The sequence below is a fragment of the Triticum urartu genome, chromosome 5, assembly GCF_003073215.2.
Source record: "Triticum urartu cultivar G1812 chromosome 5, Tu2.1, whole genome shotgun sequence".
Lineage (NCBI taxonomy): Eukaryota > Viridiplantae > Streptophyta > Magnoliopsida > Poales > Poaceae > Triticum > Triticum urartu.
In genome coordinates, this window is record NC_053026.1 from 299,476,718 (window position 1) to 299,548,806 (window position 72,089).

Genomic DNA, 72,089 nt, shown 5'->3' on the forward strand with positions numbered 1-72,089 from the left:
TTCTTGAGGGTGCTCGTTTGATAGAGACCCAGTGCTCAAAAAATATTATGTTTGAGTGATATGTAATCTCATTGTAAGAGAAATGCTTTTATAAATTTTTATAAGGCTATTTTTATACTTTTGCCTGAAAGTAATATGATGCCTCCTGGGCGGCCGTTTATGTATACATGTGTATAACCTGAAAGATTGCAGCCGTCGGCTTCAACCCTCACGCATATAATGCGGAGGTGCTTGCAAAAACACGTGTTCACACTTAACCCAACATCTTGGTCCTATTAAGGAGGTGATAGCGGAGCGAGCGAGGCAACCGGACTATAATGCTTTAGCACTTTCACTTAGCCATAGGAGTTTGACAGTGGGGCTACTAGATAGCCCCTGGTGGCTCCGCACTCTCCCGATCTTGGGGTGCGTACATGCCTGGCCGGGAAACGGCCCTTCGTTAAGGCGGAGGAATTCTAACATTCCCACAGGTCATCGAGTGGTTGACCAGTCTCACGTTATATCATGACAGTCAGTTTTCGGCTTTTTCTACTGAGGTGCTCGTCCGGATGAACCAGGGCACAATCGCAGTAGTTCTCCTGGTGCTACCTTAGCCGGCAAGGCGGAACGTAAGGCACCAAAACACAGGAGCTGGGCAAACCCAACATTTGACCAAAGACAATGATTCGGAGCTGATGCATATAGGGCCAAACTCGCGACGCCGAATACTCCCTAAGGTATTCGATCTTTGTGGTATAAACCGGGCCTAAATAGTGGCCTTTGTAAGAAGCCCTGTGTGTCCAGGTACATGCATTGTTCTGGCATGGCCACATGCCAAGACGTCAGCATCCTTCTCAACGGTGGATATGTATCAACAAGAGACAGTAAAAAAGGTTTACGCATGGTCTTAATCTAAAAAGAATCATTGGAGCGGGTCCCTGCTGCACGTCTGCGCCCGTGTCTCCGTTGTGCCGTATCCTGGACGGGTGTAGCACGATGATCGTCACTTGTCTGCGTGTGTTGAGCCCCTTGTATTGACAAATAGGGGTGTGACCACTTATTTCCGTATAAATAGAGGCGCCGGACTTGATTAGTTGTATCTGAGGTCTTGACGACCTATTGGATGCTTTCGTTTGTCCGGGCGTCTTTAGTGTGCGGCGGCCAAGGCAGCCTCACTCTCTTCGACACGCAGAGATCACTTGATATTTCCATGCACTGTAATGATGCCACGTGGACCGGGCATCTTGAGTGTGAGGGAGGCGTAGTGTGGTATTGCATTAAAGCGAGCGAAAGCTTCGCGTCCAAGTAGTACTTGATAGCCACTTTGAAACGGAGCAATGCGGAAAGTTAAATGCTCGCGACGGAAGTTATCGGGGGAGCCGAATGTAACTTGTAGTAGGAGGGAGCCCGTACAACGAGCCCCTGGGCATGGCGTTACTCCTTTAAAGGTAGTATTGCTATGGCTAATTTGTGTGGGGTCTAACCCCATCCCGCGGATTGTATCCTGATATATTAGGTTTAGGCTATTGCCGCCGTCCATCAAGACCTTTGCGAAGTGATATCTGCCGATTACTGGGTTTAATACCAGGGCAGCCCATCCTGCGTGTCGGATACTTGCTGAGTAATCGCGATGGTCGAAAGTGATCGGCTGAGATGACCAGTGGCGGGACTTCGTGGTGATAGGCACTTGGGTATACTTTCCTGGGAGTGCCGCATTGTTTTTTCCCTTGATTACGTGTAACACGTTTACTGTTTTGACTTATGGTGGAAATTGCTTTTGTTCCCCCGTGTCTTGCTTGGGGGGCTCGTCCTCGTCTTCACTTGGTGTATCCTCCCCCTTGTGTACGGCGTTGAGCTTGCCGAAATGCTTGAAAACCCAACATTCTCTGTGGGTATGATTAGCAGGTTTACTAGGGGTACTATGAATCTGACATACTTGGTCCAGAATTTTATTGAGGCTGGACAGTTCGTCCCTGGTGCCTTTAGGGGGCGGCTTTTGGCCTGGCCGAGAGCTTCTGAATCCGGCATTTACTGTCGTGCCCTTCGTGCTGTCTTCTTTATTCCGGCGTTTGTTATTGCTATTGCACCATGATTTCCCGTTTCCATCTCTAACTTCAGATGTACTGGGGTCGCTGGTGCTGCATCTGGCTAGCCAGCTGTCCTCCCCTGCGCAAAAGCGGGTCATGAGGTTTGTTAATGCGGCCATCGTTCTCGGCTTATTTTGGCCGAGGTGTCTGGCGAGCCATTCGTCATGGACGCTATGTTTGAAAGCTGCTAAGGCTTCGGCGTCCGGACAGTCGACAATCTGGTCCTTTTTAGTAAGAAACCTGTTCCAAAGCTTTCGGGCTGACTCTCCGGGGTTGTTGAGTTATATGAGTCAAATCGTCTGCATCTGGAGGTCGGACATACGTCCCTTGAAAATTTGCCCGAAAGGCGTCTTCGAGCTCTTCCCAGCTTCCAATGGAGCTTTCGGGGAGGCCTTTGAGCCAGTGACAAGCTGGACCTTTGAGCTTGAGGGGTAGGTACTTGATGGCGTGGAGATCATCTCCTCGAGCCATATGGATATGAAGGATGTAGTCCTCAATCCAGACCCCAGGGTCTGTTGTTCCGTTGTATGCCTCTATGTTTACGGGCTTGAATCCCTCTGGAAATTCGTGGTCCAGCACCTCATCGGTGAAACATAGGGGGTGTGCAGCACCCCTGTAGCTGGGTGTACCGCGTTGTTCGGATGTTTGTTGTGTTGCATTGTATGCTGGGGCGCGCTTGCGTGGTCCATAGATGGATCTTGTTGCACCGTCCTTTGGGTGCGAGCCCTCGCATTGGTTGCGTGTTGTATGGTGAGCGGCGTTGTATGCCGCTCTGTGTTGGTAGAGGGGTCGTCTATCCGACCAGCTGGCTGCTTTGATATTTGGTTGTGGGGGGTCTGAGGCCTCCTCATGAATTCGGGTAGCAGCTTCCGCTTTGGGTATCTCTTGTAGGGGCGATTGTCTCCGTACCTTGCTGCAGTGTTGAGTATTTTACTCCATCTGATTTGGAGTGTGTCTTGCGCGGCCTTGAGCCTTTGCTTCTGCTTTTTCAGACTCCTCGCGGTGGCGACAAGCCTTTTACGGGCAGTCTGCTGCTCCGGGTGTCTGTCCGGCGTTATGTCGTCTGAACCATTATCCTTGATAGGATTTGTTTGTTCGGTTTGATTATCCGGATTGCCATTGTCCGGCAGCGGTTCGCCCTGCTCCAGCGCTGGGTCTGTGTGATCGCTATTTCTGTCGAGGCAGGATTTGGGGCGGCGCTTGCGTCGCCGCTTTGACTACTTTTCGAGGGAACAAGCCTTCGGTGCGTCCTTCCGCTCCTCGTCGTCGTCTTTTGGTGCGTCCACCATGTATACGTCATATGACGAGGTGGCGTTCCAGGGCCCAATAGGCGTTGGTTCTTCATCGTCTCCTTCATCAGCGTCCGTACCGTCGATGTCTTTGGAGTCGAAGTCGAGCATGTCGGTTAAATCGTCGACAGTGGCTACAAAGTGGGTGGTGGGTGGGCTTTGAATTTCTTCATCGTCCGCATCCCAATCTTGCTGACCGTAGTCCGGCCAGGGCTCTCCTGATAAATAGAGAGACTTTAGTGATTTTATAATATCACCAAAGGGAGAGTGCTGAAAGATGTCCGCGGTAGTAAACTCCATGATCGGTGCCCAATCGGATTCGATCGGCAGAGGCGCGAATGGTTCGGAGTCCGGAGAGGAGTCTGGCTCCTTGGAATCATGAGTCTCGCGGAGTGCGGGGCTGGTGTTCGGCTCGATCGCCGTTAGGATCGCAGCCCCCGAGGCGGCGTCCAACCACCCATCCTCGATCGGCGCGGTTGGCTCTGAATTAAGGGTCGAAGCCGATGCGGGTGCGGCCTTCAGGGCACTGTTAGGCGGCAGAGCTAGACCATGCTCGTCGTGGCAGTGCGGCACGCTCGGCAGTTGTCGTGGTTCTAACTCTGGCAGTGATGTAGGGGGGTATGTATGGAGAGGCTAGATCTTAGCTATGGAGGAGTTGTAAGCACACGAGGATTACGAGTTCAGGCCCTTCTCGGAGGAAGTAACAGCCCTACGTCTCGGTGCCCGGAGGCGGTCGACTGAATTATGTGTGTATGAATAACAGGGGTGCCAACCCTTGATACTGAGGAGGGGGGTGGCTTATATAGAGTTCGCCAGGCCCCTCCAGCCCTCAGTAATGCAAGGTTTAAAGTACATTAAGACTGGGGGTTACTGGTAACGCCCCTAATAAAGTGCTATGATGACCATAAAAGCTACTTAATGACCGACCGTTTGCGTGCAGGGTGACTTTAGATCTCCTGGCAGTCGAGTGGTTGGAATTTGGTCGAGTGATTGCTTCGTGGTCGAGTGTCTTGAATCTGTCGAGTGGGATACCTCCAAGTCGATTGAAAGGTGACTTCTTCTAGGGATGTCCTTGGGTAGGGTACTTAGGACAGGTCCATGCCCCTATCCTAGGTACATAGCTTCATCATTAGCCCCCGAATGGATCGAGGTTCGAGTGGGGAAGGAGTTGGGGATCTTTCCGACTGGTTCATCATGTTATATGAATGTCTTGTTTTGGATCAATTGTCACGGATGATGTCGTCAACTTCTTTCAGTCACCTTGATCCATTCCTGGCCTCTTGTCGAGTGAATTTCTTTACTTGTGAAGTTCTGAGTGACAGTGTGAAAGGGATCTTCTGTTTGACGAGTTGTTCTGAGGCCCGCAGATTTTGCGGGATTTGAATTTCGGGAAGCACGCGGGACGGGGGCGGCCGCAGTAATCGGATGGGATAGGACGGAAGCTCCTCGATCCCCGCGCCACCTTTTTCGCCACGTACCGCGTGCGCGCCCGTTGCGGGATTTCACGGGATTGCCTGGGCCTACCAGTCAGCCACTCGGAAGCGACCTCTTATAAGCTGCCGGCTCGGGACCCCGAACAGTGCGTCTTCACTTTTCCCCCTTCCTTCACAAGATCCTCCGCCACCTCCGCTCCCACCTTGGTGTTGTAGGTATGTTTGAGCTTCGCCGGCGACGATGGTGAAGGAGAAGACGTCGGCTCTGGAGCGCGCGAAGAAGGCGGCGGTGCAGGGGAAGGGGAAGAAGTCCGCTCGGGGCGGATCTTCCTCGTGGACTGCTCTGCCCAAGGATTGGATCCAGGGCGACTGGATGCCGTCGGTGATTCGACAGGATGATCTCGATGATCTGGTCGAGGGGGGATTCATTCCCCACGAATCTGCGCGCCTCCCGGGGAAAGAAGTCAAACCCTAGCCTCTTGATGGTGAGTGCGTCCTCCTCGCCACCCATATCGATCGTGGATTCTCTCTGCCTCCTCATCCTTTTTTCCGGAGCTTCTTGAACTTCTTCGGAGCGCAGCTCCATCACTTTACTCCCAATTCTATTGTGTATCTTGCTGCTTTCGTTTCCTTGTGTGAAAACTTCTTGGGTTGCCGCCCCCATTGGGGACTCTTCAAGCACATCTTCACTTGCCGCTCTCAGTCGGTCAAGAAGGCCAAGTTGAGTGACGAAGGGACGCAGGTGATCCAGCTGTGCGAGGGTCTGGTGATCCAGATGAGGGGAAAAAGTTCCTTTCCGTCTATCACTTTTCCCGAGTCAGTCCATGGGTGGCAGTCGACTTGGTTTTACTGTAAAGACCAGGTGACCCCAGGACAGTCGACTGGGCTTCCCCCTTTTTCTCTAAATCGAGCACAAAAACCTGCCTCTCTGAAAGTGACGCCGGAGGAAAAGGCGCAAGTCAAGGTGCTGGTCGGTCGAGTGGTTCAGCTTGTCCGCGAGGGTGTGACTGGCATGGATTTGTTGGAAGTCTTCCTTCAGAGGCGCATCCAACCGCTTCAGGCTCGTGACCACCCGATGTGGCTGTACTCGGGTCTCGAAGACACCACTCGGATTCACCCAGAGGAGGTCACTGACAAGATGTTGGAAGGGTGGCTGTCGAGTATCACAGGAAACAAGGACAACCCCCGAGGAGCCAGGAGGATTCCTCCACTCGACCAAACATGCGAAGTGGACAAGGTCTGACCTTGCGTTTCCGACTGTGATCTTGCTTTCTTTATTTGTTCATTTTGGATCAGTCGATTGACTTTTGTCTCGTTTGTTGTCCTCTAGGCCACTACTGAGATGTACTCGACACCCAATGGAGCACAGGAGCAGGCGGAGGAAGGAGAGGCGAGTGGAGGCGAAAGTGGAGACGAGGGAGAAGAGTGGGAATCTGACGGCGAAGGAGAGGGGGATGACGACGACGACTCCAGTGAAGAGGAGGAGGAAGAAGGCGAACCTCCCCGCTCGGAACGGCGATCCAAGCTTACACACGACCCTGCGCGGGAACGTGGTAAGGCGACTGTCCCTGTTGGGCAGTCGTCGAAGCGCCCTCGGACCTCATCTCCAGCGCCGACAGAAAAAACTCCCAAGCACCCACACGCGACGCCGTCCAAGCCGCCCAAGGCTCTGCCCAAGATGAAGATGACTGTCCCCACCATTTCTGGGTAATAGTAGAATTTGTTTTCCTTTGTCGAATGTGACGGACTCTTGGTCGACTCATTGAATAAGCTGACTGACTTTCGAAATTTGCAATGCTGCCACCTCGGAGATCTCCGCCAAGGACGATGATCAAGAGATGGAAGACGCTGTTACCTCCAACCCCGGTACGATTACTGATGCTCTACTTTTAGTCAACTGACAATTTCTTATAATTCCGGTCGATTGGATTTTTCTTGTAGCTCCTCCTCATGTCATTGACCTCCCTGATGATGACGATGAAGTGCCGCTAAGGGCGTGAAGGAACAGGAGGGCGTCGGCTGGCAATACCCCACAAACTACTCTGGCGCCTGAGGCCGCAGTCCGGGAGGGTGGTGATACCACTCGGGTTTCTGTGACCTTCACTGAACCTCTGACGAGTGTCCGGCCTTCGACGTCGGCTGCAAATCCGCCTTCGCTTTTTGCCACACACCACGTCCCTGAGGACCAAGTGGGTGCCGCTAAAGAGGCTATACGCCAGGCGGGGATCATGATGGAGCAAGTGAAGGTGGTTCGGGAAGCTAGCCAAGCAGCTTATGACGCGAGCTCAGCTCTTCAGAGCAACGTCCAGGTCAGTCGATTCACCGCTTGTTCTGTTAGGATATGCTATCTGAAGAATCTCTTTTCCGAAGATCTTTATATCTGTATGCCCAGTGGGTGTGTCTATTAATCTTTTTGACGAGTGGGGGCACGCTAAGTGCACCCACTGGGTGTAGTCCCCGAGACTACGGTGGACTGCTGGCAGTCGACTGTAGTCTTTATATTGTGTTGCTTTAGCTAAACTTCTTCACTTGGTCTGGTCAGACCATGTCGAATGGAAACGGTCGGCTGCGGGCAGTCGATTTTTTTTGGTCGAACCAGTGGGGGCATGCTGAGTGCACCCACTGGGTGTAGTCCCCGAGACTACTGTCGAATGTTTTTGATTCGGCTATAGTCTTAGAAACGCCATCATTGTCTCTTGGTTACTCGAAAGCAACTTATCTTGGATGTCTGTCGACTGATTTTTTGCAGAAATCATGCGAACTTGTGGCTTGCTACACTGAGTTGGAGAACAAACAGATCCAGCTGAACCTTGCCTTGAAGCTTGCTCAAGAGAACTTGCAGAAGGCGAGGGACGAAGCAAAAGGTATGGCTGGTGAGCTTTTGTCGACTGTCCTTTCTTTCTGGCCGTCCTCGATGTTGATCTCACTTGCTGTTTCGCAGACAAAATGGAGGAGGCTCTGAAGAAGAAGGATCAAGACCTTGCCGAAGCGCAGAAGGAGGCCCTGAACAAAACGAAGCTTGCTGAAGAAAAACTGGCTTCAGTCGGTAGTCTTGAAAAGGAAAACTCCAGGCTGAAAACTGCTCTCAACGCGTCTAATCGAGAGGCCAGCTGTCTGAAAAATGGCAATATAGCTCTGAATGACAAGGCAAGTGAACTAGCGGGGAAGAGGAACGATCTGGAGGCTTATCTCGGTGGACTCGCCAAGAAGCTGTTCGTCATGCTCGAGGGTAATTACTCCCGCCCGACTGACTTGCATTTACCAAATCTGCATAGAGCCACTGACTTATCCTTGAATTGTGTTTACAGAATTCTGCCAGAACTTCGAAGAGGAGACCAGTCGAGTGGAGACAGACTTGGACCCCATCAATTCTCCAGTGAAGGACGAGGCTGCTATGAACGTGCTCCGGCTGGAATCTTGTGTTGCCGGCGTTGTTGACTATCTTGCTCAGTTGAAGGTTGCGACGTCACGGATCGACACGTCGCTCTGGCCTAGGACGACGCTTCAGAATGACCTCGAGTCCCTGATGACTCGACTGAATGATGTCCCAGGTCGAGTGGCAGAATGGAAGAAATCTTCTGCTAGATGTGGCGCTGATGTCGCTTTGTCTCTGGTCCGCGTCCACTGCAAGGAGGCACGAGAAGAAAAGTTGGCCGCCATCCAAGTTGCCAATACCAGGAAGCACAACTTTCAAGACTTCATGGAGACTTTCATTGTTGTTGCCACTCGTATTGCAGACGGGGTCGACTTGGACGAGTTCGTCGCCCCTTCCAGTCCTCCGCATGAGGAATAAAAACTTTTATGCTTCACTTTAAATTTGCCTCGGAATGCCGAGTGGATTTTGTAACCGTTAAACTCTATTGAGCTGGAGGCTCGAGTACTTTGATCTGCAGTCTAGAACCTTTGGATCTTATCTGAACTTGATTTATTGTTGAATATCTTCATGAATTATCTGTCGATTGGAACTTGTTCTTCACTCGAAATAACTTTGTATTTGTGGTGCAACTCCGAAGGAGAAGGTAGCAGTCGATTTGCACCTCGTCGTCCTTGCGGATTGGGATGTGTTCCGTACTTAGGCGAGCACTGGGCTGCAGCTAAGCCTCCGAGTGGAAGGTCTGCTCTCCACTCCGTAGGATTTTAAAAACTTAGGCGAGTACTAGACTGCAGCTAAGCCCCCGAGTGGGAGGTCTGATCTTCACTCGGTAGGATTTTTTCAAACTTAGGCGAGTACTGGACTACAGCTAAGCCCCCGAGTGGGAGGTCTGCTATCCACTCGGTAGGATTTTTTCAAACTTAGGCGAGTACTGGACTGCAGCTAAGCCCCCGAGTGGGAGGTCTGCTCTCCACTCGGTAGGTTTTTTTCAAACTTAGGCGAGTACTGGACTGCAGCTAAGCCCCCCGAGTGGGAGGTCTGCTCACCACTCGGTAGGATTTTTAAAAACTTAGGCGAGCACTGGGCTGCAGCTAAGCCTCCGAGTGGGAGGTTTGCTCACCACTCGGTAGGATTTTTAAACACTTAGGCGAGCACCGGGCTGCAGCTAAGCCTCCAAGTGGGAGTCTGGCTCACCACTCGGTAGGATTTTTAAACACTTAGGCGAGCACTAGGCTGCAGCTAAGCCTCCGAGTGGGAGGTTTGCTCTCCACTCGGTAGGATTTTTAAACACTTAGGCGAGCGCTGGGCTGCAGCTAAGCCTCCGAGTGGGAGTCTGGCTCACCACTCAGTAGGATTTTTAAACACTTAGGCGAGCACTAGGCTGCAGCTAAGCCTCCGAGTGGGAGTCTGGCTCACCACTCGGTAGGATTTTTAACCACTTAGGCGAGCACTGAGCTGCAGCTAAGCCTCCGAGTGGGAGTCTGGCTCGCCACTCGGTAGGATTTTTACAAACTTAGGCGAAATAGATTCGCAGCTAAGCCACCCACTGGGGGATTTCACACGCAAACAAAAGCAACAACAATTATAGGAAAATTTTTAACACTCTTGTCTTTGATAAATAGACTACAGAAGTTTTTCTTATTACATCTCATCCGAGTGAGAATTCAAGTGTGAAAGGGGCGGAGCAGTTCTGCATTCCAAGCTCGTGGCTCATCGATCTGGCGATCGACATTGTAAAGGTGATACGCTCCATTGTGGAGGACTTTGGTGATGATGAAGGGACCTTCCCAAGTAGGAGAGAGCTTGTGTGGTTTCTGTTGATCCACTCGGAGGACCAAATCTCCTTCTTGGAAGGCTCGACTCTTCACATTTCTGGCATGGAATCGACGCAAGTCTTGCTCATAAATGGTCGATCGGCTCATAGCCATTTCTCTTTCTTCTTCCAGGAGGTCGACTGCGTCTTGCCGGGCTTGTTCTGCTTCATCTTCGGTATAAAGCTCGACTTGGGGTGCATTGTGAAGTAGATCACTCGGTAGGACTGCTTCCGCTGCGTAAACCAGAAAGAACGGAGTTCTTCCAGTCGACCGATTCGGGGTAGTCCTCAATCCCCATAGAACCGACGGAAGCTCGTCGACCCAAGCGCCTGCTGCGTGCTTGAGATCACGCATCAGCCGAGGCTTTAGTCCTTTGAGAATCAGACCATTTGCCCTTTCTGCTTGTCCATTCGACTGGGGGTCGGCGACCGATGCGTAGTCGACTCATGTGCCTTGAGAGGCGCAAAAAGCTCTGAACTTGTCTGAATCAAAGTTTGACCCATTGTCGGTGATGATGCTATGCAGGACTCCATATCTAAATGTTAACTCTCTGATGAAACTGATAGCAGTGCAAGCATCAAGATTCTTGATAGGCTTAGCTTCAATCCATTTGGTAAACTTGTCGACTGCCACAAGCACATGTGTGAAACCGCTCCTGCATGTTCTCAATGGGCCAACCATGTCCAGTCCCCAAACAGCGAAGGGCCAGACGAGTGGAATGGTCTTCAGGGCTGATGCAGGCTTGTGCGACATGTTGGAGTAGAACTGGCACCCTTCACACTTGTCGACTATCTCTTTTGCCATTTCATTCGCTCTTGGCCAGTAAAATCCCGCTTGGTATGCTTTAGCCACAATGGTCCGAGAGGACGCATGATGACCACAGGTCCCCGAGTGGATATCATCAAGGATTATCTGACCTTCTTCTGGTGTTATACACTTCCGACCGACTCCAGTCGCGCTTTCTCTATACAACTGTCCCTTTATGACTGTAAAGGCCTTGGATCGACGGACGATCTGTCGAGCCTCTTCTTCGTCCTCCGGGAGTTCCTTTCTCAGGATATACGCAATGTACGATATCGTCCAGTCAGGGGTGATTCCCAAAACATCCATGATTAGGTCGACCACTGCCGGAATTTCAACTTCAGTCGGATCTGTGGCACTCTTTGGCTGCGGGGCTTCATCTGTAAAAGGATCTTCTTGGACTGATGGCGAGTGGATGTGTTCCAAAAACACATTGCTGGGGATGGCTTCTCTCTTGGAGCCTATCTTTGCCAAATCATCAGCCGCTTAATTTTTTAGTCAGGGGATGTGATGAAGCTCTAACCCCTCGAATTTCTTCTCTAACTTTTTCACTTCATTGCAATAACCAGTCATAGCTGGACTTCTGACGTCCCATTCTTTCATCACCTGATTAACCACCAAATCTGAGTCGCCATAAACCGTGAGGCGACAGACACCGAGTGAAATGGCCATGCGCATCCCATTCAAAAGTGCTTCATATTCTGCTTCGTTATTGGAGGAATCAAAGTGAATCTGCAGAACATATCTGAGCTTATCTCCTCGGGGGGAAACCAATACTACCGCACCGGAACCATTCAGCATCTTAGATCCATCGAAGAACATGGTCCAGTGCTCCGATTGAACTTGAGTCGGAAGTTGCTGTTCGATCCACTCGGCGACGAAATCTGCAATTGCTTGGCACTTGATAGCTTTCTTTGCCTCAAACATGATATCTAGGGGAAGAAGTTCAATCGCCCATTTGGCCACTCGACCAGTTGCATCTCTGTTGTGCAAAATCTCTGATAGTGGAGCGTCGCTGACGACTGTAATGGAATGATCAGAGAAGTAATGTGCAACCTTCTTCGTGGTCATATCAATCCCATATACAAGCTTCTGGTAATGAGGATATCTTTGCTTTGAAGGAGTCAAAACTTCAGAAACATAATATACTGGGCGCTGAACTTTGAAGGCCTTTCCTTCTTCTTCTCGCTCGACCATAAGTACTGTACTGACAACTTGTCCTGTGGCTGCAATGTAAATCAGCAAAGGCTCCTTGCCGATTGGGGCAACAAGCACCGGCTGGGTGGAGAGCAGAGCTTTGAGCTCTGTAAACGCTGCATCAGCTTCTGGAGTCCACTCGAACTTGTCGGACTTCTTCATCAGTCGGTAAAGAGGCAATGCCTTTTCACCGAGGCGAGAGATGAATCGACTTAAAGCGGCCAAGCATCCTGTAAGCTTCTGGACGTCATGCACACGCACAGGACGTTTCATCCGGAGTATAGTACCAATTTTTTCAGGATTGGCGTCGATTCCCCGTTCGGAAATGAGAAAACCGAGTAACTTCCCACCTGGAACTCCGAACGTGCACTTTGACGGATTGAGCTTGATATCATACCTCCTGAGGTTGGCAAAGGTTTCAGCAAGGTCAGTCAGCAGGTCGGAACCCTTCCGTGACTTGACCACAATATCATCCATGTATGCCTCCACATTCCGACTGATTTGAGTGAGCAAACACTTCTGAATCATCCTCATGAATGTGGCTCCGGCATTCTTGAGGCCGAACGGCATGGTGACATAACAGAAGCACCCGAATGGAGTGATGAAAGCTGTTTTGATCTTGTCGGGCCCATACAGACGGATCTGATGGTACCCGGAATAGGCGTCTAGGAAAGACAAACGCTCACATCCCGCAGTCGAGTCGACTATCTGGTCGATGCGGGGGAGAGGAAAATGATCTTTCGGGCAGGCCCGATTGATATGCTTGAAATCAATGCACATGCGAAGTGACTTGTCCTTCTTGGGGACCATGACAACATTGGCGAGCCACTCAGAGTGGTAAATTTCTCGGATGAACTCCGCTGCTAAGAGCCGAGCCACCTCCTCGCCAATGGCCTTCCTCTTTTGGACGGCGGACCGTCGAAGATGTTCTTTCACAGGTTTAAATTTTGGGTCGACTCGTAGACGGTGCTCAGCCAGCCCCCTGGGAACTCCAGGCATGTCAGCAGGCTTCCATGCGAAGATGTCTCAGTTCTCACGGAGGAACTGGATGAGCGCTTCTTCCTATTTGGAGTCGAGCGTCGTTGAGATGTGAGTCGGGGCAGCGTTTGGATCGATCGGGTGAATGTGAACTGCCTCCGTTTCACCGGACGACTGAAAAGCTGATTCTGAAGCAGGCTTCTTAGCTCATAGCAACTCACTCGGATCTGCAGTCTTCTGATACTCTTGCAGCTCGACCACCGCCATATGAGTGTCAGCAATCTTTGAGCCTTTCTGAAAACACTCTTCTGCTTTCTTCCGATTGCCTGTAACAGTGATATCACCTTTGGGACCAGGCATCTTCAATTTGAGATACACATAACATGGTCGAGCCATGAAGCGTGCATAAGCTGGCCTGCCCAAAATATCATGATAATCACTTTGGAAATCCACAACTTCGAATGTCAACTTTTCCTTGCGGTAATTCTTGGAATCACCGAAAACCACATCAAGAGCAATTTGGCCGAGTGACTCGGCTTTCTTCCCAGGAATGACTCCATGGAAATTCATGTTACTGGTGCTGAGCCTGGACATCGGAATGCCCATCCCTTTCAATGTTTCTGCATACAGTATGTTCAAACCGCTGCCTCCATCCATCAGGACTTTGGTTAGTCGAGTGCCTTCGACAACTGGGTCGACCACCAGAGCTTGACTCCCAGGGGTGGCAATGTGCGTAGGGTGATCAGACTGGTCAAATGTGATGGCAGTCTGGGACCACTTCAGATAATTGGGTGTTGCCGGAGCAACCATATTTACCTCACGGTTAATAACCTTCAGTCGACTTTTGCTCTCAACATCAGCAAAAATCATCAGGGTGGAATTGACCTGAGGGTACCCATTGTCACTATCTTCCTTGTCCTCAACTTTGTCCGACTCCTTTTCCTTATCTTTGGACTGCTTGCCCTGAAACTGCTGGATCAGAAGCCGACACTGTCGAGTGGTATGCTTTGGGTAAATGAGTTTACCCTCTTCATCTTTCTTGGTGTGGATGTGACACGGTAGATCCAAAACGTCATTTCCATCTTGGTCTTTAACTTTCTTGGGGTTCCAAGGTCCTTTGGGTTTTCCCTTAAATTTTCCCTGGGTTACGGCCAGGGCCTCCCCAGGAGCGGCTGGCTCGGCTTTCCGTTTCTGTTTCCGACTGGAATTTCCTCCGGTTTCCTGGGCGACTGCTTTATGCTTGCCACTCCGGAGTCGATCCTCATCTTCACCATTAGCGTATTTGGTGGCAATCTCCATCATCCGATTCAGAGACATCTCTCCGGTTCGACCGAACTTCAGGTTCAATTCTCTGTACTTAACGCCTTCTTTAAAGGCACAAACTGCTTGATGATCTGGTACATTTTCAACTGTGTGATGCAATGTGATCCACCTGTGGATGTAATCCCTCAGAGTTTCATTCAGTTTATGCACGCAAGACCGCAATTCCGTAAGGCCTACAGGTCGCTTGCATGTTCCTTCAAATGTGGTGACAAACACTCGGGAGAGATCCTCCCAAGTGTAAATGCTGCTGGGTGCTAACTGATTCAGCCACGCTCTGGCCGAGCCTTCTAACATGAGAGGCAGGTGCTTCATGGCTACCTCATCGTTCCCACCGCCAATCTGGACAGCCACTCGGTAATCTTCGAGCCAAGTATCGGGCTTGGACTCACCGGTGAACTTACTAACTCCAGTCGCCAACCTGAAGTTGGGAGGAATTACAGCGGCTCTGATGGCTCGACTGAAACACTCCGGCCCTGAAACATGTACTCTGCTACTGGTAGGCGCATCTCTGTCGTGGCCTTCTCGGTGAGCTCTATTCCTGTCGACCAAACCTTGAACGAGAATGGATCTCGCATCAAAGCCTGGTTCCCTGGGGTCGACTGGAATTCTCCGCCCAACACTATGAGGGCGTGTGTCCACTTGCTGTCGAGGCACATATGATCCACTCCTCGGGGGAGGGGTTGGCACTCGACGTCGATCATCACGATCGAATCGGTGATCATGCTGCTCATTCCTTCTATACTGATCACGCCGGTCTCCACGCCCCTCACGCCTCGGAGGCGATCTTGGGCTGTGAGCCGACTGGACTGTATCCGCTGCAACAGATCGACTGTGGATCCTGTTCCGCGACGGAGAAATAGCGGAATTCTGGTCTCCCGCTGCCCGGAGCAACGCTCTGATTTGCAACAAGCCTCTGCCAGCCTCTGACTGGGAGGGCTGAATCGACTCTGCTATACGGGCCGCAGCCGCCAAATTTTGAATCAGAGTATGATATACCTGCGGGGGCGGAAAGAGTTGACGTCGACTGGATTCTGGAGCCCGTTGACGCGCTCGCCCGTCGAGTATTCGTTGGAGATTCTCCAGTCGAGTGCGCTCGGCCAAGTTAGCCAAGCGCGCGTCCTCCAAGGCTCGGGCCTCGGGGGTTTCTCCAACGATAGGAGTGTGGAGTGCATCCATGTTTCGGCGGCGAAGTTCCTCCCGCTGCAATGATGTGAGAGGCTCGGGGAGATACTCCTCGTGAGGACGCGACGGGTCGCCTCCATCCGCGCATCCGTCAGCGCGGGGGAAACCGGGAGGACTATGTGGCCCATCGATCACCAGAACCTCTGCAGCTGGGTCACTGCTGTCGCATTCGGATGCGGTCTCTGCGGAGCCAGTCGAACAGGCCGTAGAGGGATTCGTCGGGCTCGATTGCCGCAACTTGTGGGGTGGCTGACTGGCAGGCCACCGCATGCCTCACCCACCTCTGAAGCCTCGACCGACCGGAGCGCTTGCGCCGGCGAGAAACAGGGCGGGGAGATGCCACGGGAGCCGACCGATACTGGGTCGACGGCTGCCGCAGGAGGACACCACGGACGCATGCGCGAAAGTGCATCGCCCCGCAGACGGGGAGCGCATCGACGTCGAGTGGAGCCTCCTGAAGCCAAGCGGAGTCGTCGGCGATGAACGCGAGCGCGCCGAGATGGATCTCGCGGCCCTCCACCAAAGCTCCGCCCGAAACCATGATCAAGGAGATCGGAAAAAATCGCAACTTCTCAAACTAGGCGCTAAGACTCCTAGCCCCAAGGTGGGCGCCAACTGTCGTGGTTCTAACTCTGACAGTGATGTAGGGGGGTATGTATGGAGAGGCTAGATCTTAGCTATGGAGGAGTTGTAAGCACACGAGGATTACGAGTTCAGGCCCTTCTCGGAGGAAGTAACAGCCCTACGTCTTGGTGCCCGGAGGCGATCGACTGAATTATGTGTGTATGAATAACAGGGGTGCCAACCCTTGATACTGAGGAGGGGGGTGGCTTATATAGAGTTCGCTAGGCCCCTCCAGCCCTCAGTAATGCAAGGTTTAAAGTACATTAAGACTGGGGGTTACTGGTAACGCCCCTAATAAAGTGTTATGATGACCATAAAAGCTACTTAATGACCGACCGTTTGCGTGCAGGGTGACTTTAGATCTCCTGGCAGTCGAGTGGTTGGAATTTGGTCGAGTGATTGCTTCGTGGTCGAGTGTCTTGAATCTGTCGAGTGGGATACCTCCAAGTCGATTGAAAGGTGACTTCTTCTAGGGATGTCCTTGGGTAGGGTACTTAGGACAGGTCCATGCCCCTATCCTAGGTCATAGCTTCATCAGCAGTGGCTCGAATCCATCGAAGATCAAGTCCCCGCGGATGTCAGCCGTGTAGTTTAAACTTCCAAATCTGACCTGACGGCCAGGGGCATAGCTTTCGATCTTCTCCAGATGGCCAAGTGAATTGGCCCGCGGTGCGAAGCCGCCGAAGTCGAAGATCTGTCCGGGGAGGAAGGTCTCACCCAGGACTGCATCGTTATTGGTGATCGTAGGAGCCATCGAGCCTGACGGCGACGACACAGAGGAACTCTCAATGAAAGCACCAATGTTGGTGTCAAAACCGGCGGATCTCGGGTAGGGGGTCCCGAACTGTGCGTCTAGGCCAGATGGTAACAGGAAGCAAGGGACACGAAGTTTTACCCAGGTTCGGGCCCTCTCGATGGAGGTAAAACCCTTCGTCCTGCTTGATTAATATTGATGATATGGGTAGTACAAGAGTAGATCTACCATGAGATCGAAGAGGCTAAACCCTAGAAGCTAGCCTATGGTATGATTGTTGATGTGTATGTTGTCCTACGGACTAAAACCCTCCGGTTTATATAGACACCGGATAGGGTTAGGGTTACATAGAGTCGGTTACAATGGTAGGAGATCTGGATATCTGTATCGCCAAGCTTGCCTTCCACGCCAAGGAAAGTCCCTTCCGGACACGGGACGGAGTCTTCAATCTTGTATCTTCATAGTCCAGGAGTCCGAGTGAAGGTATAGTCCGGCCATCCGGACACCCCCTAATCCAGGACTCCCTCACCCTCCATAAGCTTCGGAGTGACATTTCCGTAGGATTTGTCCCTGTTCATGCTCAGGTACACAACGTCTAATAGTACCACCTACTCCTTCTCTATAAAGATGTGGGTCATCCCAAAGTAATATCTTAAATCATAGAAGAATCTTTTTCTTTTGTTGATATGTAAAGCTAGGTGGTAAATATTTAGCAACAATGTAATTAGCATAGTCAGCATACCAAGGAGTCCTTGATGTCTACTACACAACCTTCTTCTTGTAGACGTTGTTGGGCCTCCAAGTACAGAGGTTTGTAGGACAGTAGCAAATTTCCCTCAAGTGGATGACCTAAGGTTTATCAATCTGTGGGAGGTGTAGGATGAAGATGGTCTCTCTCAAACAACCCTGCAACCAAATAGCAAAGAGTCTCTTGTGTCCCCAACACACCCAATACAATGGTAAATTGTATAGGTGCACTAGTTCGGCGAAGAGATGGTGATACAAGTGCAATATGGATGGTAGATAAAGGTTTTTGTAATCTGAAAATATAAAAACAGCAAGGTAACTGATGATAAAAGTGAGCACAAACGGTATTGCAATGCTAGGAAACAAGGCCTAGGGTTCATACTTTCACTAGTGCAAGTTCTCTCGACAATAATAACATAACTGGATCATATAACTATCCCTCAACATGAAACAAACAGTCACTCCAAAGTTAGTAATAGCGGAGAACAAACGAAGAGATTATTGTAGGGTACGAAACCACCTCAAAGTTATCCTTTCCGATCGATCTATTCAAGAGTCTGTAGTAAAATAACATGAAGCTATTGTTTCTGTTCAATCTATCATAGAGTTCGTACTAGAATAACACCTTAAGACACAAATGAACCAAAACCCTCATGTCACCTAGATACTCCAATGTCACCTCAAGTATCCGTGGTTATGATTATACGATATGCATCACACAATATCAGGTTCATCTATTCAACCAACACAAAGAACTTCAAAGAGTGCCCCAAAGTTTCTACTGGAGAGTCAAGACGAAAACGTGTGCCAACCCCTATGCATATGTTCACGAGGTCTCGGAACTTGCAAGTTGATCACCAAAACATACATCAAGTGGATCACGTGATATCCCATTGTCACCACAGATAAGCACATGCAAGACATACATTAAGTGTTCTCAAATCCTTAAAGACTCAATCCGATAAGATAACTTCAAAGGAAAAACTCAATCCATTACAAGAGAGTAGAGGGGGAGAAACATCATAAGATCCAACTATAGATACTGGTACATACCCTCAGCCCTGAGGGTGAACTACTCCCTCCTTGACATGGAGAGCGTCGGGATGATGAAGATGGCCACTGGAGAGGGATTCCCCCCTCCAGCAGGGTGCCGGAACGGGTATAGATTGGATTTCGGTGGCTACAGAGGCTTGCGGTGGCGGAACTCCTGATCTAGCTTATTTTCTGGAGGTTTCTGTACATATAAGAGGTGTTGGCATCGGGGACAAGTCAAGGGGGGTCTCCGAGGCGGCCACGAGGTAGGGGGCGCGCCCTGGGGGGTAGGGCGCGCCCCCACCCTCATGGTGGCCTCGGGACCCTTCTGGCCCATCTTCGGTACTCTGTGGGCTTCTTATGGTCCAAAAATGATCTCGGTGAAATTTCAGGTCAATTGGACTTTGTTTGGTTTTCCTTTTCTGCAATACTCAAAAACAAGGAAAAACAGAAACTGGCACTTGCTCTAGGCTAATAGGTTAGTCCCAAAAATCATATAAAATAACATATAAATGCATATAAAACATCCAAGGTTGATAATATAATAGCATGGAACAATCAAAAATTATAGATACGTTGGAGACGTATCAAGCATCCCCAAGCTTAATTCCTGCTCGTCCTTGAGTAGGTAAATGATAAAAACATATTTTTTGATGTGGAATGCTACCTAACATATTCATCAATGTAATCTTCTCTATTGTGGCATGAAAATTCAGATCCATAAGATTCAAGACAAAAGTTTAATATTGACATAAAAACAATAATACTTCAAGCATACTAACAAAGTAATCATGTCTTCTCAAAATGACATGGCCAAAGAAAGCTATCCCTACAAAATCATATAGTCTGGCTATGCTCTATCTTCATCACACAAAATATTTAAATCATGCACAACCCCGATGACAAGCCAAACAATTGTTTCATACTTTTGTTGTTCTCAAACTTTTTCAATCTTCACGCAATACATGAGCGTGAGCCATGGACATAGCACTATAGGTGGAATAGAATGGTGGTTGTGGAGAAGACAAAACGGAGAAGATAGTCTCACATGAACTAAGGTATCAACAGGCTATGGATATGCCCATCAATAGATATCAATGTGAGTGAGTAGGGATTTCCATGCAACGGATGCACTAGAGCTATAAGTGTATGAAAGCTCAAAAAGAAACTAAGCGGGTGTGCACCCAACTCACTTGCTCACGAAGACCTAGGGCATTTTGAGGAAGCCCATCACTGGAATATACAAGCCAAGTTCTATAATGAAAAATCCCCACTAGTATATGAAAGTGACAACATAGGAGACTCTCTGTCATGAAGATCATGATGGTACTTTGAAGCACAAGTGTGGTAAAAGGATAGTAGCATTGCCCCTTCTCTCTTTTTCTCTCATTTTTTTGTTTTTTTGTTTTTCTTTGGGCGTTCTCTTTTTTATGGCCTTTCTCTCTCTTTTTTTCGTCTGGAGTCTCATCCCGACTTGTGGGGGAATCATAGTCTCCATCATCCTTTCCTCACATGGGACAATGCTCTAATAATGATGATCATCACACTTTTATTTACTTAAAACTGAAGAATTACAACTCGATACTAGAACAAAAATATGACTCTATATGAATGCCTCCGGCGGTGTACCGGGATATGTGATGAATCAAGAGTGACATGTATGAAAGAATTATGAATAGTGGCTTTTCCACAAATACGATGTCAACTACATGATCATGCAAAGCAATATGACAATGATGAAGCGTGTCATAATACACGAAACAGTGGAAAGTTGCATGGCAATATATCTCGGAAAGGCTATGGAAATGCCATAATAGGTAGGTATGGTGGCTGTTTTGAGGAAGGTAATGGTTGGTGTATGGTACCGGCAAAAGTTGCGCAGTACTAGAGAGGCTAGCAATGGTGGAAGGGTGAGAGTGCGTATAATCCATGGACTCAACATTAGTCATAAAGAACTCACATACTTATTGCAAAAATGTATTAGTTATCAAAACAAAGTACTATGCGCATGCTCCTAGGGGGGTAGATTGGTAGGAAAAGACCATCGCTCGTCCCCGACCGCCACTAATAAGGAAGACAATAAAAAAATAAATCATGCTCCGACTTCATCACATAACGGTTCACCATATGTGCATGCCACGGGAATCATAACCTTTAACACAAGTATCTCTCAAATTCAAAACTACTCAACTAGCATGACTCTAATATTACCATCTTCATATCTCAAAACAATCATAAGGAATCAAACTTCTCATAGTATTCAATGCACTTTATATGAAAGTTTTTATTATATCCCTCTTGGATGCCTATCATATTAGGAATAAATTCATAACCAAAGAAAATTACCATGTTGTTTAGAGACTCTCAAAATGATATAATTGAAGCATGATAGTTCAACAATTTCTTCAAAATAAAACAACTGCCATGCTCTAAAAAGATATAAGTGAAGCACTAGAGCAAATGACAAACTACTCCAAAAGATATAAGTGAAAATCAATGAGTAGTCGAATAATTGTGCAACTATGTGAAGACTCTCTAACATTTATGAATTTCAGATTGAAAGAACATGCGGTGCCCCCATGTTTGGTTTTGGTAATTGATGACAATCTCTATGGACTAATGGTTGCCTTGAGTTATATTTGAAGGTTTTTGTCCATAGGCTTTTCTTGGAGTACATGTGTTGGTTTCAAGGAGAGTTTGTGTCGACCAAGGTGCTATTCAAGGAATTACCTAAAGATTGGTCTTGTGAGAGGTTGATCAAGACTAAGTCAAAGAGTGAATCAAGTTGACCAACCCACAAAGCATAGAAGATGTACCGAGAGGGATCAAGTGATCCCATGGTATGGTAAGCATTGTCAATTACGCTTCGTGTACTAACCCATGGTCTTCGTGAGGATTCTTTGTGGGGTTAGGTTGCGGTGTGCAAGTTCAAGTGGAGCATCACGAAGAGATCAAATTCTTAAAGCTTGCCGTCCTTTGTGGTGATAATGGACTTGTGAAGATGTGCGGAAGAGTGGCTCACCCATAGTGGAGTATGGGGGAGCAATCAACTAGTCTTCATTGAGTCAACACAATCAAGAAAGGTGGTCCAACTTGAGGGAGTCAAGATTGTCATCATCTAGCTCAAGTGGGCCATGTGCAAGGCAAAGGTTTGCCCTTGATAGGTTTTCTATTTTACCGGTCTCATGATGGTAGTTGGGAGACCGGGTTATAGGATCGATTGCCGTACTATCAAGGGGGCTCTCGATGAGTAGCTTGATCGTATCGTTCGTAGAGAGCTCAAACCATTGCATCCTTGCATCATCTTTCTTGGTTCTTGTTTGGTTCTCTTTGAGAGTCTTAGAGCTTTTGGTCATCTTGATGACAAGCTTGAGTTCATCGAAAACGGAGTTCGCTTGCATACTCTATGATGTTTTCGTTGTTGGAGGTTTTGCCGGTTCTTCTCGGTTGGAGGTTTCACTCCTCTATTTGTTGGCATACCTCCCCTGCCTCTTCTTACTGTAACCATTACAAGAGAGTAGAGGGGGAGAAACATCATAAGATCCAACTATAATAGCAAAGCTCGCAATACATCAAGATCGTTCCGAATCAAGAACACGAGAGAGAGAGAGAGAGATCAAACACATAGCTACTGGTACATACCCTCAGCCCCGAGGGTGAACTTCTCCCTCCTCGTCATGGAGAGTGCCGGGATGATGAAGATGGCCACCGGAGAGGGATTCCTCCCTTCGAGAGGGTGCCGGAATAGGTCTAGATTGGTTTTCGGTGGCTACAGAGGCTTGCGGTGGCGGAACTCCCGATCTAGGTTATTTTCTGGAGGTTTCTGTATATATAAGAGGTGTTGGCATCGGGGACAAGTCAGGGGGTCTCCGAGGCGGCCACGAGGTAGGGGGGCGCGCCCAGGGGGGTAGGGCGTGCCCCCCACCCTCGTGGTGGCCTCGGGACTCTTCTGGCCCATCTCCGGTACTCTGTGGGCTTCTTCTGGTCCAAAAATGATCTCCGTGAATTTTTTAGGTCAACTGGACTCCGTTTGGTTTTCCTTTTCTATGATACAAAAAACAAGGAAAAACAGAAAGTGGCACTTGCTCTAAGTTAATAGGTTAGTCCCAAAAATCATATAAAATAGCATATAAATGCATATAAAACATCCAAGGTTGATAATATAATAGCATGGAACAATAAAAAATTATAGATACGTTGGAGACGTATCAGTCCCATTAGCAACATTTATTGTAGCTAACTGCTCATGAGGAAAACTATCATCAATAGGAAGTGGGTCATCAAGCACATTTTCAAGACTAGACAAGTTATCAACTACGGGGTTCTCAACTCCTTTTATATCAATAATATGCAAATCAAATTCTTGTAACAAGAGAACTGATGTAGGGTAGAACCCTGATCGCCCAATCTTTCATGAAAGGAGCGGATCCCGCGATGAACACGAAGAACATGAGGATGGAAATGAGGGGAAAGACACGAGAGGAACACGAGAAACCAACAAATATGTTCACACATGCGCTAGATCCATGAACACAAAGGAAGATACACGATCCAAAGTCAACAACGGACGATACAAGAGGTAACCGGTCTTCTCCGTGAGGAGGTCTTGATGTTCTTCTCCGCAAGGAGGTCTTGAATCCAATGGGATCTTCTCCGAAGAGGCCGCGGTCTCTCTCAAGGAGTAGATCCAAGTGGATGGGCGTAGCTCTATCTCTAAATATGAGCTAAACCAACGCTCACCCTAACTAGGAGGAGCTGGAGGAGTATATATAGTCTAGGTCCATGAAGGGGTAAGTGGGAGAGGGATACATGGGCCTCGGACCCGATCTCTGTACGCAGACAGGTACCGGACGTCCACTGGGGACCGGTCGTCCGATGGCTCGTGGGCTTTCGGACGTCCGGTAGTCGCCGGACTTCCGCTCACTTTGGCTCGATTGAGGTGGCACCGGACGTCCGGTAGCTGGCGGTCGTCCGGTGTCGTCGGTCTTCTGCTGAATGGGCTCGGGTGTAGATGTTCCGGTCGTATGGTGGGGGCCAGACATCCACTCGCTGGGAGTGGCCGGTCGTCCGGTGTCGTCTGGATGTCCGCTCGCTGGAGCTTCTTCGGCAAACCTTCTTCTTGCGTCTTCGTTTCCACGCTTCCCCCGCAGATGGTGTAGTTGTACACTTGCGCTCGCACTCCTCCTCCTCGTATGTAGCGTTCTGACAATACCTATGCATGCAGACGAGTGGAGTGTCAAGTAGTATACCATCCTCGAAGGGGTCAAGTGAGCACGAGTAAAGGAGATGATTCACCTTTGTGTATGTGAAGTAGATGTCGCATGTGTCACTTGCCAAACAGACTCTTGACATGGTGATGCCCGTAGGATGCTCCGCATCATCTCCCCTCCCTTGGGAAAGATCCGACCTCGAATCAAAAACCAAATCACCATGGGAAAGAGATGGCTTCGTTGTGTAGAAGCGGACGTTCACCAAGTAGTCATCATCTTCAAGCTTGAAGTGGGCACTCTCTAATGTCGCACCGTCTAGTGATTCCTTCAAAATGAGCAAGGACAACAAACACTTGAAGTCGTGTCCTTGTGCGTCCTTCACAATGCCGAAACACAAGAAAATGTGGTGTAGAAGCGACTCGTGGTAGAATGTATGAGGCTCGCTCTCAAGAGCTCAAATGGTCAACTCGCGGGAAGTGGAAGTTGACACCAAGTCGAAGTATCCTATACATGCACAAAACAAAACAAAGAAAGTATGCGCATGGTAGATAAACGCATCACCCATCATGATGGTTCTCTTCTCTTGCACATAACCATTAGGAGAATAAGTGCATGAATAATATGATGCAACAATGTTAATATTCATGGCACGAGGTACATGGTGCAAAGAAGGAAGGCAAGCATTCTTCACAAGAAATGTGTCAAAATCTCCAAATATATGTGAGAATGCTATGGGGGCAATCTCATGAGCAAGACTAAAATCATTGTTGCGCTCAATACATTGAAAATCATCTAGCATGAGAGAGGTAACATATGGAGATATATGACGACAAGCAATAACAATCATGTGCAAAGCATGTAGATGGTTGTCATCAACCGCATGAAATGAGCAAGTATGAATCATCGGTGATGCAACAAGGCAAGCAATCATAGTAATGAAGTCGTGCAAGCTAGTAGTGCGAAGATGCAACATAGTAGAGTAAATCATGGCAATCATGTCATGAGAGCAAATAATAGGCATAGACAATGCACATGACATATCGCAAGCACGAACATAAAGAAAGATCATAGTATCATCATATGCATGGGGCACAAAGCAAATATGGCAATAACAAGTGATATCTCCACCAAGCTTGCAAATAGACATACAAGTAGTAGAATCAATCATCATGTGTAATCCAAAGCATGGGTCACAAATGCATGGTAAAGCCATAGGAATGAGCATATCATGCAAAGTGAACATGGCAAGATGGGCATATAATATGTAATGGACAATAACCCGTAGCCAAGTGAGGGCCATGTAGAAGAAATGCGCGAAGTCTTTGCGCGAAGAGAGCGGTGGGAAAGACAATCCATGGGATCCCAAGTCATCGTTTCTCTCTAGAGCTTGTTTTGCTAACTTGCGGGATTGCGAGGTTGACAAGTATTCATGGGTACCTACACAAAAGAGACACAAACCAAAGAAATTGTGCGCGTGGTAAATGTACACATCATCCATCATGATGTGTATGTGCACGTGTGAGTTAGCACAAGATAAGCATCGGTCTAAGAAATTGATGCATGGTATAAGAACATGTCACCATCATGACAAAATAGTTATTATGTATGACACGATGGGGATGCAAATTTAGCATACAAGTATATGGCACATCAATAGCATGTTTATTCATGGGGAGCATATGGTGCACACAAGTATTGGGATCATGCAATGGATGGGATGGATCAAAATCTCCTAATATGTTTGAGGAAACTATGGGGGTCTCCTCATGAGAAATATTGGAAACATCATATGGAGAAAATGGACAACATCCAAAACAATGCATATCCGAAGCTAGGTGGTCATGGCATGGCATACGAGATAAATGATGCAAAGGAAGCATATCAATATCATCACAAGAAAAACAAATGCCAATAACCATGGGCTTGTCATCTATGCCATATGTGCAAATTGGGTTAATTTTAACGGCATATGCATAGTCACTATGAAGAGATTGCAAATATGACATATGACTGATCTCATGCATAGCATATGACAAGTCAAGCGGATTGACAAACATGATGTGAACGAGAGAATTAGCACAAGAAATCCTATGTAACATGGCATCACAACTAATAGACTCCACATGGCAATCATCACACTCGTCATACATGGGTAAATCATCGCATGGGGAAGTCACACTACATGAAGCATGGTAATAGGGGGATCAACATCATGCAAGCAATCAATGTCATGAATGTCCACTAGTGGGACTAGAGCATCACCTTCACCTATGTTACCTTGTTCATTCCACTCAAGTGGTGTAGGTGAGGTTGGAAAGACCAAATGGTGGTCATCTTCATCTTGATGGAACCATGTGGGGGTGCATCATATTCCACCATGGCCATTGTCTTGTCCAAGGGGAGGACGAAGTCATCGCGAATCGGCGCGTCATCATAGATGGGACCTAGCACCAAATGAGAAGACACAATAGAGGTAGAGGTCAAGTCGTTAGTGTTGAAAGTGGCCTCACATGACCTATCAACTATCTCACTTTCTCTATGTGGTGGTTCACTCACTCCCTCAACGTAGGTGCACTCAATCTCACGTATGGTGGAGTCACTCACCTCACTCAAGTGGTGGGGGTTGTGGCTCTCCCCACATGGGAATTGTGGAGACACATCATATATGGGGCTAGTGGTGAAGTCACTCTCGCTCTCAATATGGTGGCTAAAGTCACTCAAGTCATCATATGTCGCCATGGTCAAAGGGGAAATCCCATGCTCAACCATCTCGTTGTCGTCGCCATGCATGAAGGCCGAAGATGGCACATCATCACTCTCGCCTCCTAAGATGGAAGCATCATCCTTGGTCGTCACCATGTCTCTCACCTCCAAAGCTTGGTCTTGATGGTCTCCGTAGTCGTAGTCGTTGCCGCACCATCTTGAAAAAGAGTCGAAGTAGACTCGGCATCATCAATGCCACAAAGACGGATGGCGGTGAAGTAGAATTTGGGAGCGTCGTCTTGGAGCTCGTCGGGCTTGGACATCGTGGTGGTACTAGCCTCATGCTCGTTCTCATGGAGCTTGGTCATCGCGAAGTGAGCTTGGGGTGGAGAAGGTTTGGCCTTCATGAGTTCTTGTTCCGCCTTGGGAGCACCAATGTAGTTGTCGTCGAGGGACTTGTAGTTCTCAAGGAAGATCGTCTTGGAGATGTCGTTGTGCAATCCCATCATGAAGTGGAACTTCATCTAAATGGGGTCGTCCATGCCGGCTCGTCGCAAGGCAATCTTCATCTCCTTGAAGTACTCATTGATGTGTTGGAAATATGCCCTAGAGGCAATAATAAATTAGTTATTACTATATTTCCTTGTTCATGATAATCGTTTATTATCCATGCTAGAATTGTATTGATAGGAAACTCAGATACATGTGTGGATACATAGACAACACCATGTCCCTAGTAAGCCTCTAGTTGACACTACTAGGAAAAGGGCTATAGATAGGATTGACACTAATGGCGCACCAGGGAAGTAGTGCGCCACTACTATATACTAATGGCGCACCAGTTGGTGATGCGCCATTAGTGTGGAAGACACTAATGGCGCACCAGAAAACTGGTGCGCCACTAGTGATAAATTTTTTTGATTTTTACATACATACTAATGGCGCATCCTACCGAAGTGCGCCATTACTAGTTCTAACTAGTAATGGTGCACCAGACATGGAGTGCGCCAGTACTGAATTTTTTTTCTTTTTTTTTTGCAAAACTACTAATGGCGCACCGCCTCACAGTGCGCCATTACTAGTTTAAACTACTAATGGCGCACCCTGTAAAAGTGCGCCATTAGTATATTTTTTTTTACTTTTCTGCAAAACTACTAATGGCGCACCACCTGCAGGTGCGCCATTAGTAACCCTGGTTACTAATGGCGCATTTGCAGGTGGTGCGCCATTAGTAACCTGGGATCCCAACAAGATATTTTGGACAGCCCCACACCTACCCACTCACTTTCCCCACTTCATTCCCTCCACCTCCTTCTCCAAGCTTTCGGCTGCCTCCTCCTCCTCACATCATTTCCACCATAGATTCAGCAAAATTAAGTGGTGAAATTACCTTTTTTTGATAGGTAAGTAAGGGGAAAGCTATCTTCATGATGTAGATCTACTTTTTTTCTCCCTAGCTCGCTCCAACAACATGCACATGCACTTTTTGTGGCCTAGCTAGATCTATGTATGTTTGTGGTGTTGCATGTATTTGTGGTGTTGCATATATGTTTGTGTTTGCAGGTACCGGTATTTGAAATGCGATAGTTGCCAATATTTTGCCGGAATGTTGATTCATTTCCGTTTCGGCGAGAATTTTGGCACTATGCATTCTTTTTGGTCCTATTTTTAGGGAAGGTCATGCCAAATTTTTTCTTGGTTCTAAAATATCATTTTGCTCTACCCCGCAGGCGACCATGGTCCGCACGATGACCGAAGGCATCGTGAATAGGTTTTTGAGCTCCACGAAGGCCGAGATGCTTCAAAAGAACGAGACGGAGATAAGATGTCCATGTCGAAGATGCAAGCTGAAGAGCCTTATTACGGACCCGGATTCCGGGCAGGTGCGGGACCACCTGCTCTTGCGTGGTTTCATGGATGGCTATCGGTGGCAAGGTGATGAAGATGACTATGAAGTCGTCCATGGGGGCCGGGCAAGAAATGAGGAAGGGCAACAAGACAAGTACCACCGCGGCGAGGGCGGGCGAGAAGATGAAGAATCTCCAGGACATGATCACGACGGTGATGCTGTACACAGTCATCATGTAGAAGATGTCGTACATGATGATGAGGAAGATCAAGACGAAGGGCATGATCATGAAGATGAAGATGCCGGAGCAGACGACGATGGAGGTTGGGTGCAGGACCCTCATATTCAAGAGCTGCTTCTCAAGCAGACGGATAACGCAAGAGCTGCCGCCCGAGAGAAAGCCAAGCTGGATCAACTGGAGATAGACGCGGTTACTCCATTGTATGAAGGATGCAGGCCCGAGGATACCCACCTGAAAGTAACGCTCATGGCTCTGGAGATGAAGGTAAAACACAAAATGACCGACGCATGCTTCGACGAGAACATGTCATTCTGGCACGAACGTCTTCCCAAGGGGAACAAGTGCCCGACCAGTTTCGAGGAGGCGAAGAAAATCGTGTGTCCTCTGGATTTACCGCACGTGAAATACCATGTGTGCATGAACAATTGCATCATTTATCGGGACGAGCACACGGAGTCTACCATATGTCCGGTGTGCGGCGTCACTCGATACAAGAAGAGGAAGAAAGCTCCTCGAAAATCGGTGTGGTACTTTCCGATCACTCCTCGTCTGCAGCGGTATTTCGCGGACCCTAAGGTAGCAAAGCTCCTGCATTGGCACGCGGATAGGGAGGAGAAGAAGCAGGAAGATGACGGAAATGATCTGGAGATAAATAAAAAAGACAAGATGCTGAGTCACCCTAAGGATGCGAGCCAGTGGCAAGCGTTGAACTTCGAATACCCAGAATTTGGGAAGGATCCAAGGAACATCGTGCTGGGTGCGAGCACCGATGGAGTCAATCCGTTTGGCAGACAGAGAAGCACACATAGCACGTGGCCTGTGTTTGTGTGGATGTACAACCTTCCCCCCTGGTTGTGCATGAAGAGGAAGTACATTCACATGAGTATGCTAATTGAAGGGCCGAAACAACTAGGGAACGACATCAATCTGTATCTGGGGCTGCTGAAAGAGGATCTAGACACGCTGTGGAAAACACCAGCCAATACGTGGGACGCCGCAGAGAAAGAATATTTCCCTATGAGAGCCACATTGCTCACGACGGTGCACGACTATCTCGGTTATGGATATCTCGCGGGGCAGGTAGTCCACGGATTTTCTGGATGCGTAAGGTGCATGGATGACACAACGTATCGCCAGCTAGATAGAGATCCCGGATCTTCGAAAACCGTGTTCATGGGACATCGAAGGTGGCTTCACGACGATGACCCGTGGAGGAAACGCAAGGATCTGTTCGATGGTGAAACCGAACCCCGAAAATGCCCGCGTACGAGGAGCGGCGAGGAAATAGATGAGCTGTTGAAAAATTGGAAAGATTGCCCACTGTCGGGAAAGAAGCAAATGGCGCCAGAGCCGGGAAAGAGACGAAAGGCGCCAGAGCCGCTGCTGAAGGTATGGAAAACGAGGTCTGTTTTCTGGGACTTGCCGTACTGGAAGATCCACCGTGTGCCTCACAGCCTTGATGCCATGCATATCACGAAGAACGTGTGCGAGAGTCTGCTTGGTACCCTGCTCAACATGCCAGAGAGGACCAAAAATGGGCCGAAAGCAAGGGCAGACTTGAAATCAATGGGCATCAGGCAGGAGCTTCACGCTAATGATGATGAGGCGAAGCAGGACACAGAAACTCATCGCAAAGGCAAAAAGTCCAAGAAGACCGGAAGTGACTACCCTCCCACGTGCTTCACTCTAAGTCAGGGGGAGATCGAGTAGTTTTTCACCTGCCTCGTAGGAGTAAAACTTCCTTACAGTTACGCAGGGAAGATAAGCAGATACCTAGACCCAGCGAAGCAGAAGTTCAGCGGGATGAAGTCTCACGACTGTCACGTGCTGATGATGCAGATACTTCTAGTTGCAATCCGTGGGATCATGGACGCGCACGTCCGTGAAACGCTATTTGGCCTATGCAACTTTTTCGACGTCATCTCTCGGAAGTCGATTGGCGTGAGGCAACTCAGAAGGCTACAGGAAGAGATCGTGGTGATACTATGCGAGCTTGAGATGTACTTCCCACCCACATTCTTCGATGTTATGGTGCATCTACTGGTCCATATCATGGAGGATATCATCCAACTCGGGCCGACGTTCCTGCACAGCATGATGCCGTTCGAAAGGATGAATGATGTCATCAAAGGATACGTTCGCAACATGTCACGTCCAGAGGGAAGTATAGCCATGGGCTTTCTGACCGAAGAGTGCATCTCCTACTGCAGAAATTATCTAGGCATCGAGAACCCCGTTGGTCTGCCCATCAACAGGCACCTCGGCAGGCTCGCTGGATGGGGTCACCGTGAGGGTCGCCACGAAATGCATGTTGACTTCGAGGGTCGACTCGCCGACTTTGAAAGAGCAAACCTAGTCGCGCTACAACACCTAGACGTGGTCGATCCTTGGGTGGTAGAGCACAAAACCTTTATTGAGAAGACGTACAATGACCGAGGCCAACAGAGGACGGATGGAGATATAATCAAAGAGCACAACTCATGTTTCACGCGTTGGTTCAAGCAGAAGCTTCTATCGTACCCTTTACATGAGGATTCTTTCGCGGAAGAACAACTCATATTCGCCTTGTCACAGGGCGCCGAGCACAACCTGATGACCTATGAGGCGTACGATATCAATGGCTACACATTCTACACCGAGGACAAGGACATGAAGAGCGATGGTTATCAGAACTCTGGGGTAACGATGGAATCCTACACCGGTAACGACAAGGACAGATACTACGGAAGGATCGAGGAGATCTGGGAGCTGAGCTACGCTGGAGAGAAGGTCCCGATGTTCCGTGTCAGATGGGCCAAGAGCGTCCTAAAAGAAGACCGGTATTTCACCACCATGGTTATACCCGAAGCCAAATCCAAGACCGCGGGCGCAAACGTCACCGCGAAAAATCAGCCATGGGTACTGGCTTCCCAAGTGGGCCAATGCTTCTTCATTACCGACCTGTCAAAGCCCAGTCGTGTTGTCGTGAGGAGAGGCAAAAGGAAGATCATCGAAATGGATGGAGTAGCCAATGAGCAAGACTTCGACAAGTACGGCGACCCGAAGATTGAACATGACGACGACGATGAAGTAGCAGCACACACCACAAGAAGAAGCAGGACCACCCTACCTAAAGGACGTCCGTTCCACAGAAGAACTCCATTTGCGAAAAAGAAGGGCAAGAAGATTGTGAACAGATAGCTAGCTAAGATCGATTGCATTTAAATCGTAGTCTTCATTTCTCGATTGTATTTCATGGGCACTTTTTGATATCATGAATATTTTTAAATTTCACGGGCACTTTTTGAATTCATGAGGACACTCGATCTCGATCCCCCTCCACCACCGCCGACGAGCACCCGGCCCCCCGCACCCTCCCCCGATCCACCGCCGCCAACGGGCACCCCCCGCACCCTCCCCCGCTCCACCGCCGCCGCCGATGATATTTTCAAGTAACAAATTTGAATATATTTTTTAAAAAATTATTACTGTTTTTATAAAAAAATATTACTGTTATGATTTAAACAAGTTTGAACATATTTAAACCCAAATAAATATCAAACAACATTTAAAATGCAAAAAAAAATATTGCGGAGCCTAGGAATCGAACCCAAGACCTCATGGTGTGTGTGCTGCGTGCTGACTAGTCGGGCTAGTGGGCGGGTTCTGATGTGGATTGGGTTAGGTGCAATATAACCTGTGCTTGAACTGTAATAAAAAATTCTAATGGCGCACCGCTGCGGGGTGCGCCATTGCTATCTAAAAAAAGATTTCTAATGGCGCACCGCTGCGGGGTGCGCCATTGCTATCTAAAAAAAGATTTCTAATGGCGCACCGCTGTGGGGTGCGCCATTGCTATCTAAAAAAAGATTTCTAATGGCGCACCGAGGTGTGGTGCGCCATTAGTAAGCTTCCCCCTAGCTATCTCCCTCTCCCTCGCCAGATCCCCTTCGACCCTCTCTCCCTCGCCACCAGATCCCCATCGATCGATCGACCCACCCCCAACCCAACCCCAGAAGCGAGCGAGCGACCGCCTAGGGTTTCGACCGCCGCCGTCCGCCGTGCCTCATCCTCTCGTCCGTCGCCTTCACCGCTCCGCTGCCCTGTCGCCCTCGCCGCTCCGCCCCAACCAAGGTGCTCCCTCCCTCCGCTTCTCCTCTCCCCGCCCACCCCAAGGTTGCTCTACAATTCTTCCCTTCCATCTGGTAGCTAGGTCTAGGTCTAGGTCTAGCTGCCACCCGACCCGACCCGACCCGACCCGACCCCAGTACATAGTGGTGAAGGAAATGGGGTAGCTCGTGCTAGGGATTCTGTGATTATCTTCTGCTAGGGATTGTTTATTAGATGCAAATCTGTCAGTGCTCTGCCATATTCACTGAATTCCCTTCCTTCATGGGAACGATGCCTGCTGCTAAATTGACTTTACTTCCATTTGACTACACTGCATCCATGATATCGTCTCTTCTTTTTGTTACTATCGCCTGGAGTAGAGTAGAGTAGAGTAGATGCATATTATCCAGCGGCAGGACCAGGGCAGGTAGTGATGAATCTATGTACCCTTTCCTTTGTATAAGCAACACCTCACCTGACATGGCATGGGACTAGTGTCTGTCTACGAGTATGCTGCTGGCTGCTAAGGTTTGGCTTCTACCAAGCAGGCCGGTGATTTTCTTTCTTTCTAATAAAACCCTGAACCAGAGCTCAACAAAATATGCCTCATGGTAATAGCCATGAAGCGACAGTCTGTATGCTCTTAACTGTACGCTGTTTGCAGTCACCAGCTTCTCTTCTGTGATACACTCCTCAACCACTCGGTCCTGGATACTTATTCTTCTTGTGTTTGCTTTGCTTTGTTTTCAAACTCAAGCACTTGGCAGCAGCTAAAGTTCAGATATGTACATGTCGTGCGTGTCTCCTAGGACGGCTGCATTTCCTCATTGCTGAAATTTGCACATTTGTATGCTGTCCTGACTAGCTCGTTTCTCTATGTTGGATTGGAAGGGTGGCTCAGATGCAAACTTTTTATTATTTAAGATTTCTTTTATTTTAGGATTTATTTTCTTCTAGGACAAGGTTTTTATTATTTTTCTGTTGTGATTGTTTTTTGAGCTCTTTCTTTTTCATTTCCTACTATCCTTATCCTAATTATCTTAAATTGTTATGATGTGTGTAACATGATTAGATCTTGGATTTGCTAGTGGACTTTGGGAGTTTCTTAGCCAGCTTGGTGACTCCATATTTTTCACTATTTCAACAAGTCTTTTGTAAGCATTAAACTTTCAGCACTACATTTCTATCTTATGTGTACAAAAAAATTGTATAGAAATATGCTAAATTTTCTGCTCTAATTGTTGCTCAAAGAAATTTAGCAAAAAAATGGGGTCCTGGGAGACGTCGCTGCTGCTTGAGGCCCTTGAGAGGCCTTTCGTGTCGTGATGATTTTGCAGGTACCCCGAGAGGCCCTTGAGTTTGCCGGAATGTCAATTAACTTCCGTTCTGGCAAATTCAGGTACTCCATATGTCCTATTTTCAGCAAAGGTCATGCTGAAATTTTTCGTGAATTTTAGCATGACTTTGCTAAAAATCGGACATATGAGGTACTTGCTACTAATGCATGGGCCGGGGTATCTTAGTACTTAATTAAGTAGGATCAACTGCCCCTTTATTCTTGCTGCATTAAACCATAGGTGGCAATAGAGCCAAGTGATTAGGCCCAACTTAGAAATTCTCCTCAGCATCGATAAACCCTAGATGATAAACCCAACATAGGCGGCAATAGAGCCAACTGATTAGTGCCAAGTGATTAGGCCCAACCTAGGGTGCCTCGGCATCGATAAACCCTAAATGATGAAAACTTAGCATTTAGGGTGCCTCGGCGTCGACAAACCCTAAATGATGAAACCTTGGCTTTTAGGGTGCCTCGGTGTCGATGAGAACCTAAATGATGTACGCTTAGGCTTTTAGGGTGCCTCGGCGTCGACAAACCCTAAATGATAAAAGCTTAGCTTTTAGGATGCCTCGGTGTCGACAAACCCTAAATGATGAGACCATGATCTTGTTCCTTGACAATAACCAACTTTTTGACCAAACTTTTTTCCTATTTAGAGCGAAACATGGCCCACAACGATGAGGCCGGCGGTTCGGGCGGCAAGCAATTCTGGGAGCTGTCCCAGGAGTTGGAGGAAGAACCTCACCACTATGAGGACGCCGCGGAAGACACCGATCCCGACTACACAACCCCTAGTGGCGTCGGGGATGACACCACTGATGATGGCGCCGCGGATGCCACCACTGATGATGGCGGTGCACGCACAGATGGCAGCCAACCGAAGAGGCAATGGAAGGACCGGCGCCCGAACATGCTCGGCACCGTCAGGGAGGAATTTACTGAAGTGAACTCCGACGGGCATCCGACGACGCCCAAACACGTAGTCAAGGGGTACTCGATTCAGCTCGGGTGCATTCTCCGGAGCACCGCCTCGATTAACACCGAGAACCTAAGGCATAAGGACCGAGGGAATTTGTGCAGCCTCCTCTTCATGAAGCTGCACGAACGATACAAGTTCCCCACTGAGTTCGCAAACACACGCCTCTCGGGTAATAAAGTGAATGGTGCCGCCCTCACGACAATGAGCACGGCCCTGTCTACTTGGAAAAGCACGGTGAAGGCAATGATTGACAAAGGTGATAGTTATGAGAAGATCAAGGCGAAATATCCTTTGATGAGCGAAGATGACTACAAGGAGTTCAAGATCAAGTGCGAGAGCCCTGCAACCTCCGAATCAAGTCAGTGGGGGAAAGAAATGCGGCAGTTGAACATAGGGGTCCACCAACTCGGTCCCGGCGGTTACAGAGTGGCGGAGCCTGTATGGGACAAGGAGGACGTGGAGCGTGTCGAGCAAGGCCTACCTCCCCGCTTTAAGAAATACAGTGACAAGCAGACCAGGAACTTTCTCAGGGCCCGGTACAAGGAGGACCCGGTAACAAAGGAGCTTACCACGGATCCGAAGACCAAGGAGCTTGAGCTTGTTCTGGTAAGGAATACACCCCCGCGTAATTAGCTCCATATGGTTGCATTCTAATTAATCCCCAATATTTCTAAATGGTTCACGTTCCTTCCGCAGGACAAAGAAAGCAGTAGCGCGGGGTCGTCTCAGAGCTCCCCTTTCGACACCCCTTTGAATAGGGCATTGAACGTAATGAAAAATAGGGATAAGCTCAATAAGCCGACGTCAGCTGGTCGTGTGGCCGGCAAAGGCTTGTCCACAAAATGGTCGTCATACTATGGTGCTGGTGGGCGAAAGGAGAAAAACACCAGCTCGGAAAGCCAGTCGCGCGAGGTTGAAGCACTCAAGGCGCAAGTGGCGCGGATTCCGGAGATGGTCCAAGAGCAAGTGCAACAACAACTGGGATCGACACTTACCGGCATTATGCCTACCTTGATTCATGGGATAACGACGTGGATTGCGGGTGGCCAACAGGGGCCGCCCCCGATTCCCAGCTTCACGGCCAGCAACTCACACAACGCGCAGGCGGCGCCATTGGTGTCTCCGGTGGCGGCGGTATTGGTGTCTACGGCGACGGCGCCATTGGTGTCTCCGGCGGCAGCGGTATTGGTGTCTCCGACGCCGGCATTGGAGCTTAATGCACCCGGGTGTACGCCGGCCAGCACCTCGCCAGCAAGCGGCCCCTCCGTCAGTTGCACGCCCGCCGTTGGCGGTGCCTCAACATTAGCCGAGCTCCACGGCATCACGGTAACTAAGCCTCTCGGCCGAGGACGTCATCTCCTTGCCTTTGACTGGGCATCCCTGACGCCCTACATGTTTTCGCAGGGCGCCGCCAACGTTCCTTGCACTCTCCTGCACTTCGTGGGTGGCGAGTTGGTCGATGTCGCCAAGGGCAGAATCGTTCAACCGGGCAACCCCGTGTTCCACGGTAATCCGATGCCACCCACAATGTATAGGGTTGAAGTGGTTCGGGTGCTGCCAGGCTGCGATGAGTTGTTACCTCCGATTCGACCCGCTGGGGCCGACGAAGAAGATGAGATGACCCTCAGCGCCTGCGTAAGCTGGCCCCTGCTTTGGCCGAAGAGCCAGATTTGCTTGGGGGCGGGGGACACCACCCCACAGACAAGACCGCCAGTCGTGCCGGTGCCAAGCCATGGCAAGAACGCCGCAATGCTACCGGACATGCCGGACATCCCTATGGCACAGGATCCGGACATGCATATGGCACAGGATCCGGACGACGACGACAACGACGATGGTACATTTACCAACATCGATAAGTACTTTGCCGAACATGGGTACGGTGACGAGTTCTGCGGGCCTCCTTCTCAAGAACCCAAACAAGACGACCGCGATCTAGCTGGTACGACGGAGAAACCCAATTGCAACAGGCGTCGTCTGGCGTTCAGTTCTCAGGAGACGCCTCTAGCTGCCGCCTTCACCGAGCCTCAGATGACGGAGGTGCCAAATATTATCAGCCCCAACACGCTCAAGAAGGCGGTCTGTGAGCAGAACTCGGTCCCATTACAGCAGATCAAGAAGAAGGGCCGGAAACGGCCGACTAAAAAGGCCGTCGGTGCGAGCCAGCCGGCACCGAGTACGATCCGTGCTCAGGACGGGCCACCTTCACCTAAGGATATCTCGAGGAGGGTGCATGTGGCGGGTAGGGCGATGCTACCAGAAAATATGCTCAGTGCTGCAACCGGTGCTATGCGGAGTCTGCACGACAGTGTTCTTTCTTTGGAGAAGCGGCGTCTCAGAGAGAATGATGTGGCATACTCGGTTTTCGTGGCCAAGGTGCCAGAGGGCAAGGGCTTTGTGGATGGCGCCATCAGGGGTACGATCGTCCTGCGGTTTGATGACATCTTTGCTATGTTCAACCTTCATCCGCTGCACTACACCTTCGTTCGGCTGTTTTCGCTAAGTATGGAGATGCGGATCATTAGAGACAAGACCCCGGACATCGTGATCGTCGACCCCTTCTACATGCGTGCCAAGCTCTTGAGCAGCGCTGGGGACTGCCAAGTCGTGAGTTCACACCTCGAAGACGTCATTCTAGCAAACCCAGATAAGGATAACTTCCTTGTGCCTTACTTTCCCAAGTAAGTCATCCCTTAACCGCCCCGTAACATATGATTTCTTAGATTTCGATCGTTCTTTTTTTTCTAACATTGCGTGTTCTGTGCAGTGACACACATTGCACACTCATCCTCTTAAGCCCAAAATATTCCATGGCCATGTATTTCGACCCGAACCGTAACTCCAAGATAGACTACACAAATATCAAGAAAGTTCTTGATGATGTTCTCCCTGGCTACGCCAAATCTGGAGGCACCTTCATCAGGGCAGTTCGTAAGTACGGCAAGCATGTGTTCGCCCACAATACGACGTTCTGCTGCGTCAAGAAGCCGCCTGGCGGTCAGAAGGATGCTTACTACGCCCTCCATCACATGCGGGCGATCATAAGGGACCATCATCACCTTCTGCTACCAAATAATCTCAAAGATTGAGCTGCGAGCTTGTCGGCAATCCAGGACGCGGACATCAGACAAGAATTCTTTCGCATCTAGTCGGAGTTTGTGAACATCATCCATCAAGATGTCCTTCATACCTCGGGGCAGTTCTTCCTCAGATATCAACCGTCCAACATTGAGATAGACGGAATGCTACAAATGTAGGCTGACAACGCCCGCGATTTCATGACCATCACGACAGACGGCGGCTTCATCCACGCTCCTATCCATGAGTCGAGTTGAAAGTAGTGATGTGTAGTTCTGAAACATTGATTGGCTCATGGTGTAATTAAACTTTAATGAATTGTATGTCTCTTTGGTTTGGACAGTTGTTCAACTTAGATGTAATCGATGCTATTTATTAGTAGCACCATGAATCGTGCTATTAATTTCTTGCTTTTCTCTTCCGATCCTTTTGTTGCATAATTATATATTACTTATGTATGCATTGTCTGTTGTTTGGCTTGTGCATAGAGATGCCGTCGTATGTCGTGTACAAGGGTAAGGTTCCCGGAGTCTACGACGACTGGGAGGAGTGTCAGAGACAGGTTCACCGTTTCAGCGGTAACAGTTACAAAGGGTACACCACTAGGGCGGAGGCCAAATCTAGATACGCCCGCTATCTAGCGGGAGAGAGGAGGGAGCGTTGGAGGAACCGGATGAAGACCAGTTTGATCGTGATGATGCTCATCGTGATGACCGCAACTCTCTTCTATGTGATGGTAGTTTAGATGATTGATATCGACTTGTAATGTGAAGACAAACTCGATACTCGCGGTCTCGAGACTTGTAATGTTTTATCTTTGTTCGGTCTTTTGAATTCGAAGACTAATATGATGAATTGTATTCGGAGACTAATCTTCTATTGTATTCGATGAATCTGCTGTTGCTGTGTGCTACTGTCTATATTCTGTCAAATAATATATTTTGTAACCTGTGCAAAAATCAGAAAAGTAAAAAAAACCAAATATTCATACTAATGGCGCATCACCACAAGGTGCGCCATTAGTATGCCAAAGGATACTAATGGCGCATCAATACAGAGTGCGCCATTAGTATGCCAAAGGATACTAATGGCGCATCAAGACAGAGTGCGCCATTAGTATGCCAAGTATACTAATGGCGCATCTATTCGCAGTGCGCCATTAGTGTGCCAAAGCACATGGTTAAATATGGCCCCTGGGAGGGACACTAATGGCGCATGGTGTTATATACTAATGGCGCACTGGATGGTGCGCCATTAGTAAAAATTACTAGTGGCGTGCTACTAATGGCGCACCGGTGATGCGCCATTAGTAGGCAAAACCGGTGCGCCATTAGTAGGCCTTTTCCTAGTAGTGTGACTAGCTAGTTGATCAATAGATGGTTACGGTTTCCTGACCATGGACATTGGATGTCGTTGATAACGGGATCACATCATTAGGAGAATGATGTGATGGACAAGACCCAATCCTAAGCCTAGCACAAGATCGTGTAGTTCATATGCTAAAGCTTTTCTAATGTCAAGTATAATTTCCTTAGACCATGAGATTGTGCAACTCCCGGATACCGTAGGAATGCTTTGGGTGTACCAAACGTCACAACGTAACTGGGTGGCTATAAAGGTGCACAGTGGGTATCTCCTAAAGTGTCTGTTGGGTTGGCACAAATCGAGACTGGGATTTGTCACTCCGTGTAATGGAGAGGTATCTCTGGGCCCACTCGGTAGGACATCATCATAATGTGCACAATGTGATCAAGGAGTTGATCATGGGATGATGTGTTACGGAACGAGTAAAGAGACTTGCCGGTAATGAGATTGAACAAGGTATCGGGATACCGAAGATCAAATCTCGGGCAAGTGCTATACCGGTTGACAAAGGGAATTGAATACGGGATTGATTGAATCCTCGACATCGTGGTTCATCCGATGAGATCATCGTGGAACATGTGGGAGCCAACATGGGTATCTAGATCGCGCTGTTGGTTATTTACCGGAGAGTCGTCTCGGTCATGTCTGTGTGTCTCCCGAACCCGTAGGGTCTACACACTTAAGGTTCGGTGACGCTAGGGTTGTAGAGATATTAGTATGCGGTAACCCGAAAGTTGTTCGGAGTCCCGGATGAGATCCCGGACGTCACGAGGAGTTCCGGAATGGTCCGGAGGTAAAGATTTATATATAGGAAGTCCAGTTTCGGCCATCGGGAAAGTTTCGGGGGTAATCGGCATTGTACCAGGACCACCGGAAGGGTCCCGGGGGTCCACCGGGTGGGGCCACCTATCCCGGAGGGCCCCATGGGCTGAAGTGGGAGGGGAACCAGCCCCTGGTGGGCTGGCGCGCCCGCCAGGGGCCTCCCCCTGTGCCTAGGGTTGCAAACCCTAGGGGTGGGGGGCGCCCCACCTGACTTGGGTGGCAAGCCCCCCTCCCTTGGCCGCCAACCCCCTTGGAGATTGGATCTCCTAGGGCCGGCGCCCCCCTAGGGGCCCTATATATAGTGGGGGGGAGGGAGGGCAGCCGCACCAAAGTCCCTGGTGCCTCCCTCTCCCTCCGTGACACCTCTCCCTCTCGTTGGTGCTTGGCGAAGCCCTGCCGAGATCCCGCTACTTCCACCACCACGCCGTCGTGCTGCTGGATCTCCATCAACCTCTCCTCTCCCCTTGCTGGATCAAGAAGGAGGAGACGTATCTCCCAACCGTACGTGTGTTGAATGCCGAGGTGCCGTCCGTTTGGCGCTTGGTCATCGGTGATTTGGATCACGACGAGTACGACTCCATCAACCCCGTTCTCTTGAACGGTTCCGCTTAGCGATCTTCAAGGGTATGAAGATGCACTCCCTCTCTCTCATTGCTAGATGACTCCATAGATTGATCTTGGTGATGCGTAGAAAATTTTAAATTTCTGCTACGATCCCCAACAGTGGCATCATGAGCTAGGTCTATGCGTAGATTCTATGCACGAGTAGAACACAAAGTAGTTGTGGGCGATGATTTGTTCAATTTGCTTGCCATTACTAGTCTTATCTTGATTCAGCGGCATTGTGGGATGAAGCGGCCCGGACCGACCTTACACGTACACTTACGTGAGACTGGTTCCACCGACTGACATGCACTAGTTGCATAAGGTGGCTAGCGGGTGTCTGTCTCTCCCACTTTAGTCGGATCGGATTCGATGAAAAGGGTCCTTATGAAGGGTAAATAGAAATTGGCATATCACGTTGTGGTTTTGGCGTAGGTAAGAAATGTTCTTGCTAGAAACCTATAGCAGCCACATTAAAACTTGCAACAACAATTAGAGGACATCTAACTTGTTTTTGCAGCATATGTCGTGTGATGTGATATGGCCAAAAGGATGTGATGAATGATATATGTGATGTATGAGATTGATCATGTTCTTGTAATAGGAATCACGACTTGCATGTCGATGAGTATGACAACCGACAGGAGCCATAGGAGTTGTCTTAATTTATTTATGACCTGCGTGTCAACATAAACGTCATGTAATTACTTTACTTTATTGCTAACCATTAGCCATAGTAGTAGAAGTAATAGTTGGCGAGGCAACTTCATGAAGACACGATGATGGAGATCATGATGATGGAGATCATGGTGTCATGCCGGTGACGATGGTGTTCATGCCGCGCCTCGAAGATGGAGATCAAAGGTGCAAGATGATATTGGCCATATCATGTCACTTTATGATTTGCATGTGATGTTTGTCATGTTTACATCTTATTTGCTTAGAACGACGGTAGCATAAATAAGATGATCCCTCGCAATAATTTCAAGAAAGTGTTCCCCCTAACTGTGCACCGTTGCTCAGGTCCGTTGTTCCGAAGCACCACGTGATGATCGGGTGTGATAGGTTCTAATGTTCGCATACAACGGGTGTAAGCCAGATTTACACACGCAATACACTTAGGTTGACTTGACGAGCCTAGCATGTACAGACATGGCCTCGGAACACGGAAGACCGAAAGGTCGAACATCAGTCGTACAGAAGATACGATCAACATGAAGATGTTCACCGATGATGACTAGTCCGTCTCACGTGATGATCGGACACGGCCTAGTTGACTCGGATCATGTATCACTTAGATGACTAGAGGGATGTCTATCTAAGTGGGAGTTCATTAAATAATTTGATTAGATGAACTTAATTATCATGAACATAGTCAAAAGGACTTTGCAAATTATGTCGTAGCTTACGCTTTAGTTCTACTATTTTAGATATGTTCCTAGAGAAAATTTAGTTGAGAGTTAAAAGTAGCAATTATGCGGACTGGGTCCGTGAACTGAGGATTGTCCTCATTGCTGCGCAGAAGGATTATTCCCTAATGCACCGCTCAGTGTGCTGAACCTCAAGCGTCATCTGTAGATGTTGGGAAACATCTGACATACACGTTTTGATGACTACGTGATAGTTCAGTGTGTAATGCTAACGGTTTAGAATTGTGGCACCAAACACGGTTTTTTGAAACGTCACAGAACATATGAGATGTTCCAAAGACTGAATTGGGATTTCAGACTAGTGCCTACTTCAAGAGGTATGAGACGTCTGACAAGTTTCTTAAGCCTGCAAACTAAGGGAGAAAAGCTCAATCGCTGAGCATGTGCTCAGATTGTTTGAGTACTACAATCGCTTGAATCGAGTGGGAGTTAATCTTCCAGATGAGATAGTGATAGTTCTCCATAGTCATTGCCACCAAGCTATTGGAGCTTCGTGATGAACTATAACATATCAGGGATAGACATGATGATCCTTGAGCAACTCGCGATGTTTGACACCGCGAAAGTAAAATCAAGTAGGAGCATCAATTGTTGATGGTTAAACCACTAGTTTCAAGAAGGGCAAGGGAAAGAAGGGATACTTCATGAGACGGCAAATCAGTTGTTGCTCTAGTGAAGAAACCCAAGGTTGAACCAAACCCGAGACTAAGTGCTTCTGTAATGAGGGGAACAATCACTAAAGCAGAACTACCCTAGATACTTGGTAAATGAGAAGGCTGGCAAGGTCGACAGAAGTATTTTGGATCTATGTTATATTAATGTGTACTTTACTAGTACTCCTAGTAGCACCAGGGTATTAAAATACCGGTTCAGTTGTTAAGTGTTAGTAACTCGAAATAAAAGGCTACAGAATAAACGGAGACTAGCTGAAGGTGAGATGACAATATGTGTTGGAAGTGTTTCCAAGGTTGATATGATCAAGCATCGCATGCTCCCTCTACCATCGAGATTGGTGTTAAACCTAAATAATTGTTATTTGGTGTTTGCGTTGAGCATAGGCATGATTGGATTATGTTTATCGCAATAAGGTTATTCATTTAAGGAGAATAATGGTTACTCTGTTTATTTGAATAATACCTTCAATGGTCTTGCACCTAAAATGAATGGTTCATTGAATCTCGATCGTAGTGATACACATGTTCATGCCAAAAGATATAAGATAGTAATGATAGTACCACATACTTGTGGCACTGCCATTTGAGTCATGTTGGTATAAAGCGCATGAAGAAGCTCCATGTTGATGGATATTTGGACTCACTCGTTTTTGAAAAGATTGAGACATGCGAACCATGTCTATCGGTAGATATGCATGAAGAAACTCCATGCAGATGGATCTTTTGGACCCACCCGATTTTGAATCACTTGAGACATGCAAATCATACCACATGGGCAAGATGACTGAAAGGCCTCGTTTTCAGTAAGATGGAACAAGAAAGCAACTTGTTGGAAGTAATACATTTTGATGTGTGCAGTCCAATGAGTGTTGAGGCACGCAGTGGATATTGTTATGTTCTTACTTCACAGATGATTTGAGTAGATGCTGAGTATATTTACTTGATGAAACACAAGTCTGAATTATTGAAAGGTTTAAGTAATTTCAGAGTGAAGTTGAAGATCGTCGTGACAAGATGATAAAATGTCTATGATATGATCATAGAGATGAATATCTGAGTTACGAGTTTGGCACACAATTAAGACATTGTGGAAATTGTTTCACAACTAATACCGCCTGGACCACCGTAGTGTGATGGTGTGTCCAGACGTCATAACTGCACCCTATTGGATATGGTGCATACCATGATGTCTCTTATTGAATTACCACTATCGTTTATGGGTTAGGCATTAGAGACAACCACATTCACTTTAAATAGGGCACCATACAATTCCGTTGAGACGACACCGTATGAACTATGGTTTAGAGAAACCTAAGCTGTCGTTTCTTAAAAGTTTGGGGCTGCAATGCTTATGTGAAAAAGTTTCAGGCTGATAAGCTCGAACCCAAAGCGGATAAATGCATCTTCATAGAATACCCAAAATAGTTGGGTATACCTCCTATTTCAGATCCGGAAGCAAAAGTGATTGTTTCTAGAAATGGGTCCTTTCTCGAGGAAAAGTTTCTCTCGAAAGAATTGAGTGGGAGGATGGTGGAGACTTGATGAGGTTATTGAACCGTCACTTCAACTAGTGTGTAGCAGGGCACAGGAAGTTGTTCCTGTGGCACCTACACCAATTGAAGTGGAAGCTTATGATAGTGATCATGAAACTTCGGATCAACTCACTACCAAACCTCATAGGTCGACAAAGATGTGTACTACTTCAGAGAGGTACGTAATCCTGTCTTGGAAGTCATGTTGCTAGACAACAATGAACCTACGAGCTATGGAGAAGTGATGGTGGGCCCGGATTCTGACGAATGGCTCGAGGCCATAAAATCCGAGAAAGGATCCATGTATAAAACAAAGTATAGACTTTGAAAGAACTACTTGATGGTCGTAAGGCTGTTGGGTGCAGATGGATTTTGAAAGGAAGACTGACAATGATGGTAAGTGTCACCATTAAGAAAGCTCGACTTGTCATTAAGATGTTTCCCGACAAGTTCAAGGAGTTGACTACGATGAGACTTTCTCACTCGTAGCGATGCTAAGAGTCTGTTGGAATTATGTTAGCAGTTACTGCATTATTTATGAAATCTTGCAGAAAGGATGTCAAAACATTGTTTCCTCGATGTTTTTCTTGAGGAAAGGTTGTATGTGATACAACCAGAAGGTTTTGTCAATCCTGAAAGATGCTGACAAGTATGCAAAGCTCCAGCAATCCTTCTAAGGACTAGAGTAAGTATCTCGGAATTGGAATGTACGCTTTGATGAGATGATCAAAGATTTTGGGTTTATCCAAAGTTTATGAGAAACTTGTATTTCCAAAGAAGTGAGTGGGAGCACTATAGATTTTTTGGTGAGTATATGTTGTTAACATATTGTTGATCAGAAATGATGTAGAATTTCTGGAAAGCATATAAGGGTTATTTGAAAAGTGTTTTTCAATGGAAAACCTGGATTAAGCTACTTAAACATTGAGCATCAAGATCTATAAGGATAGATCAAAACGCTTAATAGTACTTTCAAATGAATACATACCGTGACAAGATTTTGAAGGAGTTCAAAATAGATCAGGAAAGAAGGAGTTCTTGGTTGTGTTACAAGGTGTCAGTATTGAGTAAGACTCAAGACCTGACCACGGCAGAAGAGAGAGAAAGGATGAAGGTCATCCCCTATGCTTTAGACGTAGGCTCTATAGTATGCTATGCTGTGTACCACACCTGAAGTGTGCCTTGCCATGTGTCAGTCAAGGGGTACAAGAGTGATCTAGGAATGGATCGCATGACAGTATTCGAACTTATCCTTAGTAACTAGTGGACTAAGGAATTTTCTCGATTATGGAGGTGGTAAAAGAGTTCGTCGTAAAGGGTTACGTCGATGCAAACTTTGACACTAATCCGGATGACTCTGAGGAGTAAACCGGATTCGTATAGTAGAGCAGTTATTTGGAATAGCTCCAAGTAGCGCGTGGTAGCTGCATCTACAAGATGACATAGAGATTTGTAAAGCACACATGGATCTGAAAGGTTCAGACCCATTGACTGATAAACCTCTCTCACAAGCAAGATATGAACACACCCCATGGGTGTTGGTTTCATTACAATCACATAGTGATGTGAACTAGACTATTGACTCTAGTGCAAGTGGGAGACTGTTGGAAATATGCCCTAGAGGCAATAATAAATTAGTTATTATTATATTTCCTTGTTCATGATAATCGTTTATTATCCATGCTAGAATTGTATTGATAGGAAACTCAGATACATGTGTGGATACATAGACAACACCATGTCCCTAGTAAGCCTCTAGTTGACTAGCTCGTTGATCAATAGATGGTTACGGTTTCCTGACCATGGACATTGGATGTCGTTGATAACGGGATCACATCATTAGGAGAATGATGTGATGGACAAGACCCAATCCTAAGCCTAGCACAAGATCGTGTAGTTTGTATGCTAAAGCTTTTCTAATGTCAAGTTTCATTTCCTTAGACCATGATATTGTGCAACTCACGGATACCGTAGGAATGCTTTGGGTGTACCAAACGTCACAACGTAACTGGGTGGCTATAAAGGTGCACTGCGGGTATCTCCGAAAGTGTCTGTTGGGTTGGCACGAATCGAGACTGGGATTTGTCACTCCGTGTAACAGAGAGGTATCTCTAGGCCCACTCAGTAGGACATCATCATAATGTGCACAATGTGATCAAGGAGTTGATCACGGGATGATGTGTTACGGAACGAGTAAAGAGACTTGCCGGTAACGAGATTGAACAAGGTATCTGGATACCAACGATCGAATCTCGGGCAAGTGCTATACTGGTTGACAAAGGGAATTGAATACGGGATTGATTGAATCCTCGACATCGTGGTTCATCCGATGAGATCATCGTGGAACATGTGGGAGCCAACATGGGTATCCAGATCCCGCTGTTGGTTATTGACCGGAGAGTCGTCTCGGTCATGTCTGCGTGTCTCCCGAACCCGTAGGGTCTACACACTTAAGGTTCGGTGATGCTAGGGTTGTAGAGATATTAGTATGCGGTAACCCAAAAGTTGTTCGGAGTCCCGGATGAGATCCCGGACGTCACGAGGAGTTCCGAAATGGTCCGGAGGTAAAGATTTATATATAGGAAGTCCAGTTTCATCCATCGGGGAAGTTTTGGGGGTAGTCGGTATTGTACCGGGACCATCGGAAGGGTCCTGGGGGTCCACCGGGTGGGGCCACCTATCCCGGAGGGCCCCATTGGCTTAAGTGGGAGGGGAACCAGCCCCTGGTGCGCTGGTGCGCGCCCCATGGGCCTCCCCCTGCGCCTAGGGTTGGAAACCCTAGGGGTGAGGGCGCCCCACCTGACTTGGGGGGCAAGCCCCCCTCCCTTGGCCGCCGCCCCCCCTTGGAGATTGGATCTCCTAGGGCCGGCGCCCCCCTTGGGGCCCTATATATAGTGGGGGGAGGGAGGGCAGCCGCACCAAAGTCCCTGGCGCCTCCCTCTCCCTCCGTGACACCTCTCCCTCTCGTTGGTGCTTGGCGAAGCCCTGCCGAGATCCCGCTACTTCCACCACCACGCCGTCGTGCTGCTGGATCTCCATCAACCTATCCTCTCCCCTTGCTGGATCAACAAGGAGGAGACGTCTCTCCCAACCGTATGTGTGTTGAACGCCGAGGTGCCGTCCGTTCGGCGCTTGGTCATCGGTGATTTGGATCACGACGAGTACGACTCCATCAACCCTGTTCTCTTGAACGCTTCCTCTTAGCGATCTTCAAGGGTATGAAGATGCACTCCCTCTCTCTCGTTGCTAGATGACTCCATAGATTGATCTTGGTGATGTGTACAAAATTTTGAATTTCTGCTATGATCCCCAACATGATGGACTTGGATCGTTGGATGGTGTTCTCCAATTGGTGTTGAAGTTGTTCCATGTAGGTTGGAGGCACGAACTCTCGCCGCAAAGCTCTCTTCGTCTTGGGCCAACTCATGTCGTAGGTATACGAAGGTGCGTGAAGCCACCATGTGGACGCGTAGTCGTGGATGTTTCTTGTGGCGCACTTCACTTGATCTTCGGGAGGAACTTGATGTAGCTTGAGGTAGTCGTCCATCAAACGCTCCCTCTCGAGATACTCCTCGGGTTCTAGAGTCCCATAGAAAGGAAACGCATGGTTGGTGTCGAGGTCGTAGTAGCTCGTGGAAGTCGTGGATTTGAGCTTGGGGAGCTTCTCTTGAGCGTAGTCTTGAGGTGCTTGTTGGCTAAGATGATGTATATCCATAGGCGAAGATGCCTTGAAGTCGCTTGGCGAAGATGCCAAGGGAGATGGTGAAGTCGTTGAGCGGTTGTTGGTGTTGAGCTCTTGACCTTCACGTCCTTGTTGGTGATGGTGTCGATGCCGATGTGATTTTGCCGGAGATGGTAGCTTGGAAGCATGTGTACTTGAGCGTCTTCTCGAAGATGAGGAAGATCGCTTGTAGGACTTGATGAGGGCTTTGATCTCCTCCATTTGAGCTTGCATCTTGGCGTTGTTGGAGTTGTTCGTGGCATCGAACTCGCCGTTGTTGTTGTAGACCGAAGATGAAATGTCTTGCCTATCCATCACAAGACTCGAGCAAATATGCGTGGGAGAAAGAGAAGAACTATACCAAATGTACCTTGACCGAAGTTGAAGATGGATCAATGATCACTCAATGATGTAACAAGGAAATAGCACAATTGGTACCAATTCTTGTCGGTTTCTCACACCTACACAAATAAGGCTTATGGTGGAGCTCGGTGAGGATAGTGGCACAAAAAATTTGATGTAAAATGTTAGCAAGAGTCAATAATGTTGAAAGAGATTCACAAATTTGCAAGTGAAACAAGTGGACCAATAGCAATGAATGGCACACGGAAACGCACACACAGATAGATAAATGGGGTCGTGCAGCCAAGGATGAGCACAAAATGTGGAATCCACGGAAAACGCTCGTGTTGCACAACTCAAGAGAGGCGCTAGCACGATTTCTCAAAAGGCGGATATGACACTTGTGTACAACCTATAAGATGCAAAAAGTATGAACTTTCTATCCCAAGTATGTTATGTGTATGATGTTCCGGTGGTATGATCCAAGATGATCTTATATGCAATGTGGTATGATGCTATGGCTATTGCTTACAAGCTTCTTTGCTCTTTCTCTTTTGCTTAAAAGCTTATTCTCTTTTTTTTGTATGGCCACTTTTGCGCAATGCACAAACCAAAATAGCAATTGTAAATATATGCGGGAACAAACTTGTGGCACAAGGGTTGATATGATACCAATATGATACCGATACAGTATGGTATGTATGTAATGGAAGGTGTAGACCACTAATGTGCACAAGTAACGTTGTCGGCAATACTCAAATGGCTAGTCTCGATGGGTAAGTGACACAAAATGGGCTAGGGATTATCAATGCAATGGCAAGGTAATATACAATGGAGGGATACCACGATACCAAGATGATATGGAGGTTACCGTCCGTGTCGATAATGAGTGGCAGTGATCTTGATGAAGATACCAAGATGATGGAGACTCGTCCCTAAGTAGCCGAAACACCTTAGGAAACGAAAAAACCACGAACTCAAAATCTCAAATGTCAAATGTCAAATTGTGGTAGCGGGAATGCGGTGGTGGTTGCGGAAGCTCAAAGTGATTGCGAAAATGCAATGATGGGTTGTGGAGTACGCAATGCGGAAGTGGAGGGTAAGGTGGTGGACTATACACGGTGTCGGAGTTGAGAGCACGGTCCCTAAGTAGCCTAAACACCTTAGGAGACACAACTCACAACACAAACAAAATTGGGTTAAGTTGGGGTGGAAGAAGTGTATGGTTGGTAGTGGTGGTTGATGAAGAAGCAACCATCCCTAAGTAGCCTAAACACCTTAGGAGACTCAAATCACTCCTCAATCAACCACTAATGCGATGGGGAAAATTTGGTTATGTTACGGAAGTCGGTGGTGGTGTAGCGGATGATGTGGTGCAAGCCCTAGGCAAAGATGCCAAAATTCACAACATTTGATGGAGTAAAAAGATGTTGGTAGTATTTTTGTTGGAAGGGGGATGTCAATAGCTTTTCAATGAGCTAAAGAACACGAAAATCGGACTCCGGATGAATTAGTTATGGTCGAAACAAAAATCAGCCGAAGTTGATATCTACAGGTAGCGTACGTCCGGAAAAAACGGTCGTGCGGTCGCCGGACGTCCGGTCGGGTCGGAAATCCGCTGATTCTGCTCGAGTTAGGGGGTTCCAGTCGTCCGGTAAGGTCGGACGTTTGGTGGTTCCTGCGGCTCCGGACGTCCGGTAAAGTGACGGTCGTCCGGTGGGTCTGGGTCAACGCGGGATTTGAGATCCGGGACGCGATTTTGGGCAGAATTTGGAGATTTTGGGGTCAAAATTGATGAGGTTTTGTGCGTGAAAGATGGGGAAACTTGGGGAGATGCAAGATCCACTTGAAACCAAGCAAATCTATGGATCAAATCCAACAAAACTTCGTCAAACCAACAAATCACAAAAAAATTGGGGCTATTTTTGGTGGGGATTTTCGAATTTGGGGAAGAACACAACAAAATTAGGCTAGAAAACAACAAGGGGAGGCTCCGAAATCATGATCAACGTGGCTCATGATACCAAGATGATGTAGGGTAGAACCCTAATCGATCGATCTTTCACGAAAGGAGCAGATCCCGCGATGAACACGAAGAACACGAGGATGGAAACGAGGGGAAAGACGCGAGAGGAACACGAGAAACCAACAAATATGATCACACATGCGCTAGATCCATGAACACAAAGGAAGATACACGATCGAAAGTCAACAACGGACGATACAAGAGGTAACCGGTATTCTCCGTGAGGAGGTCTTGATGTTCTTCTCCGCAAGGAGGTCTTGAATCCAAAGGGATCTTCTCCGAAGAGGCCGCGTGTAAAACATATGGTTTTGGGAAACTGCTCGACACCCTAAACGGGGTGTGGCTATCTCATTATATAGAGGTACCAAGAGGTACAATACAATGTTACAATATGTGTACAGAGGCTATGTATATACTGTCTAACACCCTCCCTCAATCTTAACTATGGCCTGAAGTACAAAGCAAGTTAAGATTGCGCCTACAGCCTACAAACTGTGGTTGTGGAAGAGGCTTTGTGAAGATGTCAGCAAGTTGATCCTTTGACGAGATGAACTTGATACAAAGTAGCTTCTGTGCAACACGTTCCCGAACAAAATGATAGTCAACCTCAATATGCTTTGTCCAAGCATGAAACACCGGATTAGATGAAAGTATGTAGCACCGATGTTGTCACACCATAGAACTGGAGGGAGAGCTTGAGGGACTCTCAACTCTCTCAATAAAGATTGTACCCATATGATCTCAGGAGTCGCATCAGCAACTGCTCTATACTCAGCTTCAGTACTACTGCGAGACACTGTTGCTTGCTTGCGAGCATTCCAGGCGATCAAGTTAGAACCCGGGAATACCGCATAACCCCCCGTGGATCACCTGTCATCGGGACTACCAGCCCAATCTGCATCTGAAAAAGCTAAGAGCTCATACGAGGGTGCAGGCTGAAGAAGCAAACCATAGGAGGTAGTAAGACAAACATAACGCAAAATACGCTTCACAGCTGACCAATGAGATGTCCTGGGTGCATGCAGGAATTGACACACACTGTTGACTGCATAGGAGATATCAGGCCTGGTAATAGTAAGGTATTGTAGACCACCAATGAGATTGCGATACTCAGTAGCATCATCAGACGATAGAGTCTCCATCAAGAGCAGACAATCGATCAGTGGCAGACATCGGAGTGATAGCATGTTTGCACTTGAGCATTCCAGCACGCCGCAACAAGTCCAAGGAGTACTTCTCCCGAGTAAGAGTCAACCCAGCTGAAGACCGTGAAACCTCTAGACCAAGGAAAAATGCAGAGCACCTAAATCCTTGACAGCAAAGTCACCACTGAGTGTAGTCACAAGACGATCAGCAACAGCATCGGAGGAACTGATAAGAATGATGTCATCAACATAAACCAGGAGATACATCATAACCTCAGGATGCTGTAGAAGAAATAGTGATGTGTCAGCAGTGGAGGGAGTAAACCCAAGAGCCCGAAGGACAGATCCAAGGCGAGCATGCCACGCACGAGGAGCCTATTTGAGTCCATACAACGCCTTAACCAGACGACAGAGATGATGAGGACGGGCAGGATCAACAAAACCAGGCGGCTGACGCATATAAACCTCCTCCTCCAGAATTCCATGTAGGAAGGCGTTCTGCACATCAAGCTAACGAAGAAACCATCCGCGAGTAACAGCAAGAGACAGCAGCAAATGAATGGTAGTAGGCTTGATGACTGGACTGAACGTGTCTTCATAATCAAGACCATACCTCTGTTTGAAACCCTTGGCGACTAGTCGTGCCTTGTAGTGTTCGATAGAACCATGAGCATGTCTCTTGACTTTAAAAACCCACTTGGAATCAATGACATTGACGCCAGACACTGAAGGAAAAAGTTGCCAAGTGTCATTCCTTTGTAGAGCCTGAAACTCCTGTTCCATTGCAGCACGCCAGTGAGGAATACTCAGTGCAGTCTGAAAGTCACGAGGCTCTGCAGTGGGATCGGCAGTAGTATGAGCCATGCATGCAGCAAGCCAGGAAACAGTCCCATCCTTGCGTTCTTTCGGACGAAAAATACCGGATTGGCTCCGTGTGCGAGGACGAAGGTTGACAGCAGGCTGTGTTGGCAACACCGATGCAGCAGGTGACGGTGACAAGGCCGGCGCCAGAGAAACTAGCGACATTGAGCCAGGCTAGTCCAGCCCACGGGAGGCCGAGACAGGGATGACCAGCTCACTGGAGGCCGAGAAGGGGCTGGCCAAGGCAGGCAACTGCGCCCCTAGGATAGCCGAGGCAACAGCCGGCCCAGGCGACGGGACCGGCAGGTCGGGCGATGCCGGCATCAGACCGGGCGAGGCCAGCGTCGAGCTGGGCGACGCCAGTGTCGGGCCGGGCGAGGCCGGCGTTGGGCCGGGCGAGGACGGCTCCCGCGGGGCAGCTTCCACGGGCGTGGCGGTGGCGGGTTGGCACGTGCCACCCGACATGCATGGCACAAGCACGTCCCGATCGGCCTGTTCATCAAGGAGCTCAAGGCGAGCGCCGCGTCCAATACCTGCAGCATGATTAGTAGGCAACGCAAGGGCATATGCAACATCCACAAATTGATCAGGCGAAGGTATAGACACGTGCACTGGTGGTGTGGGAATGGTAGAGTTAGTCAGAAGTGCACGAAAAGGGAACACATTTTCATCAAACACAACGTCACGAGAGATGTAGATGCGATTTGTAGGAACATGTAGGCACTTTTACCCTTTGTGAAGGGAACTATACCCGAGGAAAATGCACTTCTTAGACCAAAACTCTAGCTTACGCTTGTTATACGGACGTAGGTGAGGCCAACACGCACACCCAAACACTCTAAAGAATGTGTAGTCTAGAGTTTCATTGAGCAAGAGTTCAAGCGGAGTTTGCATTTTCAGAAGTCGTGAGGGAAGCCTATTTATCAAAAAACAGGCTATGGAGAAAGCATCACTCCAGAACCTAAAAGGAACGGATGCATGAGCTAGCAAGGTTAGGCCAGTTTCAACACGATGACGATGCTTACGTTCGGCAGTTCCATTCTGCTGATGTGTATGAGGACATGATACACGATGCGAAATCCCAAGTTTGTTAAAAAAACGAGTTGAGGTTGTGGTATTCACCCCCCCAGTCAGATTGAACATGGATGGTTTTCTGCTTAAGGAGACGCTCAACGTGTGCTTGAAACTGAATGAAAACATCGAACACATCAGACTTGCGCTTAATAAGATATAGCCAAGTAAACCGACTATAAGCATCAATAAAACTGACATAATAGTTGTGACCACTAACGGACGTCTGGGCATGACCCCATACATCAGAAAACACAAGCTCAAGAGGATGTTTCACAACATTACTAGACTCTGAAAACGGGAGTTGATGACTCTTGCCCTGCTAAGAGGCATCACAGATAGTTTCAGCAGTTTTATTGGACACAACTGGTAGTTCATGACGATGCAACACATGACGAACTATAGGAGCCGTAGGATGACCAAGGCGCGCATGCCAGTGTGTAGGCGACACACGAACACCGCTGAACGCCTGAGGAGAAGACTGCATGGAAGGTGTGCGTGGCGCATCAAGTGCATACATGCCATGGCGAAGACGACCGCTAAGCAGAACGGCCCTCGTGTCCCGATCCTTGATAAAGAAACAAAAAGGGTGAAACTCAGCAAGGACATTATTATCACGAGTAAGTTGAGGAATGGACAACAAACTACGCGTAGCAGAGGGAACACGAAGGACATTGGAAAGATGCAGTTTGCGAAAATTGTGTGTAAGGAGAGAGGCCTGACCAACATGCACCACAAAAAAAGACACATCCGTGACATTTTGGGCCGAACGAAAATTTTTCTGTCATACATATGACACTTCTATGACGATAATTGTGACAAAACCCAGTATCATCATAGATGTGGTGGGCTCCTACTTCTATGACAAAAAATCATGATAGAAAATGGGCTTTTCGTCCTGGGCGGGCCGGAGACGCAGCTGCATGACATTCTTTGGGCCGTCCATGACGGAAAAAACCTTGGTAGAAGCGAGGGGGAGGAAAATTTCGAGGAGTTCCCGGTTACGGTGGGAGGTCGGGGGCCGAGCGATGTGCGTTTCTCTCGTACATGTACGCGCGTGTGTGCGAGGCGTTGGCTCTAACTGAACCCGAGCGAGGCGTTGGGCTCTAACTGAACCCGAGCGATTGGACTGCAGGCTACGCGTTACTGAACCCGAGTGATCGATCGATGGTTGTTAACTGAACCCGATCGAGCGATTCCTTCGCTACTGCTGCTAACTGAAGCCGATCGATTGGATGAACAGTGAGCGTTGCCGGGAGGTGGATGAACAGTGAGCGGTGGTGTTGCCTCTGGATGAACAGGACCCCGTGGTGTGGAGGGCTGGATGAACAGTAGACGGTGGAGGGGTGCCCATGGAGGGGTGGTTGAACGGGACCCCATGGTGTCGAGGGCTGGATGAACAGTAGATGGTGGAGGGGTGCCCGTGGATGGGTTGTTGAACAGTAGCCGGTGGAGTAGTGCGCGGTGGAGGCTGGATGAACAGGAGCCCGTGGAGGTTGGAGGAGGTCGACGGTAGCCCGTGGAGGCTGGAGGAGGTCGACGGTGGAGATGAATAGTATCCCATGGAGTCCCGTTTTGCGGTACGCCACACCCCTCCCAATGAACAGGACCCCCGTTTCGACCGTAGGAGGTCCGTTTCATCCGTTTTGCGGTACGCCACACCCCTCCCAATCAACAGGACCCCCATTTCGACCGTAGGAGGTCCATTTCCTCCGTTTTGCGGTACGCCACACCCCTCCCGATCAACAGGACCCCCGTTTCGACCATAGGAGGTCCGTTTCCTCCGTTTTGCGGTACGCCAGGCCTCGTTTCCATCGCCTGTTCCATCCAAGCCCTCCCGATGAACACGACCACGCATTCCATTTCGACCCAGCTGGTTGGCTCCCACGCGTTCCGTTCCGACCCAGCCGGTTGGCTCCCACGCGTTCCGTTGCCTCCGATGAACACGACGCATTCCGTTGCCTCCCCATGAACACGACGCATTCCGTTGCCTCCCCATGAACACGACGACGACGTTGTTTCTCCATTCCGACCCAGCCATGTACACGAGCCCTGGCCGTACGTATGCGCGAGTAGGCGTTCGAGACCCCACCCATATGTACACATACATGGCCGTATTTTCTTTCTTGCACCCTGGCCGATGTGCGTACGTGTACATGCTACGTGCGCGCCTCTACTACGACACGTGCGCGCCTCTACTACGACACGTGTGCTCCTCTAGATCGACCAGTATGTACGTACACGTTCGTGAACAGAATGACAACGCTACGTACGCTTCGACCAGGTGGGTCCCGACAGTCACGCACTTCCTTGTCTGCGAAGATGTAGCTGGTGGGTCCCAACAGTCAGGGGGCGAATCGTTTTGTTTTTTTTGCCCGGGCGCACTTCCTTGTGTGCGAAGGTGTAGCTGGTGGGTCCCAGCAGTCAGGGGGGAAACATTTTTTTCGCGAAATACGGTGGCCCGTCCAGTGGGTCCCCTCTGTCAGGTGGAGGAATAATTATTTTGCACGTAATAAGGAGGCACTTCCTTGCTGAGGTCGTGGACCCAGCTGTCAGCCTCTCCACATACAGTCCACGTCTGATGGAAGCCATTCCTTAACCACGTTGACCACGCTACGCTGAGAGCACCAGGGCGGTGGACGAAGGTGAGGCCTAGGAAGGGGACGACGCGGAGCCGGGGAAGACGCGGCAGTGGATGCCCACGCGTAGAGGAGTACGAGGGTTCACTGGTTCACTGCGGTGTGAGGCTGCCGTCGCCGTAGAATAACAGGGGGTGTGGGTGACTAGAGGGATGGCCTGACCAGCGGTGGGAGTAGTAGGGGCGGTGAGGCCTTCGCCGCATCGCAGCCGTCCACGGGAGGCAGGAGCACGAGGCTCGGCCGGCACTGGTTTGGGCGGCTGGAGCAAGAAGACCAGAGGTTGAAGAAGCACTACGGCCGTTGGATGGACATTGTACGGTCACTGGAGCTAGAATCGTGCATATTGACTAAATTGACAAAGCCCTCCGTCCCCGTCAACTTAGTAGGCCCACAAGTCAGCCCGCCACTATACTAGGTCCCAGCTAACAGGGGGAGTATTCATTTTTCTGTGCGTAATAAGGAGGGGCACTTCCTTGCGTGCGAAGATATAGCTAGTGGGTCCGAGCTGTCAGCGGCGGTAACGTTTTTTCGTGAAATACAGAGGCCCTTTCGGTGGGTCCTTGATGTCAGGTGGAGGAATCATTATTTTGCACGTAATAAGGAGGCATTTCCTTGCGTGCGGCCGTGGACCCAGCTGTCGGCCTCTCCACGTACAGTCCACTTCAGATGCATGTCGGTCGTTGAACACGTTGACCAGGCCGCGCCGAGAGCACCAGGGCAGTGGACGACGGCGAGGCCTAGGAAGGGAACGAATCGGAGGCAGGGAAGACTCGGCAGTTGTTTCCCACGCGGAGGGGAGTACGACTGTATGAGGGTTTACTGGTTCGTCTGCCGTCGCTGGAGAATAATAGCAAGTGTGGGTGAGTAGAGGGATGGCTAGGCTAGCGATGGGAGTACGATGGGGCGGTGAGGCCTGCGCGACAGCAGAGCCGGCCGCGGGGAGGAGGGAGCAGGCAGTCCCGCCGGCGCTTGTTTGAACAGCTGGAGCAGGAAGAGCAGAGATTGAAGAAGCACGACGGTCGTTGGATGGACATCGTACGGTCACTGGAGCTAGAATCGTTCATATTGACTAAGTTGACAAAGCCCTCTGTCCCCGTCAACTTAGTAGGCCCACAAGTCAGCCTCCCACCATGGTGGGTCCCAGCTAGCAGGGGGAGTATTCATTTTTCTGTGCGTAATAAGGAGGCACTTCCGGTGGGTCCGAGCTGACAGAGGGGGGAACGTTTTTTCGTGAAATACGATGGTCCGTCCGGTGGGTCCCAACAGTCAGGGGCAAACGTTTTTTTCGCGAAATACGGTGGCCCGTCCGGTGGGTCCCAGCAGTCAGGAGGAAATGTTTTTTCCGTGAAATACTGGTGGCCCGTCCGGTGGGTCCCTGCTATCAGATGGAGGAATAATTATTTTGCACGTAATAAGGAGGCACTTCCTTGCGGCTGCCGTGGACCCAACTGTCAGCCTCTCCACGTACAGTACTCTTCTGATGGAAGTCGGTCGTTGGCCACATTGACCACGCCGCGCCGAGAGCACCACAGCGGTGGACGACGGCGAGGCCTAGGAAGAGGATGACGCGGAACCGGGGAAGACGCGGTAGTGGATGCCCATGCGGAGAGGAGTATGAGGGTTCACTGGTTCGGCTGCGGTGTGAGGCTGCCATCGCTGTAGAATAACAGGGGGAGTGGGTGAAAGGAGGGATGGCCTGGCCAGCGGTGGGAGCAGTATGGGGACGGTGAGGCCTCCGCGGCAGCACAGCCGGCCACGGGAGGCAGGAGCATGCTGTTGGGGAACGTTGCAGAAAACAAAAAATTTCCTACGGTTTCACCAAGATCCATCTAGGAGTTCATCTAGCAACGAGTGATCAGATTGCATCTACATACCTTTGTAGATCACGTGCGGAAGCGTTCAAAGAACGGGGATGAGGAAGGCGTACTCGACGTGAACCAAATCACCGGAGATCCTAGCGTCGAACGGACGGCACCTCCGCGTTCAACACACGTACGGTTAGCGTAACGTCTCCTCCTTGATCCAGCAAGGGGGAAGGAGAGGTTGAGGAAGATGGCTCCAGCAACAGCACGACGGCGTGGTGGTGATGGAGCTGCAGTACTCCGGCAGGGCTTCGCCAAGCTCTATGGAGGAGGAGGATGTGTTGGAGAGGGAGAGAGAGGCACCAAAGGCGTGGTGTGAGAGGCCCTCATTCCCCCACTATATATAGGGATCCTAGGGGGGCGCCGGCCCTAGGAGATTCAAGCTCCTAGGGGGTGGCGGCCAAGGGAGGAATCCCTCCTCCCCAAGGCACCTAGGAGGTGCCTTCCCCCTTTGGGAATCTTCCCTTTTTTATCTCTTGGCGCATGGGCCTCTTGGGCCTGGTGCCCTTGGCCCATATAGGCCAAGGCGCACCCCCTACAGCCCATGTGGCCCCCGGGGCAGGTGGCCCCACCCGGTGGACCCCCGGGACCCATCCGGTGGTCCCGGTACAATACCGGTGACCCCGAAACTTGTCCCGATGGCCGAAATAGCACTTCCTATATATAATTCTTTACCTCCGGACCATTCCAGAACTCCTCATGACGTCCGGGATCTCATCCGGGACTCCGAACAACATTCGGGTTACTGCATATACATATCCCTACAACCCTAGCTCACCGAACCTTAAGTGTGTAGACCCTACGGGTTCGGGAGACATGTAGACATGACCGAGATCGCTCTCCGGTCAATAACCAACAGCGGGATCTGGATACCCATGTTGGTTCCCACATGCTCCTCGATGATCTCATCGGATGAACCACGATGTCGAGGATTCAAGCAACCCCGTATACAATTCCCTTCGTCAATCGGTATGTTACTTGCCCGAGATTCGATCGTCGGTATCCCAATACCTCGTTCAACCTCGTTACCGGCAAGTCACTTTACTCATACCGTAATGCATGATCTCGTGACCAGACACTTGGTCACTTTGAGCTCATTATGATGATGCATTACCGAGTGGGCCCAGTGATACCTCTCTGTCATACGGAGTGACAAATCCCAGTCTTGATCCATGTCAACCCAACAGACACTTTCGGAGATACCCGTAGTATACCTTTATAGTCACCCAGTTACGTTGTGACGTTTGGCACACCCAAAGCACTCCTACGGTATCCGGGAGTTACACGATCTCATGGTCTAAGGAAAAGATACTTGACATTGGAAAACTCTAGCAAACGAACTATACGATCTTGTGCTATGTTTAGGATTGGGTCTTGTCCATCACATCATTCTCCTAATGATGTGATCTCGTTATCAATGACATCCAATGTCCATAGTCAGGAAACCATGACTATCTGTTGATCAACGAGCTAGTCAACTAGAGGCTTACTAGGGACATGTTGGTGTCTATTATTCACACATGTATTACGATTTCCGGATAACACAATTATAGCATGAATAAAGACAATTATCATGAACAAGGAAATATAATAATAATGCTTTTATTATTGCCTCTAGGGCATATTTTCAACAGTCTCCCACTTGCACTAGAGTCAATAATCTAGTTACATTGTGATGAATCGAACACCCATAGAATTCTGGTGTTGATCATGTTTTGCTCTAGGGAGAGGTTTAGTCAACGGATCTGCTACATTCAGGTCCGTATGTACTTTACAAATATCTATATCTCCATCTTGAACATTTTCACGAATGGAGTTGAAGCGACGCTTGATGTTCCTGGTCTTCTTGTGAAACCTGGGCTCCTTGGCAAGTGCAATAGCTCCAGTGTTGTCACAGAAGAGTTTGATTGGCCCCGACGCATTGGGTATGACTACTAGGTCGGTGATGAACTCCTTCACCCAAATTGCTTCATGTGCTGCCTCCGAGGCTGCCATGTACTCCGCTTCACATGTAGATCCCGCCACGACGCTCTGCTTGCAACTGCACCAGCTTACTGCCCCACCATTCAAAATATACACGTATCCGGTTTGTGACTTAGAGTCATCCAGATCTGTGTCGAAGCTAGCGTCGACGTAACCCTTTACGACGAGCTCTTCGTCACCTCCATAAACGAGAAACATTTCCTTAGTCCTTTTTAGGTACTTCAGGATATTCTTGACCGCTGTCCAGTGTTCCTTGCCGGGATTACTTTGGTACCTTCCTACCAAACTTACGGCAAGGTTTACATCAGGTCTAGTACACAGCATGGCATACATAATAGAACCTATGGCTGAGGCATAGGGGATGACACTCATCTCTTCTATATCTTCTGCCGTGGTCGGACATTGAGCTGAGCTCAATTTCACACCTTGCAACACAGGCAAGAACCCCTTCTTAGACTGATCCATATTGAACTTCTTCAATATCTTATCAAGGTATGTGCTTTGTGAAAGACCTATGAGGCATCTTGATCTGTCTCTATAGATCTTGATGCCTAATATATAAGCAGCTTCTCCAAGGTCCTTCATTGAAAAACTCTTATTCAAGTAGGCCTTAATGCTGTCCAAGAGTTCTATATCATTTCCCATCAAAAGTATGTCATCTACATATAATATGAGAAATGCTACAGAGCTCCCACTCACTTTCTTGTAAACACAGGCTTCTCCATAAGTCTGTGTAAACCCAAACGCTTTGATCATCTCATCAAAGGGAATGTTCCAACTCCGAGATGCTTGCACCAGCCCATAAATCGAGCGTTGGAGCTTCCACACCTTGTCAGCATACTTAGGATCGACAAAACCTTCCGGCTGCATCATATACAATTCTTCCTTAAGGAAACCATTAAGGAATGCCGTTTTGACGTCCATTTGCCATATTTCATAATCATAGAATGCGGCAATTGCTAACATGATTCGGACGGACTTTAGCTTCGCTACCGGTGAGAAAGTCTCATCGTAGTCAACCCCTTGAACTTGTCGATAACCCTTAGCGACAAGCCGAGCTTTATAGATGGTCACATTACCATCCGCGTCTGTCTTCTTCTTAAAGATCCATTTATTTTCTATGGCTCGCCGCTCAACAGGCAAGTCAGTCAAAGTCCATACTTCGTTTTCATACATGGATCCTATCTCGGATTTCATGGCTTCTAGCCATTTGTCGGAATCTGGGCCCGCCATCGCTTCTTCATAGTTCGAAGGTTCACCGTTGTCTATCAACATGATTTCCAAGACAGGGTTGCCATACCACTCTGGTGCGGAACGTGTCCTTGTGGACCTACGAAGTTCAGTAGGAACTTGATCAGAAGTATCTTGATCATCATCATTAACTTCCTCTCTAGTCGGTGCAGGCACCTCAGGAACATTTTCTTGAGCTGCGCCATTTTCCGGTTCAAGAGGTAATACTTCATCAAGTTCTACTTTCCTCCCACTTACTTCTTTCGAGAGAAATTCCTTCTCTAGAAAGGATCCATTCTTGGCAACAAAAATCTTGCCTTCGTATCTGAGGTAGAACGTATACCCAATAGTTTCTTTAGGGTATCCTATGAAGACGCATTTTTCCGACTTGAGTTCGAGCTTTTCAGGTTGAAGTTTCTTGACATAAGCATCACATCCCCAAACTTTTAGAAATGACAGCTTAGGTTTCTTCCCAAACCATAATTCATACGGTGTCGTCTCAACGGATTTCGACGGAGCCCTATTTAAAGTGAATGCGGCAGTCTCTAAAGCATACCCCCAAAAAGATAGCGGTAAATCGGCAAGAGACATCATAGATCGCACCATATCTAATAGAGTGCGATTACGATGTTCGGACACACCATTACGCTGAGGTGTTCCAGGCGGCGTGAGCTATGAAACTATTCCACATTTTCTTAAGTGTGTGCCAAACTCATGACTCAAGTATTCTCCTCCACGATCTGATCGCAGGAACTTGATTTTCCTATCACGTTGATTCTCAACCTCACTCTGAAATTCCTTGAACTTTTCAAAGGTCTCAGACTTGTGTTTCATTAAATAGATATACCCATATCTACTCAAGTCATCAGTGAGGGTGAGAACATGACGATAGCCACCGCGAGCCTCAACACTCATTGGACCGCACACATCAGTATGTATGATTTCCAATAAGTTGGTTGCTCGCTCCATTGTTCCTGAGAACGGAGTCTTGGTCATTTTACCCATGAGGCATGGTTCGCATGTGTCAAATGATTCGTAATCAAGAGACTCTAAAAGTCCTTCAGCATGGACCTTCTTCATGCGTTTGACACCTATGTGACCAAGGCGGCAGTGCCACAAGTATGTGGGACTATCACTATCAATCTTACATCTTTTGGTACTCACACTATGAACATGTGTAGTATTACGCTCGAGATTCATTAAGAATAAACCATTCACCATCGGAGAGTGACCATAAAACATATCTCTCATATAAATAGAACAACCATTATTCTCGGATTTAGATGAGTAGCCATCTCGTATTAAACGAGATCCTGATACAATGTTCATGCTCAAACTTGGCACTAAATAACAATTATTGAGGTTCAAAACTAATCCCGTAGGTAAATGTAGAGGTAGCGTGCGGACGGCGATCACATCGACCTTCGAACCATTCCCGACGTGCATCGTCACCTCGTCCTTCGCCAGTCTCCGCTTATTCCGCAGCTCCTGCTTTGAGTTACAAATGTGAGCAACTGCACCGGTATCAAATACCCAGGAGCTACTATGAGTACTGGTAAGGTACACATCAATTACATGTATATCACATATACCTTTCGTTTTGCCAGCCTTCTTGTCCGCTAAGTACTTGGGGCAGTTCCGCTTCCAGTGACCACTTTCCTTGCAATAAAAGCACTCAGTCTCGGGCTTTGGTCCATTCTTTGGCTTCTTCCCGGCAGCTTGCTTGCCGGGCGCGACAACTCCCTTGCCGTCCTTCTTGAAGGCTTTCTTACCCTTGCCCTTCTTGAACTTAGTGGTTTTATTCACCATCAACACTTGATGTTCCTTTTTGACTTCTACCTCTGCTGATTTCAGCATTGCAAATACTTCAGGAATGGTCTTTTCCATCCCCTGCATATTGAAGTTCATCACAAAGCTCTTGTAGCTCGGTGGAAGCGACTGAAGGATTCTGTCAATGACCGCGTCATCCGGGAGATTAACTCCCAGCTGAGTTAAGCGGTTATGTAACCCAGACATAGTGAGTATGTGCTCACTGACAGAACTGTTTTCCTCCATCTTACAGCTGAAGAACTTGTCGGAGACTTGATATCTCTCAACCCGGGCATGAGCTTGGAAAACCATTTTCAGCTCTTCGAACATCTCATATGCTCCGTGTCTCTCAAAACGTTTTTGGAGCCCCGGCTCTAAGCTGTAAAGCATGCCACACTGAATGAGGGAGTAGTCATCGGTACGTGCCTGCCAAGCGTTCATAACGTCTTGTTCTGCAGGGAGAACAGGTGCGTCACCCAGCGGTGCTTGTAGGACATAATCTTTCTTGGCAGCTATGAGGATGATCCTTAGGTTCCGGACCCAGTCCGTGTAGTTGCTGCCATCGTCTTTCAGCTTGGTTTTCTCTAGGAACGCGTTGAAGTTGAGGACTACGTTGGCCATTTGATCTACAAGACATATTGTAAATATTTTAGACTAAGTTCATGATAATTAAGTTCATCTAATCAAATTTCAATGAACTCCCACTTAGATAGACATCCCTCCTGTAATCTAAGTATAACATGATCCGAGTTAACTAGGCCGTGTCCGATCATCACGTGAGACGGACTAGTCAACATCGGTGAACATCTTCATGTTGATCGTATCTTCTATACGACTCATGCTCGACCTTTCGGTCTTCTGTGTTCCGAGGCCATGTCTGTACATGCTAGGCTCGTCAAGTCAACCTAACTATTTGCATGTGTAAATCTGTCTTACACCCGTTGTATGTGAACGTTAGAATCTATCACACCCGATCATCACGTGGTGCTTCGAAACAACGAACTGTCGCAACGGTGCACAGTTAGGGGGAACACTTTTCTTGAAATTATTATGAGGGATCATCTTATTTACTACCGTCGTTCTAAGTAAACAAGATGCAAAAACATGATAAACATCACATGCAATCAAATAATAATAGTGACATGATATGGCCAATATCACATAGCGCCTTTGATCTTCATCTTGGGGCTCCATGATCATCTTGTCACCGGCATGACACCATGATCTCCATCATCATGATCTCCATCATCGTGTCTCCATGAAGTTTCTCGCCAACTATTACTTCTACTACTATGGCTAACGCGTTTAGCAATAAAGTAAAGTAATTTACATGGCATTTCTCAATGACACGCAGGTCATACAAAAATAAAGACAACTCCTATGGCTCCTGCCGGTTGTCATTACCTATTACAATAGCATGAACATCTCATACATCACATATATATCATTCATCATTCATCACAACTTTGGCCATATCATATCACAAAGCACTTGCTGCAAAAACAAGTTAGACATCCTCTAATTGTTGTTGCAAGTTTTACGTGGCTGAAGTAGGGTTCTAGCAAGAACGTTTTATTACCTACGTGAAAGCCACAACGTGATTTGTCAACTTCTATTTACCCTTCATAAGGACCCTTTTCATCGAATCCGCTCCAAATAAAGTGGGAGAGACAGACACCCGCCAGCCACCTTATGCAACTTGTGCATGTTAGTCGGTGGAACCGGTCTCACGTAAGCGTACGTGTAAGGTTGGTCCGGGCCACTTCATCCCATAATACCGTTGAAGCAAGATAAGACTAGTAGCGGCAAGAAAGTTGACAACATCAACGCCCACAACAAATTGTGTTCTACTCGTGCAAGAGAACTACGCATAGACCTAGCTCTAATACCACTATTGGGGAACGTTGCAGAAAACAAAAAAATTCCTACGGTTTCACCAAGATCCATCTAGGAGTTCATCTAGAAACGAGTGATCGGATTGCATCTACATACCTTTGTAGATCACGCGCGGAAGCGTTCAAAGAACGGGGATGAGGAAGGCGTACTCGACGTGATCCAAATCACCGGAGATCCTAGCGCCGAACGGACGGCACCTCCGCGTTCAACACACGTACGGTTAGCGTAACGTCTCCTCCTTCTTGATCCAGCAAGGGGGAAGGAGAGGTTGAGGAAGATGGCTCCAGCAACAGCACGACGGCGTGGTGGTGATGGAGCTGCAGTACTCCGACAGGGCTTCGCCAAGCTCTATGGAGGAGGAGGATGTGTTGGAGAGGGAGAGGGAGGCACCAAAGGCGTGGTGTGAGAGGCCCTCATTCCCCCACTATATATAGGGAGCCTAGGGGGCGCCGGCCCGAGGAGATTCAAGCTCCTAGGGGGCGGCGGCCAAGGGAGGAATCCCTCCTCCCCAAGGCACCTAGGAGGTGCCTTCCCCCTTTGGGACTCTTCCCTTTTTTATCTCTTGGCGCATGGGCCTCTTGGGCCTGGTGCCCTTGGCCCATATAGGCCAAGGCGCACCCCCTACAGCCCATGTGGCCCCCAGGGCAGGTGGCCCCACCCGGTGGACCCCCAGGACCCTTCCGGTGGTCCCGGTACAATACCGGTGACCCCGAAACTTGTCCCGATGGCCGAAATAGCACTTCCTATATATAATTCTTTACCTCCGGACCATTCCGGAACTCCTCGTGACGTCCGGGATCTCATCCGGGACTCCGAACAACATTTGGGTTACTGCATATACATATCCCTACAACCCTAGCGTCACCAAACCTTAAGTGTGTAGACCCTACGGGTTCGGGAGACATGTAGACATGACCGAGATCGCTCTCCGGTCAATAACCAACAGCAGGATCTGGATACCCATGTTAGCTCCCACATGCTCCTCGATGATCTCATCGGATGAACCATGATGTCGAGGATTCAAGCAACCCCGTATACAATTCCCTTCGTCAATCGGTATGTTACTTGCCCGAGATTCGATCGTCGGTATCCCAATACCTCGTTCAACCTCGTTACCGGCAAGTCACTTTACTCGTACCGTAATGCATGATTCCGTGACCAGACACTTGGTCACTTTGAGCTCATTATGATGATGCATTACCGAGTGGGCCCAGTGATACCTCTCCATCATTCGGAGTGACAAATCCCAGTCTTGATCCATGTCAACCCAACAGACACTTTCGGAGATACCCGTAGTATACCTTTATAGTCACCCAGTTACGTTGTGACGTTTGGTATACCCAAAGCACTCCTACGGTATCCGGGAGTTACACGATCTCATGGTCTAAGGAAAAGATACTTGACATTGGAAAACTCTAGCAAACGACTATACGATCTTGTGCTATGTTTAGGATTGGGTCTTGTCCATCACATCATTCTCCTAATGATGTGATCTCGTTATCAATGACATCCAATGTCCATAGTCAGGAAACCATGACTATCTGTTGATCAACGAGCTAGTCAACTAGAGGCTTACTAGGGACATGTTGGTGTCTATTATTCACACATGTATCACGATTTCCGGATAACACAATTATAGCATGAATAAAGACAATTATCATAAACAAGGAAATATAATAATAATGCTTTTATTATTGCCTCTAGGGCATATTTCCAACACATGCGGCACGACCGGCGCTGCTTTGGGCAGCTGGGGCAAGAAGACCAGAGGTTGAAGAAGCACTACGGCCGTTGGATGGACATCGTTGACCACGCCGCGCCGAGAGCACCAGGGCGGTGGACATCGGCGAGGCCTATGAATGGAACGACATGGAGTCGGGGAAGACACGACAGTGGCTTCCCATGCGGTGGAGAGTACGAGGGTTGACTGGTTCGGCTGCCGTCGCCGGAAAATAATAGGAGGTGTGGGTGAGTAGAGGGATAGACATGCCAGGGATGCGAGTATGATGGGGCCGTGAGGCCTGCCCGGCAGCACTGCCGGCCATGGGAGGCGGGAGCAGGTGGTTCTGACGGCGCTGGTTTGGGCGGCTGGGGCAGGAAGATCAGAGACTGAAGAAGCACGATTGCCGTTAGATTGACATCTAATGGTCTGACGCCGGTAGAGTCGATTGTTGACTAAGTTTCTTTTTTGAGAAACCTTGCGTACGCATGTACCTAGTAGGCCCACAAGTCAGCCTCCAAATCTGTGGCAGACAACATAAAGCCCATTTGCTTTTTTTATAATTTGCAGCCCATTTGCTAATTCTTAAGTAATTTATTACAGCCCATTTTCTACCTAGGACCACGGTCAAAAAGTTCAACCTTATTTTGCATATTTCGGTGGAGTCTGAACTGTTGTAATCCCGAAATGATAAACATTTTTAAGAACTTATTGATTTGCCAAAAAAAATGTTTTGTTTTTGTAAGCAAAGAAGACGTGGGGCAATTGAGTTGGTTTAAGGGAAAACCAGTGGTAAAAAAATAAGGATGTAAATTTGAAAAGGGGATTTTATGTGTTTTCAATATAATGATATGTGTATATGAACTAGTAAAACTATAGGTAGAGATTAGAAAATGGATGTAGGACTTGCGTTTCAAGAGGATAATAGAACTGGGCTGTGTGTTTGATTTAGTAAAAAACTGCCTGCGGATGTTGTAAGACAAAATATAACTAACGCTGGCAGGCCAGAGGCCAGTAGATACCTGCTGGATCTTTGTGCCCCGTTGTCATCATGGGCTGGGCCTGTTAAAAGCAAAACCAACCTGGGCAGTCTACAGCCAAGTTGAAACTTGCTCGACCTGGAAAAACAATATACGTGCTCAATAAACGAGAGAATTCTGCAAGTACAGACTGATAACTGGGATGCAACACAGATTTTTTTTTATCATGATAATAAGTGCATGCACTTGTTCTGAAAAAATTGGAGAACTGGGAATTCGAACGGCGGGTGCTTATGCTATCCATCAAATAAAAATCAGGTGCCTGAAAATTCGTTTTGAAACAAATGATTCAGCTTTATATCCACGTTGACCCTCGGCATGATGGTTGGAAGCAAATGCAAGTTCATACCAAAAGATCGTTAACAACAATACCAACTTGCGGACGACAAGGTAGTACAACTACCAATACCAAACTAACTTATAATCTTTTTACTCCTGGCCCTAGTGTTCGTCTGGTAGAAAATCTTGCAGAGGACCAGCTCCCGCTCCTTCTCTTGCTCTAGGTCCCCGAGGTGGTACTGTTGCATCACCCAGTTGGTCCTCTGCTGGTCGAAGTTCTTGTTGGTGTGCAGCACCAGAACCTTTTTTGTTGCCCGTCTGCCGGCCGTTGACCATCACCGGCAAGGTATTTCCGGTATTGTGCCACATCGCGTGCATGACGCACTCCGACTGTATCTTGCGACGCGTCCACGTGCCCCTTTTAAACGCCCTGGAATTGCGCTGGAAGAAATGCTTCCTTAGGCCACTCAGTGTGATACCTGCAGTATTGTGGAATACAGGTTTTAGTGTACCTAGTTGGCATTTTCATAACATCTTTGGCATGTTGCAGTCACTTGTTTAACTTTTTATTAACTGTCAAATTGTAATTGCTTCACTAGGTCTGCGTCTAAAAAGAAAAATAGAGCTATAAACAAAGGAATATTTTTCTACAAGTAGACGGCCGATCGGTGTCTTACCTGGAAGTTTCTCAGGTTGGGTGTAGCATATGCCGTGCTCCCTGTCGATGGTTGGTATGAACAAATCGATGAGAGACCGAAATCTCGCTCTATCAGCACTCACTTGGGCCTCAAGGTGCTCGATCAGCTCCTGATCCGTGGGATCAAACTTGACGCCAGCCGGCAGCACCGGCCAATCCTTCTTCGACTTGCATCGGTAATTCCAGTTATATGGTACTCAATGTATGATCAATCGACTGTTTTAAGTGAATGATGAAAGATTTCGACAGATAAGTGGTACTCCAAATCTGAAGTCCAGAATACCCGAACACGCCACCGGGATTCTTGTGTCACCTCACGCGCATCGTGTTGTCACGTCAATTCAATGTGTGGACATGATGAATAATTTGACCGACGTATACTAGTACTAATACTGTACTACTTACTAATAGTATTTAGTGTCACAATTTATACATAGGTTTAACTAACAAATACGCACTTGAAGCCTAACTGATATATATATATAGGACAACACTATTATGATCATGGTATTAGAATAAGTATTATGATCACAGCGCCCCTATATAGGGAGCGATTGGTTGTTCCAGAACCAGTGCGAAAGAAAAAAAATACCACCCAACCTCCGTCGCCCTCCCGCATCCCTGCCTTCTTCCCCAGCGCCCGCGCGCCATGCCTGATCCAACCTGCGCCCCCCCTCCGCCCAGCCTCCCCTGCCTCCCCTAGCTTCTTCCAGGCGCCGTCCCGAACCCCGGCCGAAGCAGCCGTCACTGCTCTCCCCAAATCGCGCCGCCACCGCCACCGCCGTCGCCCTCCCCAGATCGCCTCGCAACCGGCGCCACACTCCATGGTCACACTGCCACCGCCGCTCACTCCCCAAATTGCGCGCCACTCTCACCTCGTGCCTCATCCTTTATATTGTGCCCCTGCTCCTCGACCACCGACGGCGACGCAGATCCATCCTCCTCTGCCCCCGCGACCTTCCTCCTCTCCTGCCGCGGCCTTCCTCCTCTCCCGCCGCCGGCGTGAGAGCTTCCCACATGGGAGCGCCGCTCCAAATCTGCGTCGGAGTCATGGCGTCCTCTGCCGCCCGGTCGTGCCGCCCTTGCAATCAGCTGAGGCTACTGCCTTGTCTTCACACATAGATGCAATCTAGCCATGGGTCGCCATCCATGGAGCCTGACCTGCACAGGCATCTCTTGCCGACCTTCAATGGCGCCTGTCATCGACCTTCCGTCGACATCTCTGATTGCAGCCGCGCATGGCACTCTGTGGCTTCCCTGACCAGGGGTCAACCGCCCGCTCATCTCCTACCTTCCGGATGTGCGTAAGGAGCACGAGCACGCGAGCGCCTGCCGCCAGCAAACTGCATTGCTTCCTGTCGGCCGAAGTGCCTTGCATGTGGAGAAGAGATTGAACTTACGTACCTACTAGAAAAGAGAGAGAAAACTGCTATGTGTGTCATTTCCCCTGGACGGTGTAAGAATAGAAAAATACTTCCTTTTTGAGGCGTGGTCCTGCTTGCCGATGCTGAGGGTGCTCGGCTGGAAACAAGAAGATCCATCTAGCCTGGTAAGTTTGTCCTGTGAGCCTATGCAGTCCCACGACACATGCGTGCTTCTGTCCAGTTCGCGTCCGCAGGGAGTGTGGTGTTGGCGTGCACTAGACAGCCACATGTGGTGAGAGGAGAATCCAAGTTAGAAGCACAAAACACTACCTTCACACTTGCACGCAAGAGAGACACACTGTTTTGACAATTGCTGTTTACAAAGAAAGAAGTTGACAATTTTTTTCCAGCAGTTGCCATTTTTTCGATGATGTTCAGGCCACAAAAAAATGCAAGAGACTCTATAAGTAATTGTTTTAAACTTGTGAATCTTGATAGTACGTTACTGTTTTGAATGTTGAATGTTTTAAATAAATTTTTAGCAATAGTTGAATAGTTCTTGTAAAAAGTTGTGTGTATTTATTTCTAACAATTCGTTGTGTTTATTAGAAAGACAGAAGTTAAACATGAGAAACTTGCACAGTTCATTGTATATAAAAAAGGAATAATCAACAAGAAAGTTCATCATAAAAAGATCAAACTTTTCACACTGCAAAAAAAAGAACTTCTCATAGTACAAAACAGTGTTTGTTTCTCTTTTTCAAAACAGGAATAAGTAAAATGTCTCTCTCGGTGTTATGTGTTACACACCTTTCCAACTCAAAACAGATTTGTTTCATGTGGTAGGAAAAGTACAGAAAAAATTCAAGCAGAAACAATGATTGATACTTGTAAGTTTGGAAGAAGAAAAAAATGTTTCAACAAACAAAAATCATGAGGATTGCAAAAAAACTTTGAGTTAGCATGGTGAAAATTGAGAAGTTCGGGAGATGAAACCTTTGGGACTTCAAAAAATAAGTTTAAGTTTTTAAGCAAACTCGTGTAATTTATGAAAGAAACTCATAATTCATTTTGGAAGTTTAAAAAACTATAATTTTGTAAAACTCAGGTTATCTCGTTAATAGAGAATAAAACCAAGAAGTTCAATTTGAAAAAGCGGAGCAGTTTGATATTTATTTAGAAAAACAAAATTTTCTTATTACTAAAGAATAAAACCAATAAGTTCAATTCGAAACAATGAAGAAGTTCGATGTTTCTAACAAAACTCCAATTTTCACATTTCTAAAAATACATAAAAGAAGGTCAAATTTAAAAATGGAGTGGCTCGATGTCTATCAAAAAGTTGGATTTTTTTATTACTAAAAGAAATAAAACCAGGAAGTCCAAATTAAAAAGATGGAGAAGTTTGATGATTATAGAAAACTCAGATTTTCCTCTTTATTAAAGAATGGAAACAAGAAGTTCAAATTTTAAAAATAGAGCGCTTCAAAATTTCATAAAAAAGATTAAGAAATAAACCAGGAAGTCCAAATTAAAAAGATGAAGAAGTTCGATGATTATAGAAAACTCGGATTTTCCTCGTTATTAAACAATGGAAACAAGAAGTTCAAAAATAAATAACAAGAAGTTCAACTATTAAAAATAGAGCGCTTCAAAATTTCATAAAAAAGATTAAGAAAATTAGATTAAAAATTCATAAAAAATTCATATATTTTCATGTATCCGAGAGAAGATTAGATTGATAACTGTCAGAAGTTCACGTACTACACGGTGTGCATTTTGTATTAAAAAGAATAAAAAAGAAAATACTAAAAGTTTGTTGATATAAGTTCAAGTCCTCCGTCGGAGAAATTTTAAAAAATATTGTGAGAGAGGTT